Genomic DNA, 72,089 nt, shown 5'->3' on the forward strand with positions numbered 1-72,089 from the left:
CTTTGACCTCATGACCCAAACTTTCACCAGAGAATCTTAATTGGGTAAAACATGTATACACTAAGTTTCAAGAAAATATCTTCAGGCATTCAATAGATATGGTGGAAATAGTGACATTTTATGTATTTGACCTTGACCTTTTACCTTGAGCATGTGCACTCAAAAGTTGATAGGCACAACTTCACCCCCTAATACACATACATGCCAAGTTTCATTAGGATACCTCAACAGGTTTTGATAGTTACCTTGTCCACAAAATTCATTACGGACGGACGGACGGACAACCCGAAAACATAATGCCTCCGGCACCACTTCGTGGCGGAGGCATAAAAATTCAAGACACTGAGTGTCAACAGTGAACTCAATTTTACAATCACCGTGCTGGCTTCAAATTAAAATATCTGTGAAGCAATATTTGAATTGTACACATTGTTTTTTTTTTTGAGTTGCAACATTGTTTCATTGGCAAAAACAAAAAATATTACAGGTTCAGCTTTATGGAAGACAACAAAAATAGTCCATCACCCCTGTGATGAATCTCTGTCTATTTCCCCCACCGAAATTTCTCATATTCAGATATCTTGCCTAAAATTGTACCAGCAGCAAGACCGTTGCTTTCGGTTTACTTTGTCTTTTCTGCGTAGAAGAGCCCCCACTTCTGATTGCCAGCTTTCACACGCTCAATTTTGCTCTTCCAACCATCCCGCAGCGCTGCGACGTCTTCCTCCGAGAAACCCTGAATGGATAAAAACACAAAAACACAAAGCACCTGAGACACAGAGTTTTTACAAGACCTTGGATATCCCGATGATAGATTAATCATGGAACTGAAATAAAATACATCTTTACTGACTTGGCACAGAGAATATCTTCTTTTTTTTTCTTTGTACAAACTAATTAACCATTTTATCGTAAGTCATATGATTATTGTACTCCTTCAGTAACATGCTGCATATCATACTGAACTTAGAAAGTCAACATTTGTATTGTTTTTATATCTCCTGGGCCCAATAATTCTTTTTTTTTTTTTTTTTTTTGGGGGGGGGGGGTGTTTTTCTTTTTCTTATGGAATGGAAGGCTTGGCGGGAGTCACCTCTGACCTATAGACTACAATATCCCAGAGTTTGTCAGGTTTACACAGAGTGCACAATTTTGCACCCACTGTCCCAGACTCTCTCAAATTTTGCCTTACGAGTTCTCATGTACCAGTATATCCTTATATTTGCTCTTCACATTTGACCTTTAGACATACACAACAATATTTTGGAAACTAATCATGGCAACGGTTGTGAAAGAAATTAATAAAGGGCAGATCATTTCATATACAAGACAAACAATCATCAAAATCTAGCAGTCTGTGGGATTGGAAATATAATTATTTTGAATGTACAAACCTCCAGGATATTCTGGCTTCCATCCAGTATCTTGGCCAATTCTTTCTCCAGCATGGCCTGAAATTGCCAGGTCCTGTCTTCCGCCCTCACATTGACGAAGCCTGCCGTCTCAATGAGCTGTGTCGACAAACCGTAATGATGTTGCATTTACATTTAATACTGCTATGGGCATCCAGCACACTTATACATTTATGCTTACATAGACAGCCACTTCATGCCAGCATTTATGCAAATATTATGTTTGTTTCATAAAAATGTTTGTTACTGCGCTGCCTTTAAGTCAAAATGTTTTTTTTTTTTAGTTTTAGCAGCAGAGGGCAATTACTATCAATAGACCTGCTTAAATCAATTTGCCTGGTAACTAGACACATTACAACTTCATTATTGAACCTACTGATATCCACACAGTTTTACAATTGAAATCGCTCGAGGACTTTTAAACTGCTTCTGTCGACACATGATTCCATCAGTCACAAACAGGGAGGCATTGATTCTAAAAGCATTGATTCCTGTTCACACACCTTTGATTTTCATTTGCTACCTTCCTTCCAGCAGCCAGCTCCAGTTTTTACAGAACCTTAGTCATGCCATGTGAATCACTAAGTACAGATAACAGCATCTGTACAAACATATTTAGTATTCAGAAACAGCAGCCACACAATTAAATAACATGAACACTACCACTGCCTTAAACACATACAATATATCCTTTACATCAACATATCACCCTTTAAGTTACCTCTCCATATTTCTTGGGTGTGTACAGTGTGTAACCTCTCTGAGCCACGTATGCCTTGAAGTCTTCATGATGGGGTAGCTCGCCGCAGCAGTAGTCTGAGATCAACAGCTTACCACCAGGCTTCAACCAGCTCTGCAGTGGGCAGATACCAGCACACAATACAGGCAATTTAAATTTTAAAAAAAGAAGAAATTTGATATCTGTTTTGCTGTAGTCTTGATATGGAATCATTTCAACTTATTTTGACATATTCCAACTTCTCCCTACTTCTTCATTCTAGATATTTGAGGATATCAAAGAGCATTATTTGTTCTGGGAGTGGATTTGCAGAAATGTTTCATCCTACAGAGTACCAAGGTGTGACATCATAGCTATTTATTACTGGTTCTAAACAACCTCAGGTAGCTTGAATATCTGTGAACACATTGGTTACTAACGATGTTCCTGACCGGTTCCGACCAACTGCCTGAAACCTTGTGCCACGATATCTTGTGACATCCTCACTTTGGTACTCTTAAGCAAGGAGGAAATCCAAAAAAAAAAGAAAAAAAAAGAAAAAAAGAAAGAAACGGAACAAAGAGGCAAGCAGAAACAATGAAGGAAAACAACAACAACAACAACAACAACAACAACAACAACAACAACAACAACAACAACAACAACAACAACAACAACAACAACAACAACAACAACAACAACAACAACAACAACAACAACAACAACAACAACAACAACAACAACAACAACAACAACAACAACAACAACACAGAATTGATAGCGATGACACTGGGATGATGCAATGAGTGAGCGAGAAGAAAGGAAGTGGTTGCCAGGTTACTATCAGTGCCCCAGAGTGTGCCTAATGCCTCTTTTTGCTAGTTTACTACATATACATATTAACGAGATGCAAATGAGGACTCTCCATAGGATGCCAGTACCAGGATACATACAACATGGTCAACAGGGACAGCCTTGGCTACTCTCATGCCAGTAGTTGATGCCCGTGATGGACTTGAACGTGTCTCACCAGAAATTTGCGGAATATCTCCGGCTTGTCCTTCAGGTGCAGGAGGGTGTCTCGGCTGTAGATGACATCAAAGGAACCGTCAGCATATACTCTCTTAGTGATGTCACCAATCTCAAACTGGACCTGGCAAGAAAGAGGAACAAAGAGGATAAAAAAGGGCTGAAATACTCTGAACACGCAACAAGGGTGTTAATCTAGTAGAACTAGACATAATGTTATAAAACACGAGCGCTTTTTTTTTTGTCTTTTAATTGTTTAAAGGCATAATTTACCATTTGCAGATGAAACAAAAATCCAGCATTAGCACTTTAAAATAATTCTAATATGTGATTTATTAATAGAAACAACCAGCTGTAAAAATTTGAATCTGTATAATCAATGCTAAGTGTTGTTAAAGGGAACACAAACCCAAAGAGCAATGTGGATTGAGTAAAAGCAGTAACATTAGTAGAACACATCAGTGAAAGTTTGAGGAAAATCGGACAATCGATGCAAAAGTTATGAATTTTTAAAGTTTTGGTGCTGGAACCGCTGGATGAGGAGACTACTAGAGGTTATGACGTATGAGAGGACCACAATATAAAGAAAATATAAAAAGAATTCCACAAAAATTCACTTTTCTAGCAAAATGAAAGAGTTCTTGACTAACCACTTTCAGAAAGCAGGGGGAATAAGTGCTACCCCTAACATATGTCAGTATCAAGTTGATGGAATGTGTAATTTTCTTTATATTGTAGTCCACTCATACGTCATAACCTCTAGTAGTCTCCTTACCCAGCAGTTGCAACACCAAAACTTTAAAAATTCATAACTTTTGCATCGATTGCCCGATTTTCCTCAAACTTTCACTGATGTGTTCTACTAATATTACTGCTTTCATTCAATCGACATTGCTCTTTGGGTTTACTTTCCCTTTAAATACACAAAATGTGAACAAAAGTTATGATAAAAATGTTTCCAGACTACACCTTCTACAGTTACGGTTGATTGAGAAAAACACTGATATCTCCTTATATTTTAGGCTTTACTGCAAAAATTTTTATATGGTAGGATGTTTTGGGGTACAACAGACCTACACATAAGCATCAAATGTGATATCTTGAACATTATTTAAATTACTGCTCCCAAAGGTAAACTGAACCTTTAAGCAACAGAGACTTTGATAACAAACAAAAAGTAGTAAATACAGAAGTCTAGCCAAGAGATGGAGTTTGTCATCTCAGGAATGATGGTTAAAGGGATGGGACAGTATTGGTTGAGATGAAGATTCAGCTTTTAACTTTTTGCAAGATATCTAGAAACCACTCCATTAAATGTTAAAGAACACACAATTCTAAGAGGATTTTAAGCTTGTTTAATGAAAATTGGTTTAGAAATGGCTGATATCCAAAAACAAAGTAAAACAAAGCAAGCCTAATATAAGATGGGTCCCACTTTTATTAGGTTTGCTTTGTTTTGGATATCTCAATCATTTCAAAACCAAATTTCATCAAATAAACTTTGAATTTCTCTTAGAATTATGTGCTCTTCAGATTTTATAAGAGGTTTCTCATTATCTCAAAAAATTATGATTAAAAAATGTAGGAATCCTACAGTTCCATTTCAACCGAAAGCACACCAGCCCTTTAAATCCCGGTAGCGTGGGTAAACTGCGTGTTGCAAAGGTTGGACCGACTAAGATATAATCGGGAATCTCAATAAAGAATTGTGTACAGCTTTATACACAGCAAATAGCACAAACTCAGTTGAAGAATCTTGAGTGGAGTAGAATGTCATCGATGAGCGGTGCACAATAACAGCTGATGGGCAATTCCTTTCAGGAAGGTCTGTGCTAGTTGTGGTTTTCGAGTGTACCCTGGTGAGCAAGCGAATGAAGATCAATTCTCCCCACACTACCTGATCTTTAAAGAGAGTTTCTTCCCCAGCAAACTGTATGGGGGCAACTTCTGACATGGGCAGTTGCCGGATCAGCATTAAATCAAACAGCCATTTACCTTTGCTTCCTTTTGGTCTCTAGCTCTTTCCATGGCAACCTCGATCATGTTGCTTGAAAGGTCAATCCCATCGACCTGCACACTGTATCTCTATAAAACCAGATGAATAAAACAATAGCAACAACAACAAATGAATACAGGCTATCAATATGCAATAATTTTCTTAATGCCTGTCTACAAACGACTTTGAATCATTATGTCTAAAAGTGCCTTTGCAGTTAGCTGTAAATTGCTGAGTATCTTGGTTTTCTCTCTTTGTATTTGATAACTTAATCCCACCCCTTCCTCCCCCACCAAAAAAGCAAAGAAACAAAAATAAGTGGCTGCAATCTAGGTGTGACAACATACTCAAAGTGATGTACTACTGCAGTAGTCTAACTTGGAGGCCACTGTGATACAACAGGAGTTAAGAAGGATTGCATAATCTATCAATCATTGACAGTATGTCCTCGAATATTTCTGCCATCAATGAGTTGACAATAAAGGTTTGGATGCAGCAGGCATGAGAAATGGCAACAGCAATCCTTACATACTGGAATGGCTTCATAGGAACTTCTCGGACATACTCAGGATATAATAATGAAATCTACATTTTCAAATTAATTTGAGGACTAAATCAAATGTGACGTTTCCCCATATAGTAAACAGTCTACGACTGAACTAGTCATACAAAGAAGAAGTCAGCGCTGAAGCAATAAATCTAGGCACCATGTGTTAAGTTCAAGCAAGTGTGAAACATATCGTACATCTCCAATAATTGCTCGCATCTTACAGGAAGACATTTTACAGCAATAATGCCACATGACACTACAAAAAAAAATGAATTAATTTGACATGGGTTGACTCCATCAAACAAAAGTACTCCAGCGCAAATGAACAATATTTGACATATAGACAGAACTAAGCAGGAAATTATCACTTTCATGTCAGATGATGAAATCTCTCAATTAGTTACTGAAAGAGATGCAATGTGCAGGCTGACTCCATGGTCAGCCTTCACTGACCTTAGCCATGTAGAAGTCTCCTCCTCCAATGCCACAACCCACATCGAGAACCATTTGGTCTGGTTTAAGGTCCAGCATCTTCAGAAATTCCTGTGGATGAAACACATTGTTTTTAGGAAAATACTTCTTTCCACTTTACAAATCACAAAATAACCATGAGTGACACCATTAAGTCTCTTCATTTTCTCGACTCCCACTTAAATTTAATTGTACAAAGCCTATGCTTAGGCACAATTAGTCTTTCATTAGGTGATCCGAGTATCCTCTCGGATCACCTTCTGTTTTTGTACGGATTCTTTCTTCTTCTTCTTCTTTTTCTTCTTCTTTCTCCCCAAAAGTTGTGCATCGATTAGCTGAGAAAGTCCTCTTCCTATCAATTTCAAACTTATACCATATATGTATCGTCTCCCAAAGACGGCAATCGAACTAAAATCAAAGTGATCAGTCGACCGTGACGTCACTATGACGTCATTATATGAAAACACATTCTCAATCATATCTCATTAATGGAATGGAATTTTTCAATGAAATTTACGTCACATATATTTCAAGTCAAGCGCATTCTATGCATATTCTCAAAATTCATCTATACCTTAAAACGTGCGCGTACGCGCGCGTTGAAATATTTGTATGCTCAAATCGAGCTCAAATTTTTTTTGCACACGTTTCAGACCATTTGGAGCATTTTTCTAAAAATTGAAAAAATCTTACGGACGCGTACGCGCACGTGCATATACGCACGCACAGTTCATATGCAATAGAAATTTCCCGTTTTATCACACTTATCGCCTGCCTGAAATGTCAGGGAATATGTCTACCAAGTTTCAAGTCAATCCAACTCAATATGACGTCATAAGGGCCCGTCAAAGTTGAAATTCCGCACGCGCGTCAATGGCGATATACAGTGCAACAATGCCAAAAAACCGCCAATTTTAAATCCGATTTTACTCGTCAGGATGGACGGTGACCCCCCATTTTCTTTACATATTCTGAAAGCTGATGAGTTGTACATGTCATTTCATGGGTTGGCGATGCTGGAAAAATGATTAAAAGATATCAAATTTCTTAATAAAATAAAAAGAGCAAATTTTCAAAATGACGTCATCAAATTACAAGTTCACTCGAGCGTATCTCACTTATCCTTGGTCAATTTTCACCCAGATTTCAGTATGTTGCAGCTTACTAAATGCTCTTTCATTAATATATAACAATATTTTGATTAGATGACGGCATCACCTCGTAATATTGGATTGAAAGTAATCTTGTCAAATTTGACCAGTTTACGTGTTATCTCTATGGGAGTGCAGTTTTTCTGGAAATGAAAATTGACATGACTATCTTTTTCGAGCACTAGCTCACCTATGCTTCGGTGAATTTCTATAAGATTTTAATATGTTGTAGCTGAGACTTTGGGCTATCTTAAGTGTGCCCTTCATTTTTTCATACGGTATCGGGATCACGTCCAAAAACTTGGTTGAAATCAAAGCCTATCTTCGATGTATTTTCATATTTCTTTCTTTTTCCAACTTTCTTTGCAATAACTCAAGAAAAACATACTCTATCACCACCATATTTTGCACATGTTTAGTTCATGTCACGTACATTATTTCATAAAATAACAACTACTTCATCAGACGCCATCTTGGGTATGTAAATTAGGGTCAAAGGTCATAAATGTTTCATCCTGTATCTTGGTGAATACATGTTCTATCTTCCCCATATTTTGCACACGTAAAGACGGTGTTACAAGGATCATTTCACAAAATAACCACTTTTTGCTCAGATGCCATCTTGTCTGTGCAGATCGGGGTCAAAGTCATATGTACTTCTTTCTTTATCTTCGTTATGACGTGTTATCTCTATGGGAGGGAATTTTTCTAGATGTGAAAATTGACATGATTGTCTTTATCGAGCACTAGCTCACTTACCCTTCGGTGAATTTCTCCCAGATTTTAATATGTTGTAGCTGAGACTTTGCGCTATTGTACGTGTCCCCTTTGTTTTTCATATGGTGTCGGGATCACGTCCAAAAAAGTGGTTGAAATTAAAGATTATCTTCGATGTATTTTCATATTTCTTTCTTTTTCCAACTTTCTTTGCAATAACTCAAGAAAAACAGCCCCTATCATCCCCATATTTTGCACATGTTTAGTTAATGTCATGTACATTATTTCATAAAATAACAACTACTTGATCAGACACCATCTTGGGTATGTAAATTAGGGTCAAAGGTCATAAATGTTTCATCCTGTATCTTGGTGAATACATGTCTTATCTTTCCCATATGTTGCACACGCAAAGACCATGTTACAAGAATCATTTCACAAAGTAACCACTTTTTGCTCAGATGCCATCTTGGGGGTGCAAAGTGGGGTCAAAGGTCAAATATAGTTCATTCTGCTTCTTTGATAGTGTATACGGAATTCGGTACCCAAGATGGCAGGTCTGACTCCCTTTTCAAAATGAGAATCCAAACATCACACGACCAATGTCCCTAATCTCAGGTGAAAACTCGAATCATTGATTAAAAAAAAAAAATCGGATCACCTAATTTGTCAGTCTTGACAAATTCCGAGTCTAGTTTAGTTTGTAATCATCTTTAAAATAAAGAATATCTATTCTACTTTTGTAGGATTCTCACAGCAGTATTACCATTGTACACAGTACTAACAATTAATATACAAATGATCCACAGGATAGAGTGCGTTAGTGGAGGCGTAGCGCACTCGAGGGTATTTACAATTGTGAAACATGCACTACATTGTAAATACCCGAGAGTGAGCTGCGTCTCCACTAATGCCACGAAATAATCCTGTGCATCATTTGTTTTATAAAATGGGTAAAAAACTAACAACATTTTTAACGTACATTTGTGGATCAAGATGTACGAAGATGTTCGTCCCAAACACGTCACACTCGGAAATCCCGCACATATAAGTAGGGCCTACTGTACGTATAAGAGTATACGTACGCCACACATGTTATGCACACAAGAAAGGCCGGCCGGCAGCCCGAACTAGAAGTTGTTTACAGGATTGACAGCGCGTATAGTAGCGCGCGACGCACTTGTAACAACTGATTGAGTGCGCACTGCTAGTGCAAACATTGTGACGTTGGCCGTGGATGTTAGTGAGAAATTAATACAAGCACACGTGCTCATTTCAGCGCTTCCAATTGGCTACAATCTTGAACCCATTGGCCGTGGATGTTAGTGAGAAATTAATACAAGCACACGTGCTCATTTCAGCGCTTCCAATTGGCTACAATCTTGAACCCATTTTATAACAAAATATATCACATTTACAATCACTTGTACTAGCAGCTACCAAAAGAGAAGATAGAAAACTTAGTTTCTCTATTTTTCTATTCCATGACTTTCCAAACTCTATGAAACTTACAAATAACAACGGGCACTTGATTAAACTAGAAATATATCACTGAAGGTGATTAATACCCCCGCCCCGTGACGACAGTCTTACCCAAGGAATGATCTTTCCTTGATCTTCTGCCATTTAAATGCCGTTACCATGGCAACGCAGCTTCCGACATGTCCGAAAAATATGTCTTGCACATCTTCCCACCAAGACTATTGTGTGTGCCACATTTCATAAGCTTTTGTCAAAAACTGAGGAAGTAGTTCAATCCACAAGATCTTTCCTTGATCTTCCGCCATTAATATGCCGTTACCATGGCAACGCAGCTTCCGACACGTCCAAAAAATATGTCTTGCACATCTTCCCACCAAGACCAATGTGTGTGCCACATTTCATGAGCTTCAGTCGAATACAGAGGAAGTAGTTCAATCCGCAAGATCTTTCCTTGATCTTCTGCCATTTATATGCCGTTACTATGGCAACGCAGCTTCCGACACGTCCGAAAAATATGTCTTCCACATCTTCCCACCAAGATCAAGGTGTGTGCCACATTTCATAAGCTTTGGTCAAAAAACTGAGGAAGTAGTTAAATCCGCAAGATCTTTCCTTGATCTTCTGCCATTAATATGCCGTTACCATGGCAACGTACTTTCGGGTACTGTCAAAAAATGTGTCTTGCACATCTACAACCAAAGGCACACATCTGTACCAAGTTTCATGGAAATTGGGCAAAAACTGAGGAAGTAGTTTGCAACACAAAATTTTCCATAATTTTGGCTCATAATATGTGAGCTGTTACCATGGCAACATACTTTTTGTCACTGTCAAGAAATGTGTCATACTGACCTATATCCTAAGGCAAACATTCAATATGAATTCCATGAGAACTGGAAGAACACTGATGAAGCAGTTTTGCCATGAAGCATTTTGCCCTATATTTTACCAATAACATGCCGTTACCATGGCAACGCACTCTTTGCCACTGCGGAAATATGTGTCTTGCACATTAACATATTCAGATGAACATCTGTACCTAATTTCATAAAAATTGATCAAAAACTGTGGGAGGAGTTCGCGACGCAAGATTTGTACCCATTTTTGCCCATAATATGCCGTTACCATGGCAACGTACTTTTGGGTACTGTCAAAAAATATGTCTTGCACATCTACAACCAAAGGCACACATCTGTGCCAAGTTTTATGGGAATCGGTTGAAAACTGAGGAAGTAGTTCGCGACGCAAGATTTGCAACGGACCGACCGCCCGACCGTCCGCTGATTCCTATATACCCCCTTCAAACTTCGTTTGGCGGGGGTATAATTAAAATGGTACTGGTCTTTGCAAAGGAAGATTTGAAACATGAGAATTTCTGGCTATAATAAAGAGAATCACCTCGGTGGTCTCGTGTCCTCCCGTGCTGACGTAGCCTTCCCCAAACACCTTCTCGTACCTCAGGATACCGTTGAGGGAGTACTGCTTGTTGTCCAGGAACTGCTGGAAGGAGCTGAAGCCGTGGTTGGCGTTCCTGTCCTGCTGAACTCGGTGCCACAACCAGCAGAACTGGTTGGGATTGTTCTTCAGCTGTTATGGAGTAAAGAAGATGTCGGAATACATCTATACGTCCATCCAGATGCAAGGGGACAACCATGGGGTGGGAAGTTTGGCCAGACTCAGATATATTTGAGAATCCCAGTAAAAAAAAAAAAAAAAAAATCTTGACTGGAGTTAACTGTTGCCGCTGAGTGTATGCCTCGATGCACTTGTCTAAAGGCTGGTATTCTTGATTTTTTAAATGCCCCCGTGGGCAGTAAACCCATGCTTTCCCATGCTACCGGGGCTTTAACAAACTGTCGAGTAACTGACAAAATTGCGTGCCAAGAGCGTGAGTGCAACAGTTGTAACTAACCCTCTGATACCCGTCAGCCAAATCCTAAGAGCAACATCTTTTTCTTTCTCAAAATAATGTTACAAACAGGGTAGAGAGTTGTCTGCTCTATGAACAGGATGATGAAATTCAAAATCTACAACACAAAAACTGCAAACAAAGGATTTTGAGAATTCTGCTGTAACTATCAAGAATTCTATGTATATGCATCACCATGTTAACAAATGCTGTACTTAATGAATTTATTCCAACACTATGGCCCATGGATATAATCGAGTATGTTTAATCCAATCACTTACAGAATTGTTGAAGCAGTTTAGTACTATTTTCAATCCAGATATCATGGAATTAATGGACTCTGCATGTAGGATTATGAAGCTCAATTTCTATTCAAAGTAGACAAATTGTAATACAGTGACTTTATCAAGCAGGGAGCTAACCTTGGCATAAGACTGTATCCTGCGGCAGAACGTCAACTCGAAGCCCGCTGCTGGACCTCCGTTCTCCTGGCTGGAGCAGGCCGACTGGAAGACAGCATTGTATTCCTTGGGGTGGCGGTACTTGGTGGGGTTGAATTGTCTCGTCACATCCCCTAAGGCAGAGGGGTCCAAAATTTCAAAGGCATGAGTCAACAAACGATGTCTTCTGCAAAGCACAAATTGGCACCAAACTTGCAGAATTCATTTGCACTAAACAAGTTGTCCACAGCTATCATATTATCAGTCTCATGTGAATTGCACATGCTACAATCTACAAAGATCACAGCATTTGCACGTTACAACTGTAGCAGCTACCATAGCCAATATTAAAATACCCCCAGTTCACTGACTGCTGCAATATTGCTGCCACCGAATAGCTGCAGATTTGATTACTTGTGGGCAAACAATAACTAGCAATTTCTGTCAACTACTGTGACTTTGAGTGCTCTGAAGTCCTTTATGAAAGAGTGCTCAAATGTATGAAAGATATTTGTTTCACGAGGGCACCAAAACATATTGGAGTTAACCTGTGTCTGACCTCTGACCAGTTAATGCCATTATCTACTGTTCTGCATCAAGGATGACAATAGTTTCCTCTGTAGCATTTAGGGATTCAAAATGGGAAAAATCTTAGTAACATGTGGAAACCCCTAGTAATATCAACTTAAAGCTACAGGAAAGTGTCAAACACAATAGGGCCACTCATGCATCTTCCAAATAGCAAGAATTTGGAGCTCACCCTGAATCAACCCATAAATTCCTCGAGGAAATTTGCTGCGGAAAATATGCATCTTGTTGCTCGGTTGGACACTAATGTATCTTTATCATCTTAGCCAAACATGACACTCACTAAACAAGGAAAAATTTCAAAGAAGGACTCTACAAATGAGGAATAATTTTTAGATGAACCTGATTGATGAAAACAGGACTCTCGAAAGAAGAGTTGACCACCATCCTTGAGCCAGCCAAGCAGTCTGAGGGCCAGTTTGACCAATTCGTCATCGGACAGGTACATGAACAGCCAGTTAGAAAAGATGACATCATAACTGGTGGGAAGAACATATATCATGAGAGTATTAAAAAGACTTTCTGAATGATATCATGTGTTCCTTGCCAGTTCAGACCATGCTGTCATAGTTAATCTGATGGGTGGCAATTTTTTCATTTTTCATTTTTTTTTTATTATTGTCAAGTTTAGGCTATAACATGATTTTGTTACCTATGCATGAGGGCAACATGGAAATTAAGCTATTCTACAACAGTTTCTTTCAATCTAAAAACTCATCCTTCCTCATTTGATTTTTAATAAACCCTTTACATAGTGAAATATCTAACGTAACTCCTGTGTATACACCCACAAAAATCTTTGCCTAAGATGGTCATTCAGAAATAAACATGCTGAGCATAGATACTAACAGAGAACTAGTTGGAACTACAATGTACCAAAGTAGTTAAAAACAGTAGATCTGATACATTGTTCAACAGTTCCTAGTAAAGCTATGTAAACAAATTTCCAGTTATGGCAGCTACAACTGCACTACACCAGTACGCTGTAGATTGTGGTAGATTCACTCATTCATAAAATCTTTATGGGTTTGTATCTTATCAACTGACTTGAGTAAATTCAGTGTGTCACCAAACATTTCTGAAGTCATTTTGTTGTTTATCAACATTCTGAAACATAAAATAACCATCATAGTTGAAACTGGACATCACCTCATTACAGAGTCCCTCCTAATCATTTCTAGAGATGTTTTGCGACTGCATATCATAACTGGACAAATTTTGAAGTTCAATAAGTGAAAACAAATATTTCAAGAAAGATCTTACCTATTTTGAGGTAACTCAAGAGACATAACATCAGCTTGTACGAAGTTAGCGTTGCCGTGGTGCCCATTGCTCTTCTTGTTCTCCTCAATGAAAGAGGCCATGAAATCCACTGCCGTTACATGTTCACAGACCTTGGCCAGGGCTCCTGTGAAACGCCTGTAATATTGACGGAACTCATAATCAGTTTGGAAAATTGTCCACATGCTACTTGCATGAATATTCAGTTCTCATCCTGTTTTAGTTTTTTTTTTTGTTTTTGTTTTTGCCAAGCTAGGTGACATACAACCAGCTACAGTGTATTTTCACATTTTTTTTCACCCCTGTTACAGAAAATGAATGCTCTACAGATAGAAACATCTAAGACATGAACAGGAGACCATGATCACAATTTCAATGTTTTGAAGATTTTACAGTATGTATTTGTAGGGAAATGCAATATTCTTGCTCAATCATTCATGGTATCATACATACACTCATCACAACATGGTCATACATAATTTGACATTGCATCACTTTTCACGTGCTTGCCCTCTGAGACATGACATTGATGGTTCTGTGGCCATTTAAGACATAGCTGTACATATGTAATCATTTCAATCAAAAAAATAAAAGAAAAATGTCACATTTGCTGAATCAAGAGGCCTATTGGTCATCATCTTCAAGTGGTTGACATTCAGACTTTATGTCGCTGCAAGTCTGGTTTTGCTGAGCTGCTGCTCTGTTGAACTGCTCTTTGCTTCCATAACTCTTTTTATGGGGTACTGGTAAGTTCTAATTTGTGTTTTGCTGTGTATTTTGTTTAGACACCCACAGGTAATGGGGGAAGGGATGTTGGGGTTGGGCTGTCTGAGCCACACTGCAGGACTGTCTTTAAATCCCAATTCTTAGCTATGCTTACCCAATTCCTGCCCCAAGCTCCAGGACCCTCTTGCCCTTGAGGTCCGGGAGGAGAGATAGGACCTCGGGAAGTTCATGCTGAGTTAGGACCGCTGCATTGGAGTCCAGCATCATCTCCTCAAGGCTGGCCTCAGTGGAGTGACTGCTCCAGAACTTGGTCATGTTCCCCCTCGAGTCACCGGCTGAGATTGACAACAGAATGAAAAGATATGACACAAATGATGGAGATGTTTCTTCAATCTGATTCTCAAATCCTCAAATTTCACATGACTGCCCATCGGATGGATGTTTAGTGAAAGTTTCTTCATATGCTGAGTATGAATGCCAATGTTTGATGCACCATGGAAACAAATATTGCATATATAAACAATTTTGAATACCTGGCTATACTCTAGGTCGTGAGGTCCTGTGCACTACAGTATGGGTATACAGTTTACATATCCACAAAAGATACTGTAAACATGGAAATTTTCGTAGTGTTTAAATCTTCTCACATTTCATGCAACCAGAAACTTGTGCAAAAATAAAAGCACACAAATATTTTTGCTTGCCATATGTTCCAGAAGTCGATGTCTTGACTCTGTGGAATTAAAAACATGTGAAATTCATCTTACCCACCCAAGTGCAAAAATAGCCACTTTTACAGTATTCAATATGAGCACTCGGAGCAGTGATTTAAAAGATGATCAATGAATACTCCACAATAGAGATCAATTCTGACTATTTCTCCAAATTCTATATTTCCCTAGAAATAGATACCATTCAGGTATGTTCATTTGAGGTGGTCCAGTATGACTCTCTCTGCAAATATTCCTATATTGTCTGTTGCTACTATTACTCATCCTCCCCTTAAAGGGATCGTATAGTTTTGGTTGAGACCTAATTTCAGGTTTCTAACATTTTTTGGTGAGATAATGAGAAACCTCTTATAAAATATGAAAGAGCATGTAATTCTATGAGGAATTGAACATTTATTTGATGAAAATTGGTTTTCAAATGGCTGAGTTAGTGAAAAAAGAGCGATTCTAATAAAGTGTGGGACCCACACTTTATTACGATCACTTTGTTTTACTTTGTTTTTGGATGTTTCAGTCATTCCAAACCCGATTTTCATCAAATAACATTTGAATTCCTCTTAAAATAGTATGCTCTGTACTATATCATATGTGTTTTCTTGGTATCTCGCAAAAAGTTAAAAGCCCAATTCTCATCTCCACCAATACTGTACTATCCCTTTAAAAAAACTTGTGGTCAAACAATCATATTACATTGTATGATACTCACTGTCATGGCCATAATCACAATGATGATGAAATTGATATCGAAACAATTTTGCATTTAAGCATTTCAAACTTTCTCTCTACATTAATATGTGCGAGCTAATTAGGCCTGAAACAATTCTGGTAGGCAACCCTCAGAGTTATTTGTGTAATGACAAAGTTTACATTTTCCAATGTTAAAGTTAGGTTTCCTCCAAGATCAACAATCTGATTTTAAGTCAAATGTCACAGGAGTATTAAATACAATGTTGTATTTCAGTATAAATTCTTAAAGTGACAACACTTTTCCTTTCCCCCCAACACCTCTGTAACAAAGCCATGTTGGTATGGGTACACATACAGTACTTTATTCTGCACAACTTTAGGACCTTAATTGAATGTCCTAAGCTGATTTTGATATGAAGGAACTTTTCACATTTTACTATATACTTTGTAAACTTTCAGTGGGTACCAGGTAATGCCAGTGAGTCAGGAAGTTTCAGTAAAAATGACCTTGTGGATCTGCTTTGCTGATTTTAATTCAATACTGTGAAAGAAATTGCTACGCTATTCCACATTGAGCTATGAAACCATTTCTAACACCGAAACAATTGAATAATCTTTGTTATCATAAGCAAACTCAAGTTGTGATTTTAACGTTAATATTATGCATCCACAATGATAACATGCAAATCTGATCACACAATCATTACAGAGCATTTGCTTGCCAACTGCTGTGAAATTTGGACCCACAATCTTTAGGCCGAGAAAGACTCTTTCATCTGTTCCTGCTTTAAAACTATATGCCAATAAATTACAGCATGACTCTTCTGTGAAAAAGAAAGATATGGCTTTAAAGAATTTATCATGTATGTAAATTCTATAATTTGCAAATTTTGTCTGTTTATGCATTCCAGTGATATGCACTTATATCTTTGATACGTATTGCTCATCATGCCCATGAAATGATGCTGTTCATGGGAGTTTTCCTCCAGGATTGAGGCACTTCAGGATAGAGAGTTTAGTGGTCATGCTCATACAATTTACCATCTCATCATTTCACAACTACAACTGAGCTGAACTGCTGTGCTAAAAAAATAAAAATAATTAAAAGAAAATTATTCAGCCTACTCTCCTTGTTGGTCCTGTCTAAGTCCTTCTTCTGTGCATAATATGCGTAATATGAAGCAAGGCAGTTGTGCCATTTTTGTGCCATTTTGGCAGACTATTAAAGTAAATTGTTGATTTTGTGGATGACTGAGCAGCTGTGACAGTTCTGACATACTGACACAAAATATAACATTTGGGACTGCTACCACTTGCTACCACAACCTTGTGATATGATGCGGCGATGAACAAAGTCCAACATCAGATTTTCAGATTAAGATTCTAAATCTATTTATTATGTATTTCCGTAAACTACTAAATGTGGACCTGGCTGGTTACATCACTTCCAAAATTTAGAAATGCAAAAACATGACTTACAGAAGGATTACTCACTGGTACTTGAATTGCTCGGATCACTTACAAGTCATATAATTTCAGTAGCACAGTGAAGTTTTGAGCAGCACAATGGTTCCAGATAGTACCGGTACTTCTAAACACCGGCCACATGCATGCACGAAGAACAGACTCCCTTTTTTTATCACATCGCTGCATACTGTGGAGTAGTTTCAACAGGGTGCATGCAGAGGCCAATGATATGCCCAACTACTAATACTCATCAGTAGTAGCATGATTGCATCAATGTATTCTTTTTTGTTTGTTTGTTTGTGTGTTGTTGTTGTTGTTTTTTTTGGGGGGGGGAGGGTGATGTATTGTTACAGAGCATCAACATGGCAAAAGATTGCACGCATCATGTCCTTTTGTAGAGTTGGCAGGAATTCTTTGGCTCAAACTCGTGGTGTAGATGAAATAAGTGGTGTGTCTATCACCTAGCAAACACAAAGTCCTTGTCCATTGAGACTGGATAGTTCATGAGATAAAGGCAAAGTGTCTAGTTGGAGAGGGTTGTAATTCCCCATATCAAATTCTTGACCACAGGGGGGAAAAAGAGAGAAAAGAAGAGAAAAGAAGCAACACTGAGTATGCCTGACATCAGTGGTATTTGTCTGTTTGCTGAAAGTCATTTGTGAATTGTGGTTTCCATGGTCATTGGGACACAGCACCATGAAATCGGACAAAAACAGACCTCTTCTCTAAAAGGATTGTATGCAAATACAGTGCCTTTGTGGTCTTCAGGAGTCACATATAATGTATCTGAAGTTCTCTCACCTGTAGATAAGTGTCCATAGATATGTTGGGAATAAAGAATCCAAAAATCCTATGAATTATACCACATGATCCAATGGCTTTTGTATTCGTGTCTAAGTAAACCTACTTGTTTCACTTCTTCACCTCACATATTAAAATCACTCCCACTAATCATTGAAATATAACTAGTTCCTTCAGGGCTGTATTCATTGCATCTACAGTCTATGAATCTTTGAGTTCAACATCTGGGGGGCGTTTCATCAACGAGTTCGTCGGAGGTTTTCACCGACAAATTTGCTATCAGCCAATCAGACGCAAGGATTTCAGTAGCTTTTAACAGTTGTCGGTGTAAATCACCGACAAAAAGTTTCATGAAACACCCCCCTGTGAACTTTCAAATCCTCACATGCAATTTGTACACGACATGGCTTTAACTCTTTATGTGCCATGGTGTAAACAGGGAGGTGCTAGAGAAGGGGAGACAACTACTGCTCTCCTTTGAAGTCATGCGCGGCACCGCCGAGAAGTTATGCATTCAACTACAGGTGTTATCCATGTGCTTTGACAAAAGACAGCATCAATAATCGGGACTAGTGCTCTCACATCTAGAAATACTTGCCCCTACTGCAATCGCTCTCTGACCCCGTTTACAGTGCGGGGCTGGGCCGAGCCCAGCCTCAATTGCGGGGCTGAGCCCTGCAATTTTGTCCGTTTACACTGCCGGGCTCGGCCGCGCTTTTAATTCAAACCTTTCAATATTTTGTCGTAGTGGCGCTCTGCTTGTAAACAAACGCAATTTGGTATAGTCTGGTTTTCAGACCCTTTGCCAACTGGATTCCGTGGCGATGAAGTCGCCGTTCTTGCAAAGGCCTCTGCCGAAGGAAAAATCCTTTGCAGGACAAAACCACCTTTAACTATACTAGTTTTTGACGTTGAGGGGGGTTAAAGATAATAAAAAGTTTTGGTACCTCAAAAGCTTCCCTGAATTTCCTTGTCTTGGTTTGTGTTTCGGGTTAAAGTACGTTGTCTGTGAGAATTACTCGCCCCAAAGTGCTCTCATGTCTTAGTAATCATGCAATAATGGTTTCGTACCAGAGCCGACGCTGTACAGCGTCGATAAATATTGTACGAAACCACTGACTGCGACCAGCAGCGTGCAGCCCATTGTACGCATAGCTAACTGCGACCAGCAGCCCCATACGCAGAGCATAATGGGGCTCCGCATTGTAGCATTCAGGATCATGACAGAATTAAATAGTATCGCGGGTAAATGTCACCTTAAAATCCAAAAATTTCTTCGATTTGAAGACTTACCAATTAAGTTGAAATATTGAAAACAGGCTTCGAACAACGTTTGGTTCTGCCCATAGTCCCTTTCTGTTCGAATTGATGACTGAATGTGACTCGGTCGAGAGGACCTTGGGAGAGCTACATACACTGGATACTATGGCCAGCGCATGCGCACACAAACATCTTATCCGTTCATGGATTTGAAATTTGTGCGCATGTGATGTGTTCGCAGGCACTGGCTGTAGTATTCAGTGTACTGTATGTAGCTCTCCTAAGGTCCTGTCGACCGAGTCACATTCAGTCATCAATTCGAACAGAAAGGGACTATAGGCAGAACCAAACGTTGCCCGAAGCCTGTTTTCAATACTTCAACTTAATTGGTAAGTCTTCAAATTGAAGAATTTATGGGATTTTAAGTTGACATTTACCCTGCGATACTAAATCTGTCATGATCCTGAACGCTACAATGCGAAGCCTGATTACGCTATGCGTATGGGACTGCTGGTCGCTATGCGTATGGGGCTGCTGGTCGCAGTTAATTGCATGATTACTAAGACATGAGAGCACTTTGGGGCGAGTAAGTCTCACAGTGCTAGTTATATGAAAGGTACTTTAACCTGAAACACAAACTAAGACAAGGAAATTCAAGGACACTTTTGAGGTACCAAAACTTTTTATTATCTTTAATATCCTGAAAAGCGAAATAGTACGGGCAGAGGGATTGGAAGCCAGACTAAAACTGGCCGCGCATTTGGCCAAGTTTCCGTTTACACTGAGAAAAGGCCGGGCTCGGCCGCGGCTCGGCTGTGGCCGAGACCACCTCCAGAGCGTGGCCAAATGCGCGGCCAATTTTGGCCGCGCATTTGGCCTTTTGCACGTTTACACTGAAATGAAGGCGGGCTCGGCCGCTGGCCGAGCCTCGCACTGTAAACGGGGTCTCTCTTTCAATGTGATGGCAAGAATGAATTTGTGTACCTTGAATTGGAGCAGCTAATCAAAATGCAGTGGGGCAATTCCGCGGTTAGTAACGTTACATTTTAGGGACATTCTCATGATTTAGATTAGACTCATTTCTCTATCTGTGGATGTGAAGTCTCATTAATGTCACCAGAGATCATTCTAGTGTAGACCTAGAACAGAGCAAAGAATGAAATCATTTCATGAATTATTTTAGAGGAAAGGTCTGCTTTTAATGCCGGTTAGTAACGTTACAAAAAAAGGACATAAAAAATTGATGAGCATCTTTGAACAAAAAGTTTGCTAAAACTGGTATAGCTTGAAATATATCAACACTTATTTTTCATTTCTAGCTTTAAGGGCAATATCTACCCCAAATATCCTTTCTCATTATAACTTTGTTTGGAAATTAAGTACAAAAATCATGGTTAGTAACGTTACGGTTAGTAACGTTACGGTTTGTCCAGTGATTACAGAATTGTGTGTTAACTCAAATCATTACATGTTTCCCCATGAGAATGCAAAGTTAAAGCTAAGAAACATCAGATAAGACATGAAACTCTTATTTCAATCATCAAACTCATGCAGTATAGTACCATTGTACTTGTACATGTTAAAAAAGACTAGAAAAAAGTTTGCATAAATTACAAACTAAAAAAAAAGTACCACTTTTAAAGACTAGGTCCAGTGATATCCACAGTTTCATAACTTTGCCAATCACTGTTCATCATGACTCACAGTAATTCACAAAAGCAGCCTGTTTTATTGAGCAAAACAGTTAATGTGTTCCTTATCAAGAGTACCTTTAATAAAGGGGAAAGATATCAAAGAGCAAAACTAATGTACCGGTATGTAGTGTGTACAGTGTATGGCCAATTGTGGTGTGCGTAGTCATTGCACTATAGGAATCCAGCATAATGCAATGTTTTATATTATTGTGAATGTAGTTTAAGTCATATGACATTAACTCAAATGATACAGAGTATTAGTTGAATTCATGTTTATTCAAGTCCAGGGACATGTATTTTTTTTCTTTTAGACCAGTTTGAATGTCTAATCTCTGCATTGTTCTGAAAACAAAAGTCTGTTCGCTGTACCTGAAGCGTAATTAACCGTGACAAACCATTGTATGATAATTTCAAATTGGGACAGAAAATTTGAAGTGATGGCCTCAATTGTTTTTAACACTACTTTCCACACATAATGCTCTGCTGGCCCACAGATTCCATCAATTGCCCCTTCTCATGGGAAGTGGTTAAAAAAAATTTTAAAAAATCGCTCAATGTGCACCTTGTGAACCTTCTGTAGTGATGCGAATGCTGTAGACCCCCCCCCCCCAACATTTCCCGCCACAATTCCGCAATGCGCAAAGATTTTGCCGCATCGTCTCATGACTTTTTTCATTGAAGTCTCCCGCATATTTTGAGACCAAATTTGCGATGTCCGGGTACACCGTTCTGCAGTTATGTAATGTTTTGCATAAATGCATGTCGACCTGAAAACAGCTCAAATTCATGATATCGTGTGCAAATCCAATGCAAATTGTGTTTTTTCATTAATTTGATATTAATTAGATTGTTTCAACCTTTGACCAGTGAAATTAATCAATTGTAATGTAGATAAGCTTGAAAAAGTGCCTGCAACAAATTTTGGCAAAAAAAAACAAAACAGTAGAGAACAAAAGGTTAAAAAACATTAAAATACATAAGAAATTAACCAAACAATAAAAAACAAAAGAAACTGATTTTGATTTTGTTATTTTTTTGCAAGAAAATTGTTTGATGTGTCTTGAGGAACTCTTACACAAAAATTTAGTAATCCTTCAGTCTTTTTTATGGCGTTATAGGTGAAAATTTGATTTCATGCGTAAATCTGCATAATTAATTTACTAAAAAAAAAAGCCATTACCTTTTTACTGTATGACCATGTAATCTTGTAGTTGACATCTGGCTCTATCATCAGGCAAAATTTTGCCAGACCAGGACCTGTCCATTGGAGTCTTATTCACTTATTTCATGGTTAGTAACGTTACAATACACACAGGCTGTGGTTAGTAACGTTACATGGTTAGTAACGTTACACATTTTGACTGCTGTTATTTCAACTTCTATAATGATTAGTAATACTTATTTTTATATTTCAGTTAGTCATTGGACACAGCAGGAAAAATTGAAATATTATCATTCATAGACACTTTATACTCTCTGGAGGTAAATAATTTCACTTTTTGGTTAGTAACGTTACATGACTGTCAGATGGTTGGGGAAATGCACACACGTTTGCATTTCGAAGACATGTAAGTTGATTTTACTTAATCTATCCATGAAAGCACAGCATTGCCTCTATGAATTCAATATTTGTGGCTAGAAAATAGCATTTAACTTGACTAGCTATCTTCTTTGCCATTATGGGGATTTTGCTGATGAAATTCAATCTGAAAGATTACTTGTTCAAAATTGGTGAATTCAATACCTAAAACTATCAAGATACCCTGAAAAATAGTTTTTCCTCACTTATCAATGTGTTCTTTCTGAAGTCAAACACAAAAATCAAGGAAAAAACCAAATTGAAATTTTATGGTCAAGTCCCTCTAACTGCGGAATTGCCCAGTGTAAAACTGACAATTTTAACTGCAAATAGTTTAAAAGCACGCTGGAACACGCTTTAGCGGAGTACTTTATTTGAAAGATCAGAATATCCCAGATTAAAAGATAGAAAACTAACATGCGGAAATGTGCGCATTACAGAAAAATATCAGGTTTTTGAGAGGGCTTAATTTTCATTTCATTTCGATTTGCGCATTACAAGGAATCTAGAAATACATGTTTATAATATTGAATTCTTTCCTAAACTATTCTAAATCAATTCGAGTATTTCATTTAAATTTTACGGGAAATAAAGCTTATAATTCAACGAAATGTGAAATGCGTTCTTCGTCTCCAAACTTCATCTTGCAACTATAGCGGTGCCGAGCATGACCTCAAAGCGTAGTGGAATGCTAGACATCCCATTGTAACGCCTTGAACCCAAACATGTCTTTGCATGAATTATGAAGAGTTGCCACTCCATCTCTGTAACACCTCCCTGGTGTAAAAACCCTGTGAGCCACATAATTCTGAGACAGCAACGAAGTCAGACTTCGGCAAAACATTCGGGTTTACAAATCCATAACTTTCATACATTTTTTTTTTAATTCGCGCATGTAATGAGCAAAGTTGTAGAGAAAATTCCCAGCTTTGCTTTGATGTAAATTGTATGGCAAATCTATGTTTGTTTTTCTTTCAAATGACCAGTACACCCACATTATTGCAGAGGCATGACTTTTGCACTCAAAGCAGTAAGGGACAATCCTTAGATAGTCAATCACCACATAAAATGCACGCTACATGTGAAAGGAATGGAATTGCAAGGAATGCTCTCATTGCACTGGCTGTAGCATTTGACGATTTATCAATTTGTTTGGCCGGGTTTGTCGGTTTGAGCAGCATATGAAGGTGGCACGCCTTTGACTGAGTCGGGCGTGCGAACGTGGCACATAAAGAGTTAAAGAAACAGGAAGTTTGATACCACCTCTGTTTTGGGAGGTTACCAGTACACTTGTACTATCAACGAACAAAAAATATATCCACAGGCAACACATTGAACATGCTGTGATCATGAGAAACAGATGTGACTTGCAGGTACAATACCACATCCTTCTATAACGTTTTTTTTTTTTTTTTCTTTCCACATGTACCTTGGGGAAACACTAAATGTCTGCACAAGAGATTTCAAATATTAAGAGTATTTGTCCTTGTGACAGGATGGTTTGAAGTCACTAAAGTGTTGTGTTTTATGGGGAGCTTATAGGGGAAAGAAAGAGAGAGTAGTTTTGTCTTGTCATTGCAATGACAGCAGATATCAAATGAAATGATACCAGTATAATGGTTGTAAAACAAAAAGTCTGCTTCACATTGGAAAAAAAAAAACTATAGATGAACAAAATTCCAATCCCAGATATTCTTTGTGTTTGATTGAAAAACAAGGAAAAGTAGAAATTACGCGGTGCGTAATATATGTCCCCGCCGGAAGTAGCATTTAGTAGCAAAATGTACAATATAGGTAAAAAGATGAAGGTCAAAGGTCAAAGAAGTCAAAGGTCAAAATTCTATGTAGAAGTTTTGAAGCCCTCACCTAGTGCCATCACATAAAGCAAACGGAATCGAAATTGGGTTAGAAATGGCGAAGGAGTAGCATTTTGTAGCCAATGTACAATATAGGTAAAAAAAATCAAGGTCAAAGGTCAAAGAAGTCAAAGGTCAAAATTCTGTGTAGAAGTTTTGAAGCCCTCACCTAGTGCCATCACTTAAAGCAAACGGAATTGAAATCGGGTTACAAATGGCAAAGGAGTAGCATTTTGTAGCAAAATGTACAATATAGGTCAAAAATCAAGGTCAAAGGTCAAAGAAGTCAAAGGTCAAAATTCTGTGTAGAAGTTTTGAAGCCCTCACCTAGTGCCATCATATAAAGCAAACGGAATCAAAATCGGGTTAGAAATGGCGAAGGAGTAGCATTTTGTAGGCAATGTACAATATAGGTCAAAAATCAAGGTCAAAGGTCAAAGAAGTCAAAGGTCAAAGTTCTGTGTAGAAGTTTTGAAGCCCTCACCTAGTGCCATCACTTAAAGCAAACGGAATTGAAATCGGGTTACAAATGGCGAAGGAGTAGCATTTTGAAGCAAAATGTACAATATAGGTCAAAAATCAAGGTCAAAGGTCAAAGAAGTCACAGGTCGAAATTCTGTGTAGAAATTTTGAAGCCCTCACCTAGTGCCATCATATAAAGCAAACGGAATCAAAATCGGGTAAGAAATGGCGAAGGAGTAGCATTTTGAAGCAAAATGTACAATATAGGTCAAAGGTCAAGGTCAAAGGTCACAATTGAAATTCTGTGTAGAAGTTTCAAAGCTCCCATGTAGTGCTATCATATAAAGCAAACAGAATCAAAATCGGGTTAGAAATGGCGAAGGAGTAGCATTTTGAACATTTTGATCACACACGGACGCACACACGGACGGACGCACGGACGGACGCACGGACGGACGCACGGACGGACACACACACGTACGGAGCCCGTTTCATAGTCCCCTGCTCGAACTCGTTCGGCGGGGACAAAAAATTAAAATAACAATCTCTGACTAATAACAATGTGTGTCAGGTCATATTTGATTATTGATTACTAAAGCAACAAAGCATATCAAAAAAAAAAAAAAAAAAAGGTCTCCTCATGTACATTGTACAAAGTCTAATCCAAGGGTGTGTTTGCATGTTTATCTAAAGTACTGGGCCACAGATTATGTTGAGTCTTGTCAACACATAGCATGACTGTGAAGGTGACTTTCTAGTCTGACCTCATTTATCAGGACATCACTTTTTCAGCTCTCCTGTATCATCCGCACGAGAAATGGAAAACAATTATCTTACACAATACCAAAAACATGCAAAACAAAACAAAAAAATTCTTCAACACAATAGGCAATCAGAAAATTGGAATATGAGGTATACAGTATGTGTACATACTGGTACTGATTTTTATTGTATGACAAATCTAATTTCATTTTCACATGATTTGAGTTATTAAACATGCAAACATCAGGTAAATTTCTGTAATACATGTAGAAAACTGGCAATGCCTTGTGCATACCGCAATCACAACTCATTAGAAAGCATCATGCTTGAGCATTTATCTTGCTTATTCACAATGTCAAATGGCCGTCTGTCCTGGGTGGGGTGATGTGAAGGGATATCTGAGGTTGGACAGTATGTCATTCAACATGGAAGGTCACAGTGGGGGGGGGGGGGGGGGGGGGGGGGGGGAAACCCCAGAATTTGATTTAAGTAATCCAAAGAGCAAGCTGGTGTGTTTAACATTATACACAATACTGGACAGACATGTCATCTACAATGTACACAATAAGGTCAAATTATGAATGCTCATTGAAAATTTGTTGTTTTTCAACTGACCGGCCAAATATTGATTGGACAGATAACAGTACTTATATTCGTTTGAATACCTACTGTGTTTGTATTTTATACCATTTCTATACATAGTGGGTGGGCCTACTGGGTAGGACTAATGTACGCTACGTGACATGGACAGACAAAGATGTGACAGTTTTGTAATTTTGTAGTTTTGCAAGGTAGTAACAATACAACACAAATATATACATGACAGATGGAGTGCACCATTTTGCTCATTAAATCATTAAAAAAAAAATGGCAGTTTAGTGGAGATTTGTGCATACACAAATATAAATAGGAGACTTATGATGCAATGTACATCACTGCCCTACTGTATACCCAGTGGTTGTTTCGATTTTACCCTGTCACAGCAATCTGATAGCTTTAAACTAGATAGTCAGATGCATCACCCATCAATTTCATTTTAATAGGTATTAATTAATAGTTACATTGTATAACTTACTGAAAAAAAAAAAGAAATTTGAACAATGTTGGTAATTGGTAATTTGAGAGGAATTTTATTGTTAAAGCATTTAATGAAATCATTGCCTTTTATTTTGTTTAAAATTACAGAGTTTAATTTCAAGAGCTATACTTGCCAAGAATGAGAGAGAGCCCTGGAAAGAAAACAGTGACTTAAAAAGTGTAGCAACAGCCCATGTACATTATGCAGATCCTAGAAGCCCCACGAAACTCGCTGAATTCTCCCTGTGCCAGATCGCATAAATATAAATGTGAACATTTTGTTGCTAGTGGTTGGGTCCATGTGGTTTGTGCAAGTAAATGAGGTCTTTGAATCTTTATGCACCAACATGCAACACATGGAGGTCAAGTCAGATTACGTTTTCGGACTTGACTTCTGGCATTCCTGTGATGCAGAAGTACGGAGCAGCACATCCAGCAGGCACACACAGCGTCTAGTGTTTCATGCATGCATGATAGTGATTAGCTTTTCTCTGTTATCCCACTTTTCTAATGCCTTTCATTATGCCTAGCCCTTTGAGTTCTGCAAAATATGATTCAGCTTATTAGGCCTAAAGTCTAAAACCTGAAACTCTTGGGGTGCAAGCAGCTGCAATATATACGATGTGATGACAAAGTCAAGCAACCAAACTGAGCCCAGTTTCTCCGCAATAGATGCAGAGTAATCACATTTAATCTTTCCCTTTTTTTATCACGGCTAAAACTTAGCAATTGCTGGGAAAATCTATAAAACTATGGCACAGTTTGGATATGAGATACCGGTAGTGCTCAATGTTTTTTATTTATTAATTAATTTTTGCATACATGACGTAATACAGCCCACAGTGTGCTGGCACAGCTTTAGTTAAGTGATAACATGATTACAGAAATTGAATAGCACCCCCACTTCTGGAGTTTTCCACTATATGTGACAGTGAGAATGAACAATGCCAGCACAACAGTGCATGTGGTACAGTAAACATGTGACAATGAGTATTTCATTATGAATATTATACTGGTATGCTACAAAATGGGAATGGCTATAAAAATGGTGATTAGGCTACATGTATGTACCTGAAAGATAATGCCTTTGTATACATGTACATGTGTGTGTGTGTGTGTGTGCATGTCCATGTGCATGATATGGTATCTTCCCTCTTTAAATAGCTAATTGCATTGATGGCAGAGAATAATTTTCTTGTATCTGTAGCAATTAAATGCATTTTGGATATGAATGCTAGATGAAATGTCATTTGTGTAGCAATTTCATTACATAGAATTGTTTTTACTGTATGGCTTGATAATTCTAGCCTAAAGCATGGGAGAGCACTTGACACACTGTTTTCGGAAAGCAGGCGAATAGTATCACCACTAACATTAATTCTGAGGAGATGTGTGCTTTTTTATAAAAAATTAAATTTTGTAGATTTTTCCTTAAATATTTTCTCTGCATTGTTCTCCTGTGCCATCACAAATTGTTGCTATCACAGGATATGGTGTGCAGGGAAAGCAAACTTTACACTATTTTTATTGAGGCATGATAGGGAATAGACTGAAAAATCTACTTGCCTGGAGAGTTTTAAAACTTTTTTTTTTATTTATTTTTTTTTTTAAACCTCTGTCCCAATATGGACATAAAGGATGGTGTACCTTGTAACCCTCCTCGATAATCTCATTCACAGTCCCAGATCTACAAATTTAAACTACAATAGTGAAATCAACATCTCATAAATAGAGTGTGCTCAACAGCTATTTGAATATCAAAATGATTTGATGATTTCAGTGGAATTTTCATGGTAAAAAGACACTGCTACTAGCTTATCGACAAGCTACAATGTATAATTATAGGACAGCTAAAGTGTGAAAACTGATCACCAGCGAATCCATCCATTAGCCAATCACATTGGTTTCTGTGCTAGAGCATCCTCCCTACAGTTATCTGAGCCTTCATTCTGGAAGCCAGATATAGTCTCTGCAGAACATATCCCTGATGCTGATCTTTCAGTCTAATGTTAGATGGGGAAGGATACCATTTAGGTAATAAAATGAAGTGATACATTTCTATAACAGGATAATGGATGCTCCTAAATCATGTAATAAACTGTATGAGCTGAAAAAGCAACAACAACAAATCACTGAATCAAAATGATAAAGTGTTAATGACACACTGGATGAAAAATCTGGAAAGGTGATATTATAGAGGTACAATAGAAACCACTATATTCATGAGATCTTCCATTTGGCAAGGCAGGATCACTGTGTTACTAAAAATCAATGAATAGGCATGGCATATCTATGATTTTTAATATTCCTCTATACATATAGACCCTAACTTTTGAGGAAGAAACAACTTTTAGAGCACATAAACAAAATTATAACAAAGTTTACCGGCTGGTGATTGAGCTTGAACCTTGGAAGGATAATCCCTGCAGCAGCTCATAAAAAAACTAAACTGGGATGAACTGCACTGACATTGGCCGATGGTGCTTGAAAGTGCTAGTGCGTGCAGATAAAAATCAGGCTGTCAGGCTTACAGCATTTTGGACCCTACAGGAGGCTGCAACCTTCTGATGATTGGTAGGGCAGCCTTCTGGAAGGTATTAACAGTACAAACGTTGTAGCAGCATTGCTTGGTAGGTGGTTCCAGATCCATACAGTACGTGGATAGAAGAAATATTTGTATCATGGGTCAATTGAAGCTTCTGGTATCATATTTGAGTTTGTGGTCAAGTCTGCCTATGTAAGGGGTTGGAAAGATGGAGGGCAGAAGTGAGATGTTGACAAGGTTGTAGTGGACTTTGTAGAACATGGAGCATTGTGCAGCGAGGCAACGTGTGTGCAGTGTGTCTCATCCCAGTTTGGATACAGTGACAAGTGCTGTAGGAAGTACAGCATCTCACGCATCTGTAAATCATTGTGAATGATGCGAGCAGCTGCTCTTTGGACTCCTTCAAATTACTGAACACTGAAAGTTACTCTGTCAGATTTCAGAATGTGCTCCATTGGATTATTTCTTCACCAGTTGCTCACTGGCAATCAACCCAGAGCAAATCTATATTGACACACCACTCCATTCCTTCTACAGCCTTCCCACAAGGCCCAATCCCAACTTTTAATACATTTTACCAATACCATGATTACAACTAATACAAGATATTAGGATATCTAACCACTAAGGTCAGTGAATGTTTTCATGTCCATAATATATGGGACAATGGGGAAAGCAAAGTTTTTTTCCCCTTTAAATTACTTGTTTGCGAGGATAGTGAAGAAGGAATGAAAGAAAAAAGTATAGATGACAGATTTTATTCTGACCTCGATCATCATCTAAGCCACCCATCTGAACGCCCAGCCCAAAAAGGATCCACAAAGAAGTGTGATGTTGGGTGGGTCGATATAGAGTAGAATTCTATACTCACTCGACTGCATCCTGTCCTGAATGATAAGACAGCAGGAGTTGAATGAATTAGAATTCTATGCCAGGTTCAGATGAGTTATTGATATTGATAGATGTTGATGTTGTCTCCGCGGCTGGTCTGGGTCTCAGGTCTAGCAGATCCTCTGTCCGTCCGGTCGCTATCTTGATCATGCAACAGAGACCTCGATTTCAGCTCGCTCGAGGTGGTGGAGATGGCTAGCTCTTCAGTCTTGCAACCAACAAGCTCACAATCGTCGATGTCTGCGCAGCAGCCAGCAGCAGCTAGATCTATACCCTCGAGTTCAAGTTTGACACCCCTTCCGTCCGTGCAGAAGAGTAGCAGTGCAATGACTTTGTGTCATACAGCGTGAATTGCCTCTCTCGTACGGCTGTAGGACCTGCTACGGCGATTTTGATCCCTTCCTCGCTGCTGCATCACCACCAATGACGAGAAAATCAGCAGTCGACTGAAAGATAAACTTCTACCTCAGTCAGATAACGATTTCTGTCTGCACAAACTTGTTTCATTACGTGTACCCTTCACCGCGATACCAACTTTCAACTCAATATCGCTATATCGTCAGATGAATGACGTGGTTATTTGCACAGGCGCAAGGCTTCCCCGCCAGCCAGCTAGCACAGAAAACAGTGTTTATATTTTTGCTCTTTTTCCGCATGAGCATTGACCTTGCTTGTTCGCTGATGTGCCTTACGGTCACCTGATTCTTGCAGCCAATCATACATCATTTGGGGAAAATGGGGCGGGGAAACTTTGTCCAATTAGTCTACAATGAGAGACCTCTAAGAACCCTGATGACAGTACAGTGTACAAAGTATTATTTATTAAAAAGGACGGCGATCTACTTTTTGACATGTACTCATGTTTACCATTATGACAGGTACAATATGTTACAGCAATGCCCTTAGAACTTGTGTTTTATATCACTATCTTGCAGTGATTCTTCTTCCTAAAATCAACATGAAAGGACATAGAAGTAGGGTCTATACATAGAGCTGCAAATACAGCTCTGGGTCTGTACGATCCGAACATGAACAAATCAGCTGTTCAAGAAGTGCCTACACTGCACTGTATTTTACTGAATGTTTTGAATAGGGAAAACGATAAGCTTATAAAAAAAGGGGGGGGGGGTGGTGGGGATTGGCAACCCTCTGATACTTTTGATAAAGTTCATAAAATGTATTACAACTAATTACTCTCTGCTGATGGGGCTAAGAGGTTTGAGTTGGCTTATCATGGGGGCACCAAAAAAAAAAAAAAAATACGCGCCGTAATTGTTTTATACACAGGACTCTAATGCGTTGTCCAGCGTACTCTGTTGAAGTGTTTTTGTCTGTGCTGTGTGTGTGTGTGTGTGTGTGTGTGTGTGTGTGTGTGTGTGTGTGTGTGTGTGTGTGTGTGTGTGTGTGAGTTTTTCTCTCTCTCTCTCTCTCGCTCAACGGACGAGGGAATTTACATACAATGAATGCCCTGGCATGGTCTTGTAAGTGTTTGTGCACAATGTATATCAAAATGATTTTATATGCAGTCTCTATATTTCAGAATGACTTAATTTAGGAAAAAAAAAACAACAACAACAGATAGACCCTACTAATAGTCAATAAAAAGAGGCTGGAGCAGTCAGCAGTGAGGTGATTCTTGATGAAAATTCCTCACAAGGGCATAAATGCATAAAGAATTGATATTGTTTTCCACATAGCCAACAGGGCCTACTGCACTTGTGCTTAGGCCTACGTTCACTTTTGAATACCAGAGGCCTTCAATATGCTTTACAAAAATGCAGACGAGACAAAGAAGCGCAGACTCAATCATAACATTTAGTACTCATCGTAAACCCTACACATATATCAACGGGTGGTATTTTAACGTCTACAGTTGCAGCTAGACTTGAATCAAAGGTGAATGTCAACATCTTCCAGAGAATTGTGCAAAGGCCCTATATACAAAAAGTGTGAAAAGAGGAAAGAGAGCAAGGGGGGGGGGGGGGGGGAGGAGTGAAAGAGGGAGCCTGTAATGATGGATAGAGCAGTAAGTTCAAACTTCACCAATATGAACAAGGGAATTAAAAGGCAAAGTGCACGGGAGTGCACTTTGACTTTGATGAGCCACCTTCATTCTCCCGACATATTGAGCCATATTCTCCCGGGTGTAGGCCTACTTGTATATCTAAGAAGCGAAACATAAAACTCTCAATTGTTATTTATTTCACATTTAATAAGATTGTATACAAGTTTGTTGTGTATACTAGTAACTCCTGTTGTACTGTTACTGTTGTTCTTCTTGTTGATCAGCCAGCTTTCTGCTAAGTACTTGCCATTGCTTTAACCATTTCAAGATCGTAGTGCAGGCTCTATGCTTGAGCACAGCCAATCAAATTGCTTTTTGTATCAATTTCGTCCACATGAGTGACTTAAAAGATGTTGTGAGGTCGTTTAAAGAAAGAGTGTTCAAATCTTTTTTTTTTCTTTATTATGCCGATCCTTAAAGGCGTAAATTACCGCAGTACCATTTACAGATAAAACAAACACCAAGCTTTATCATAGTGCTTCAAAATAGTTCCAAGATGTGAGTGAGGATAACCAATGTAGAAAATTAATTTAAATCAGTATAATCAATGTTAAGTATTATTAAATGCAGAAAATGTGGACAATAGTTATAATAACATTTTTAGACTAAACCGTCTACAGTTATGGTTTATTGAGAAAAATGATGATATCTCCTTATATTTTAAAGGGTGTGTACAGTTCTTGTCGAGGTGAGGATTTAGTTTTTAACGTTTTGCGAGATAGGCCTATTCAGAAACCACTCTATGAGATGTCAAAGAGCATGCAATTCTAAGGGGTATCAAAAGTTTATTTGATGAAAATCGGTTTTGAAATGGCTGAGATATCTAAAAACAAGGTGAAACAATTAAAGAGATCCTAATAAAAGACGTGGCCTGTCGCCTTTTGTTATTATCATTTTATTTTTTGGATATCTCGGCTGTTTGAAAACCAATTTTCATCAAATAAACGTTGAATCCTTCTTAAAATTACGTGCTCTTTCATATTTCATAAGAAGTTTCTCATTATCTCGCTTAGAAATGTTCAAAACATGAATCCCCACCTCAACCAGTACTATGTACAGTCCCTTTAAGCTTTATTGCAAAATTATTACGTGGTAGGATGTTTTGATTCAACTGACCTTTACATATGCATCACATGTGATATCTCAAACATTTTTTAAATCATTGCTCTCAAGATCATCACGACAAAGTACATATTTAGGTCAAAAATTAATACTGAGTAAAAAATTAATACTGAGTATGGCACAAGCAAAGGATTTTTTTTTTTTTAGATAGTAAATCTTATTCTATTATACTCTTATAACTAGAAACACCTGAATTCCTACACAGAAAAAAAAAAACAGAAACACTCCAAGAGGACACAGATTAATTTTTATTACAGAAATAACATGTACAAGTTGTATTAATATTTCATATACATCTACCTCTTTTCCCTCAATTCATTCTCCCTATGATAATGTACAAGTATGTGAAGTACCAACATTCTATCCACAAATAGGTACATTAAACCCTATAAATATGAACAAAAAAAAACGCAAAATAACAGAGAAAGTATTGAAATTATTACATCACCTCCCTTGAAACATTTTTTTAAATGCAAAAACACATAACCAATTCCTACATAACTTCAATTTCTTCACTCTGAACAGAAAATAGTAGCATATGTGTATGCAATAACTGACATATATATATTTCATATTAAATTCCTCAGACAGATTAGCAAATTTCCCTGAATGCTATGTAACAGCCACCTGTTAAGAATTTCATAGAAAAATACTTGACTATAGTGTCCTAGATATTCCTTGTTTTACACCTTTAAAAAAAGAACAAAGACCCTAACAAAATACATACAACATTAAGAACATGCATTAAACTGTTTACACAGCACTACACTAATGGTCTGCCTCAAAATTTTTAACACAAGATCTCCCAGAAGGAAGTACTGACTGATTTTTATAAAGAGTACTAAACAGTGGTCTTTACAAACATGTATGTTTATTCTCTATACACATGTTTAATAACGAGATATGAAACTCGTCACACTAAGGACGAGTTAGGTGATACGCTTGGGGTCATCAGATGTCGGTCATCCGTGATCGACAAAGAAAAGAATGTGATATAGGCACCTTGAAATTATTCAGCGTGCATGCAAATCCGTTTCTCTAACCACTCGGCCACGGGACATCCACGGAAATGGTTAGGCAAAAAAAAATGTATAGATATTACAGGGGGAAAAAGTCAATGCCCACTCAACAAACGGGGCCGCGTGAACATGTATTGCATTGCTAGACGGAAATGCGGCCTTGTAACGACTGATGTCGCTATGCCATTTCTGGCGACTTGGGAAAAATACGTGGGTTACGCCATTTCCTGACCCACTTTATCTGACACACTCTTTCTGACACACTTTTTTTGCCATTCACTTTGTACACGGGGCAGTTTTCATGAGACGGCCTCTGTTATTGGCTACTGTGCTAATGAATATTCAAGACTATGGTATGGCTTGTCGAACGTCGCGCTCTGTGTACTAGTAATCTTCGTGCCTGCCTAGTAAGTCGGCAGTGAACTTGGGCGCGATCTTCCCTACGGCGCGATCTACACGCGAAGGGTATTCATGCTCCCAACCCCCGAGATAGCTCTGGAACATTCCTTTGAATGACGGGGTTTTATTTTGCAATGTTATCAAATAACTCTCATGTAAGCAAATTCTTGCCATAGCTAATCTATTTTAGAATAAAATCGTAATCTATCTATGATTAGATAACCTAATTCAAATTGGCAGTGACATAGAAAAATTTTTGTTATACAATCGTGATACGTTCAACTACTCATCTGTGCTGAAATCCGCATGTCTGCTCTACACATGTTATCGCTATCGCTCAAACTTCGATCGCGGTGCCGGTGGCTTGTGTGTGTTTACAACATGAATGTGTGCATATGGAGGAAGCATGGGGCTGAAAAAACAGTACCACGTGGTGAGGTAAAAAACAAATCGGACGTAAGAAGTCGTACATTTAAGAGCTAAACAGACAAATAGCGAAAACAAAAGTCCACTGAAAAGGTCTTGACACTGTAATGTATATTCCAAATTCATGTCTGGCTTAGTTTCGAGAGAATTTTCTACACTTGTAAAGGTTTTCTTTGCAAGAGATCAGGAGTGAGATCGGTGAAGTAGCTAAACATGTACTGTGACTGTTGGTGACTATATTGCATGCATGCTGCGCTTGCACGTGGCTGGGAGAGTGCGGCAAGAACGCTAGGAATGCACCACCAGCACGTACGGTGGGCTGCAAATTCTTGGGGCAAAATTAGACTTCATTGTTCAGCCCGTCTAGTATTTATATATTCAAAATAATTCTAATTCTTCATGAAATCACGATAAAAATACTTCATATCTATATTCATAATACATTTAAGAAGCGTAATATGAAATATTTCGACCTTTTTTTTTAAATCCAAAGAAAAAAATGTTTTGAATAAAAAATTGATAATAGATAATAGTTCTTGACTCAAGTCTAAACTTCGTGCGTCTTCTTCCAGTTACCCCGCAGTTGCCCATGGATACGACGCATAAATAATCAGCTGTTTGCGGAGTCATTCCTACCCTACTGCCTCTGTTCAAATTGAGAGCGATTGTGATTTTATCGGTGGCATGTATAGTTTCATGACCTAATCCAATAAAACGACAAATTTAAACATCAAATGTTGTGACAGTATTTGTCAGAATTTCCTATCAATATCACTTGTTGCCACGATAGTTTTCAGATTTCACTAGCTTCATTATCGAAGCTGTTCTGAGGCTGTTGGACATTTGAAAGAACTGCTTTGTAAGAAATCACCTTTTATTTATTATCTATTTCCACACACAAGAATTTTGATGACTTACATAATCTTTTAAAACAATTCTAATGTCATAATATTTCATGATGGTATGTGTTCTGTCTTTACATGGCAAGATGGGATTTTTTTTTCTTCCATCCAGGGTCAAAGAAGGAAGTGACAGGAAGGAAACCAACACGATAGGGAGGAAATGAAAAGGATAGAATGAAACACCTGCTCAGCGGGCTCTTTTTTATTGATTTTTACAATGGTGAATGCAGTACATCAGAATTTAAGTAAATTTACAGTTCTAAATAATTTATCATTTGAAAAATGAGCAAAGAAAATGGGATATAATCGAGTTCTAAATGAAAACTAAATTAGCATTGCCATTTAGATCTAATATTTACTAAAGAATAGCCCTGATGCAACCTTATTGTCAAGCTTTTGGTTGAGTTTCTTTAGAGAAACGAATTTTTGGAGCACTTACCCAAGTGAACAACAAAAAGGTTAAAAAAAAATGATTAAACGCAGGTCTTTAGGTCTAGACCACTCCTGTGCATGAGCGAGCAACAGCCCCCCAGGACAGTGTCACTCTCGTCCTTGGCCTAGGCTAGGCTACTCGTGTCGTTCTCGCCATCAATGATCAACGTCATGGTCACACGAAATAAAAAGGGTTCGTATATCATCACCAGAATCATTATGATCATCATCACTATCATCTCCATCACAGCAAAACCCTGAATATCATTCCCACCATAGTCACTCCCAGCTCACAAAAACACATCAGCAAACGTACAGACATCGCAGACTTTGTAGCTAACTACGTTAGACTTTAGATCAATGTTAATTGTACACAAAATGAAACGGAGGTGGAAAACTAGTAATGAATACACGGAGATCATCAACGATGGCATTTTACCGTAGAAAAAATACACTGAACATCTTGCACCGCAAAAAAAAAAAATTGAGGTAAAAAACTACGTTGAGGAAAACTAGGGTGAAAACTCGTTAAGACGAACGATGAAGACACTGTACGGTAAAAATGCACACGGAAACAAACGAGTGGGTACCATGAATGTTCTCGCACACACGTAGATAATCTAAGTACATCGTGTTCAATCAAAAAACTCAACAAACACTCGAACAAAAACTCACCTCTAAATTGTTGCAAACGAGATAATCACTTCAAAAAATGGGGGAAAAACACTTGTGGTAGTACGATTGTACTCTAAGAATAACAGAGATAAGATGATACGAAAGCAAAAGAGAGAAAAAGAGAGAGAAATGGACAGGAAACCTGCAGAAATTATGCCACACTCACTGGCACCAAAACGCAATTCGACACACACACGCACACTGGTAATCAGATATCGTCATGGACCCCCTTGGAGATCGATATCACGCGTAAGTCGATAGCTAAAAGCCAATCACAGACACAGAATCAGACCGAGTGACTCATTATGAAAAAAAAAAAATCGTAAGGCTGTTGAATATTCATTAGCACAGTAGCCAATAACAGAGGCTGTCTCATGAAAACGGCCCCGTGTACAAAATGAATGGCAAAAAAAGTGTGTCAGAAAGAGTGTGTCAGATGAAGTGGGTCAGGAAATGGCGTAACCCAAAATACGTGCCGTAGACATAAAACCTATAATCGGCTGGTTTTGATACCTTGCCTTTAATCACAATTTTCAGTGTGATGACGTCATCAAAGTACGAAACAATAAGCCAGTTCGGGGTTCCACTTTGAGCATGAGCAGAAAAAGGTCATCTGTACCAGCAGAGCATGGTGGTTTTTAAATTCACTGAGATAAGCATCTGTAATGTAATGATTATTCAACTGATCCCTATAAGTGGTGCTTGCCAGCACATCCACATGACAGCAAAAGCGGTGTCTCTGACAATATCAATAGAAAGAGATTGTTAATACATTCAATGCAAAATAATGAAATGGATGCTTTCCAAAATGTCAATGGAAGGATCATTCTGGTCACCTGGTCTATGCAAGTTCATCCTTTGTTTGAACATGACTGATGAATTCCATAAATTGTTACGTTGGGCAAGCTCATGCCTTCTGTCGCTTGAAACTAGTGGAGTGCCTAATCAACTGAGAAAGAAGAAAGGTCATTTGTACCCATGTGCCCATGAGCTAACCCCGAACTGGCTTATTGACATGGTCTTGAAAGACAATTTTTCAAAGTACAACACCTCCGTCGTCGTCATTACATACTATGATCGGTTTGACAAAGTCAGCCTGCAAAAGTTTGCAGCAGTCGAAGCAATGTGGTCTCCAACACAAAAAAGAGGGATATTGTGTGTGTGTGTGTGTGTGTGTGTGTGTGTGTGTGTGTATAGGTGCGTTTATATACGAACTTGACTTCTACATGGACGAATATGTAATACACCATTGAAGAAAAAAAAGTAAAACAGCAAAGTATTTTGTTTCGTGATCTTGTGGGGTTCGAACCCGCACGTATGCAACCTCACTTCTCTGAGACGTCGCCTTTAATCACTCGGCCATACGTCTCGACGAGAAAATATGACGAACGTAAACTTATGTGTGTGAAAGATGAATCAGGAATCGTTTCGTCCACATTCCATTCTCATTTTCAGTTTTAAACTGCAAAATTGTCAACCTGATGAGATTTCAAAGAATAAAATGCATGATTACTGCAGCTTATTGTCTCAGCTACAACATACTTTAGTTTCAGAGGAAACGAAGCAAAATCAGCTGAGATAAAGGTGCTTAAACGTTGTCAAGTCAATGCATGGTTTAAAAGAAAAATCACCTCCCATAGACATAACACGTAAACTTGTCCGATTTTGCGTCTTTACCTCTAATCACAATTTTCAGTGTGATGACGTCATCAAAGTACAAAACAATGACATGGTCTTGAAAGACAATTGTTCAAAGTACAACACCTCCGTAGTCGTCATTACTTATACTATAATCGGTTTGATAAAGTCAGCCTGCAAAATTTTGCAGCAATCGAAGCAATGTGGTCTCCAACACAAGAAAGAGGGATATTGTGTGTGTGTGTGTATAGGTGCGTTTCTATACGAACGTGATTTCTACATGGACGAATATGTAATACACCACTGAAGAAAAAAAAAAGTAAAATGGCTAAGTATTTTGTTTCGTGATCTTGTGGGGTTCGAACCCGCATGTGTCATGGTATACCCTACTGTAAAGTCATGTAATGTCGTTGTGTTTCTACTGTCTTGTTCTCTCCTGTCTTTGTAAAAAAAAAAAAAAAAAAAAAAAAAAAAAAAAAAAAAAAAAAAAAAAAGTTTAATGTATTCACAAGAATCCTTTTGAGTGGTTCACAATTTACAAGCATGCTTTTCAGTGAACCTCTCAGTTCTTTCTTTTTTTTTTATCCTCCAAACATAACTTTGTATTTTGCCGGTATGCATGTATAATTTCGTATTTGTTAACCATTATCTACCATGTAAAGTCGAATACATGCCTATGTTATATCTTCTGATACATTTCGTGTTATGTTTGACGAAAAAGAAAGAAGGAATGAAATAAATGAAATGAAAATGAAAATGAATGAATGAATGAATGTGTGCAACCTCACGTCTCTGAGACGTCGCCTTTAACCACTCGGCCATACGTCTCGACGAGAAAATATGAGGAACGTAAACTTATGTATGTGAAAGATGAATCAGGAATCGTTTCGTCCACCTTCCATTCTCATTTTCAGTTTTAAGCTGCAAAATTGTCAACCTGATGAGAAGATTTGAAAAAAAAATAAAATGTATGATTACTGCAGCTTATTGTCTCAGCTACAACATACTTAAGTTTCAGAGGAAATGAAGCCAAATCAAGTGAGGTAAAAGTGCTTGAGCGTTATCGTCTATGCATGGTTAAAAAAAAAAAAAAAATCCCCCCATAGACATAACACATAATCTTCGCTGATTTTGATATCTTGCCTTTAATCACAACTTCTAGTATGATGACGTCATCAAATTAGAAAACTTCGACATGGACTTGATAGACAATTGTTCAAAGTATAACATATTCAACGTATGTCGTCAGTTTGGTATTGACTGGACGATCAAACACAGGAACATGAGGCAGCGATTAGTAATCTTCGCTGATTTTGATATCTTGCCTTTAATCACAACTTCTAGTATGATGACGTCATCAAATTAGAAAACATCGACATGAACTTGATAGACAATTGAAGGGGTCGATGCAATATAGTGCTAACCCACACAATGTTCATTTTGAGATAATCGCTGTTGAATGTTTGGAAAGTCCATACATTGTATATTGATAAAACATGAATGCATGCATTTTTTTACTATCTTATTGGTTGAATTCAAATATGATATTTTCACGGAGGTTAGAGTGAAGGATAAGGATTATGAAAATGCTTAATCGTGTAATTAATTCCCAATCAATGACATCCCTACTATAGGCATATCATAATTTCTCATCTAAAATCAATGGTCTATAGGATTCATGCACCATTACTTGTATAGTGCATAAACTTTGCTTTTTAAGCTTTGAGTGAAACGTGTCATAGCATAATTCTGTAATTCCATCAGCAGTGATTGACATAATGAAGAAGAAATATATATCACATTGAACGCTTAGAACCTAACGGGGGGGGGGGGGGTATTATAGCATGATACTCGGTTTTTTACTGCCCAGCTAGATGCCAACAACATCCATCACTCACGGCTACGCATAGAGAAACAGCCATGGCGAAAATAAAACTTTGCTTTCTCATAGGCACAATGACACAGAACCCCGTCAAACACACTTTTCTTGGCAGGGATGGACATGAAAAAGTTCATTACTAATACTAAACAGCGTATGCATTCCATTCATGTGGAGCTAGATACCTCTATAGCAACATAAAGCCTGTCTTCAACTCCGTTGATAGAACAATGACAACCTGAAATTTCAAAGAGATGAGCGAGACGCTATATACACCTGGCCTAGAGTTAATTTATTCAGTTCTCATTCCTACTTCAAGTTGGGTTATGTTATTGTAATCATTCCCATCTGTAGTATAACAAAACCAAAGTGAGGGAAAAGGGGAGAGAAAAACGAGAGGTGGCAAAAGGAAAACTGCATGCACAACTGCAATCCATAGCATTGCGTGTGACAAGTGAAACAAATGTTTTAGTTGTTATAGCAGTGTTTTATGAGCATAAACAGACAAATAGACAGACAATGTCAAATTTAAAAACCATCAATTTAATGTCAGAGAAGATGGTAAACAAGATGCATTGAAACCGTAACTAAATCGAACATATTCAGATATAACATTCTTGAATTAAAAACAAGATAAAGAAAAATAATGTCCACGTCAGGATTAAAAAGAAAAAACGCCGCACGAACATGCATTATATTCTTGATGCAAAGTTCCAAGGATTGTCTCATTAATTTAAAAGTGGAAAAGTGAGCAAAGAAAATGGGATTCCATCGGGATTCGAACCCTCACTTTTCCACTAATAATTTATATTCTTTCTGGTCAGTTTATTCTGTCTTTATTTGTTATTAATTTAAAAGCAATGATTCCCTTACCACCACCAGCACCACACCACAATGACGTCTCTAAAATCAATGGTAGCACATATCATTGTATCTTGCATTGAATTAGCTCCCTTTTCCTAAACTACCAGTGAAACGTGCCATATTATATGGTGTAATTCGATCAGTAGTGATTGACTTTAAAGAAGAAAGATAATGCAACAAATTGAATGCTTACCACATTGCTTATAGGGCTATTCCAGTTTGGTACTGATCTGTTCTATTCTCCCAGATGCCAACAACACATATCACCTATGGCTAAACTAGTGAAACAGCCATGACGAAAATAAACGACAGAGAACCCTGTCAAAATCACTACACTAATTGGAAAGGTATTGCCCGAAATTCCTCATATAATATGAAGCAATATCAAGTCACTTCCTTCCCTGCCTGTCTTTAACTCCGTTTTTGTCAAACAATAACAACCTGGAATTCTAAACAGATAAGCGAGACGCCATACACCTGGACTAGAGTTAATTAATTCAGTTCCCATTCCTGTTAGTTATGTAAACGTACACGTTCCTAAATATCTTGCTACAGTATAACAAGAACAAAATCTAAATGAAGAGAAAAGGAAAGAGAAAAAGAATGGTAGCAAGCGTGGCACTGTTTCAAGGGGCAATTTACAACATTACGCGTGACAAAATTAATGAAGCAAACCCAACCTCCAAACTCCAATACAAAACAAGGGAAATAGAGTAGCTGTGTTCATGACATCAGAGTGAAGCTGAACTGCTGAAAAAAAGAAAAGAAAAAAGAAATAAAAGGAAAAAGTCCTGCGGGACTCGATTAACTTCTCTCCTTCCGGTCGGGCATTATAAACACGCAGCGTGCTAAGCGATTCTGCCACACGGAAGATCCGAAGATCCTGTGCGAAACTTAAATCTATCTATGTATGCTATACACAACACAAATTTACATTGATATTCAGTTTTTTGGCGATATACGTCAAGTGACTGATAGCGCTGTTCAACTTCCCACGAGTGGCCGCGTGGATTCGATCAATATACAGTTACAAAGATAAATCGGGAATCGTTTCGACCAGATTCCATTCTCATTTTCAGTGATCGACAACGAAAATAATGTTAAGTAGCGACTTGAAGTACAATATAATATTGAGAAATATTCGTGAAGTCCAATTCTTTATGCAGTCCTACATAATTCAGATGAAATTGTTTCTGTCATGCAGCCAATTGAAAATTTCGTGTGGTGTCGGCGTGTCCAAGTAAGTTGATTGGAAAGGATATGTGAATGAATATTTACCAATAGGTCTTTATATTGTAAAAAAAAAAAAAAATCAAACATGGCCATGCGGTCTTTTAAGAGCCATCTTCACTTTAACATTTGTAATTTCAAGTCCAAGTTGCCAGTCAAAGCAATGTGGTCTCCAACACAAAACAAAGGGATATTGTGTGTGTGTGTGTGTGTGTGTGTGTGTGTGTACGTTTACATGAAAACGTGATTTCTACATGGACGAAGGTGAATACTCCATAAAAGAAAAAAAGCAAAAGATGTAAGTATTTTGTTTCGTGTTCTTATGGGGTTCGAACCCGTACGTGTGCAACCTCACGTATCTTGTGACGTCGCCTTTATCCTCTCGGCCATACGTCTCGACGAGAAAATATGAGGAATGTAAACTTATGTATGTGAAAGATGAATCAGGAATCGTTTCGTCCACATTCCATTCGCATTTTCAGTTTTTAGCTGCAAAATTATCAACCTGATGAGGAGATTTGAAAAAATAAAATGCATGATTACTGCAGCTTATTGTCTGAGCTACCACATACTTAAGTTTCAGAGGAAATGGAGCAAAATCAGCTGAAATAAAGGTGGTGAAACGTTGTCAAGTCAATGCATGGTTAAAAAAAAAAATCACCTCCCTTAGACATAACACGTCAACTTGTCTGATTTTGAGTCTTTACCTTTAATCACAATTTGAAGTATGATGGTAAGTCTTCTCGAACTAAGAGTGTGGAACGGAAGCTTCTACGTGAAAGATGAATCATGACGATCACCCGTGACCGACACATCTTTAAAGGGATCAGTTATTAGAGGTGGAAGACCTCGTGCCAAGATATTGTTTCAGCAATTCCAAAGCAATGACACCCTTACATTTAGGTATACCATAATTTCCCTCTGAAATCATTGGTATTATTCATGTACAATTGCTTGCCTTGTCCATAAACTTTACTTTATAAACTTTCAGTGAAAGGTGTTATAACATAATTCTGTAACGCCATTAGCAGTGATTGACTACATAAATAAAGATATATCAAATTGAACGCTTAGCGCGTATAAAAGGGGGATTTTAGCCTGATGTTGTGTTATTCACTGCCCAGATACCAACAACACTCATCACCTACGGTTACGTATAGAGAAATAGCCATGGCGAAAATAAGGTTTTCCTTTCCTTTGGCAGATAGACACACAACCCCTTTGAACACACTATAATTGACATGGAGGGACATGAAAAAGTTCATTACTACTACTAAACAGTGATGCCTTCTACTCATGTGGCACAAGATACCTCTATAGCAGCATAAAACCTGTCTACAATTCCGTTATTGGGTCAAACAATAGCAACCTGGAATTTCAAAGAGACGAGCGAGACGCCATACACCTGTCCTAGAGTTAATTTATTCAGTTGCCATTCCTGCTCCAGTTGAGTTATGTAAATTATTTTCTGACCTGTCTTGTGCAGTGTAACAGGAACAAACGTAGAGAAAAGGAAAGAGAAAACGAAAGGTGGCAAGCGGGGCACTGTATATCAAGGGCAATTTACAACATTACGTATGATAAATGAAGCAAATCCAACCTCCAGCCTCCGACAAAAAAAAAAGGGGGGAACTTGAGTGACTGTGTGTCGTGGGGTAATGACATCGGAATGAGGCTGAACTGCCAAAAGAAAAACAAAGAAAGAGAGAGAGAGAAAAAAAAATAATAGCGTCCTGCGGGTCCCGAACATCTCGTCCTAAGGTAGTGCATAATGACCATGCAGCGCGCTAAGCGACTATAAAGCCACACGGCTGTCCCGAAGATTGAATGTGAAATTCATATCTTTATATCATTTACAACATGAAAAAGTTCATTACTACTACTAAACAGTGATGCCTTCCATTCATGTGGCACAAGATACCTCTATAGCAACATAAAACCTGTCTACAACTCCGTTATTGGGTCAAACAATAACAACCTGGAATTTCAAAGAGATGAGCGAGACGCCATACACCTGGACTAGAGTTAATCAATTCAGCTCCCATTCCTGCCAGTTATCTAAACGTACATGTTCCTACCTATCCTGTTACAATATTACAAGAACCAATGAAGAGAAAAGGAAAGAGCAAACGAAAGGTGGCAAGCGGGACACTGTAACAAGGGGCAATTTACAACATTAAGTGTGACAAAATTAATGAAGCAAACCCAATCTCCAAACTCCAATACAAAACGAGGGAAATAGAGCAGCCGTGTTCACGGGTTACGTATACTTGGTAAAATAATACGATAAATGACATCGGAGTAAAGCTGAATTGCCGGAAAAAAAAAAAAAAAAAAAGAAAGAGAAAACTTCCGCGGGAGTCGAACTTCTCGCCTTCCGGTATGGCGTTATGAACACCCAGCGCGCTAAGCGATTACGCCATATGGCTGTCCTGGAGATTCTATGCGAAACTTAAATGTATGATAATACTGTCGTGACAGTGCTGACTGAGATGGCGCTATTCAACTTCCCACAAGTGGCCGCGTGGATTCGACCAATATACAGTTGCAAAGAACAATCGGGAATCATTCCGTACAGATTGCATTCTCATTTTCAGTTTTTAACTACAAAATTGTCGACCTGATGAGGAGATTTGAAAATATAAAATGCATGATGACTGCAGCTTATTGTCTCAGCTACAACATATTTATGTTTCAGAGGAAATGGAGCAAAATCAGATGAGGTAAAGGTGCTTAAACGTTGTCAAGTCAATGCATGGTTTGAAAAAAAATCACCTCCCATAGACATAACACGTAAACTTGTCTGATTTTGAGTCTTTACCTTTAATCACAATTTCTAGTATGATGACGTCATCATATATCAAAACCATCACATGGACTTGAGATATGGACAAAGTAACCACGACTACATTGTGTTACTGAATTGATATGAACAAATTTCATTTTGTTACAATATACTATATCAGTTTAAAAAGCCCAGCCTGCAAAATTTTGCAGCAGTCGAAGTAATGCAGTCTCCAACGCAAAACAAAGGTATACTGTGTGAGTGTGTGCGTATAGGTGTGTTTACATGCAAACGTGTTTTCTACATGGACGAAGGTGTAGTACTCCATTGAAGAAAAAAAAAAGTTAAAAAAAATAATTATTTTCTTTCGTGCTCTTGTGAGGATCGAACCCGTACGTGTGCAACCTCATGGTTTCTGAGACGACGCCTCTAACCGCTCGGCCATTCGTCTCGACGAGAAAATTAGAGGAACGTAAACTTATGTACGTGAAAGATGAATCAGGAATCGTTTCGTCCGCATTCCATTCTCATTTTCAGTTTTAAATTGCAAAATTGTCAACCTCATGAGGATATTTCAAAGAATAAAATGCATGATTACTGCAGATTATTGTCACAGCTACAACATACTTAAGTTTCAGAGGAAATGAAGCAAAATCAGCTGAGATAAAGGTGCTTAAACGTTGTCAAGTCAATGCATGGTTTCTAAAAAAATCACCTCCCATAGACATAACACGTAAACTTGTCCGATTTTGCGTCTTTACCTTTAAACACAATTTAAAGCATGATGACGTCATCAAATTTCAAAACTATGACATGGACTTGAAAGGCAAATGTTCAAAGTACAACATATCTGAATTTGGGATAATATTGAGCTTAAACAACAGAGATACGAGCAAATGAATGTCAGAAACAGTACCTCAAAAATATCAATTCCACTTTTTTTATATAAAATGATGATTTGATGACGTCATCGCGTTTCTCTGGCAATATTGATACTTGGAATGTTATTTACAATTCATATGCTTTTGTAATATGCAATAGAAATATAGGGTCAACGGACGATTTAAAGAGCTATGACGAAATAAACAAAGACATGTTTTTTCACTATATTTGCAGAAAGACGCGCGTGCGGAATTTCAACTTTGACGCCTGTGCATTCCTTTGTTATGGGTCGAAATCGATCGGAAATCAATGGATACTGTTACTCAAAGTATCAGGAATCCAAATCAGTCAAAAAAATTGCATTTCCACGTTTCTTAAGCGCTCTGCGCGCGAAATTGCGCGGACGGACGCGCACGCGATAAAATGTTTGAAACGCTTATAATTGTCTGAAACTTCGAGATTTCCCATTGGGAAGTCGTTTTGAGCCTTTTAAAATTTTGACGCGCGCTTACGCGCGCCTAATGATGACCTGGGTAACTAGCGTTAGAAAGTAAGATAGAGCGTGACCTGAACTTTATGTCCAGCGAAAATGATACAGAAATGACATCTAGTTATGAAGTTATGATTGATCATGTGACAAGGTCCGAAAATCACAAAATGGCGCCTAGATGACGTCATAGATATGTTACTGTCATGAAAACCTTATTGTGGCTAGATATTGTTATGAGACATGTTGACTGAAAATGTCATGTCATTCCGTGATGTCATTGTTGAGATATTGACGACACAAAATGTGGCAGAAAGAAAGAAGAATAAAAAACGAGATATGAAACTCGTCACACTGAAGACGAGTTAGGTGATACGCTTGGGGTCATCAGATGTCGGTCATCCGTGATCGACAAAGAAAAGAATGTAATATAGCACCTTGAAGTTATAATGAGATACTTAGTTGAACTTTTTTGGGGGCCTACATTTATTATTCAGATCACATTTGTTTTTCTGTCACACAAACTATGTGGAAATTCTGTGCGTGTACGACTAAGTCGATTTACGGACGTTTTGAGTACGTTCAGTGGATAAACTTAGACCCTGTTTACGGTGCGGAGCTGGGCCGAGCCGCGGCCGAGCCGCGGCCGAGCCGCGGCCGCGGCCAACCTCAATTGCGCGGCCGAGCCCCGCAATTTAGTCCATTTACACTGCCGGGCTCGGCCGCGCTTTCGATTCAAACCTTTCAATATTTTGTCGTAGTGGCGCTCTACTTGTAAACAAACGCAATTTGGTATTGTCTGGTTTTCAGATCCTTTGGCAACTGAATTCCGTGGCGACGAAGTCGCCGTTCGGGCAAAGGCCTTTGCCGAAGGAGAAAATCCTTTGCAGGACAAAACCACCTTAAACTATACTAGTTTTCGACGTTGAAGTGGTTAATATCCTGAATAGCGAAATAGTACAGGCGAGTGTTTGGAAGCCACAATAAAATTGCCCGCGCATTTAGCCCAGTTTGCGTTTACACTGAGAAAAAGGCCGGGCGCGACCGCGGCTCAGCCGCGGCCGAGACCACATTAGCGTGGCCTAATGCGAGGCCATTTTGGCCCCGCATTTGGCCTTTTGCGCGTTTACACCGAAATGAAGGCGGTCTCGGCGCGGCCGAGCCGCGGCCGAACCTCGCACTGTAAACTGGATCCAAGTGATCCTCGGCACGTACAAATAAAACATGACAATTAAGTGTTTATAACCATCCTGGCTTTAACAGTGGCCTTTTAAAATATGACCTTTGACCATTATTTACATAACCAATATGACTCCCTCTAATCTTGCTATCATAGTGATCAGTTCAAAGAGCTCTTACAGCTATATACAAGCCTGTGAGATTTACAAGCAGTAAATCCAATGAAGCCTCCGATACAAAACAAGGGATATAGAGCAAGTGAGTCTGTTTACATGAGAATGTGATTTATACCTGGACGAAAGTGATATCTCAATTAAAGAGAAAAGGGCAAAAGAAAAACGGGCCAAACGTACGGCTCCAGCGAAAGAGACATCGCCTTTAACCATGTAACTATAGGTCTCCTCCAACTAAAAATACACTTCGAACGTAAGCTTATACGTGAATGATAATTTATGACGATCTCACATGATCGACACACATTCATAGGGGACAGTTAGAAGTGGAAGGTGTGCTTAATCGTTTCATTAATTCCTAATCAATGACAATCCTACTATAGGCATGTCATAATTTCTCATCTAAAATCAATGGCCTATAGGACTCATGCACCATTACTTGTATCGTGCATATACTTTGTTTTTTAAGCTTTGAGTGAAACGTGTCATAACATAATTCTGTAATTCCATCAGCAGTGATTGACATAATAAAGAAGAAAGATATATCACCGTATTGAACGCTTAGAACCTAACCGGGGGAGGGGGGTATTATAGCATAATACTCTGTTCTTTACTGGCCAGATGCCAACAACACCCATCACCCACGGCTACGCATAGAGAAACAGCCATGGCGAAAATAAAACTTTGCTATTTCATAGGCACAATGACACAAAACCCCATCAAACACACTTTTATTGGCAGGGATGGACATGAAAAAGTTCATTACTAATACTAAACAGCGTATGCATTCCATTCATGTGGAGCGAGATACCTCTATAGCAACATAAAGCCTGTCTTCAACTCCGTTGATCGAACAATGACAACCTGAAATTTCAAAGAGATGAGCGAGACGCTATATACACCTGGCCTAGAGTTAATTTATTCAGTTCTCATTCCTACTTCAAGTTGGGCTATGTCATTGTAATCATTCCCATCTGCAGTATAACAAAACCAAAATGAGGGAAAAGGGGAGAGAAAAACGAGAGGTGGCAAAAGAAAAAATGCATGCACAACTGCAATCCACATCATTGCGTGTGACAAGTGAAGCAAATGTATTAGTTGTTATAGCAGTGTTTTATGAGCATAAACAGGCAAATTGCTTTATAGACAGACAATGTCAAATTTAAAAACAATCAATTTAATGTCAGAGAAGATGGTAAACAAGATGCATTGAAACTGTAACTAAATCGCTGCTCTTTTACTCGGTCACGGAACGTCCAACTTTATATCCAACAAAAAAAAAAAATGTTAGGGGAAAGAAACAAATTTAGATATAACATTCTTAAATTAAAAACAAGGAAAAGAAAATGTCCACGTCAGGATTAAAAAAAAAAACTCCGCACGAACATGCATTATATTCTAGATGGGAATACGGTCTTGATGCAAAGGTCCAATGATTGTCTCATTACTTTAAAAGCAATCTATGGTTCCCTTACCATCACCAGTACCACACCACAACGACGTCTCTAAAATCAATGGTAGCACATTTATCATTGCATCGTGCATTAACTCCCTTTTCCTAAACTACCAATAGAACGTGTCATATTATTGTGTATTTCGATCAGTAGTGACTGACTTTGAAGAAGAAAGATAATGCAAAAAATTGAACGCTTACCACATTACTTATAGGGCTATTCCAGTTTGGTACTGATCTGTTCTATTCTCCCAAATGCCAACAACATATGTCACCTATGGCTAAACTAGTGAAACAGCCATGACGAAAATAAACGACAGAGAACCCCGTCATAATCACTACGCTTGGAAAGGTGTTGCCCAAAATTCCTCATTATGAAGCAATATCAAGTCACTTCCTTCCCTGCCTGTCTTTAACTCCGTTATTTGGTCAAACAATAACAACCTGGAATTCCAAAGAGATCAGCGAGACGCCATGCACCTGGACTAGAGTTAATTAATTCAGTTCCCATTCCTGTTAGTTATGTAAACGTACACCTTCCTAAATATCCTGCTACAGTATAACAAGAACAAATGAAGAGAAAAGGAAAGAGAAAACGAATGGTGGCAAGCGGGGCACTGTTTCAAGGGGCAATTTACAACATTACGTGTGACAAAATTAATGAAGCAAACCCAACCTCCAAACTCCAATACAAAACAAGGGAAATAGAGTAGCTGTGTTCATGACATCAGTGTGAAGCTGAACTGCTGAAAAAAAAGAAAAAAGAAATAAAAGGAAAAAGTCCTGCGGGACTCGATTAACTTCTCTCCTTCCGGTCGGGCATTATAAACACGCAGCGTGCTAAGCGATTCTGCCACACGGAAGATCCGAAGATCCTGTGCGAAACTTAAATCTATCTATGTATGCTATACACAACACAAATTTACATTGATATTCAGTTTTTTGGCGATATACGTAAAGTGACTGATAGCGCTATTCAACTTCCCACGAGTGGCCGCGAGGATTCGATCACTATACAGTTGCAAAGATAAATCGGGAATCGTTTCGACCAGATTCCATTCTCATTTTCAGTGATCGACAACGAAAATAATGTTAAGTTGCGACTTGAAGTAATATTGAGAAATATTCGTGAAGTCAAATTCTTTATACAGTCCTACATAATTCAGATGAAATTGTTTCTGTCATGCAACCAATTGAAAATTTCGTGTGGTGTCACCGTGTCCAAGTAAGTTGATTGGAAAGGATATGTGAATGAATATTTACCAATAGGTCTTCATATTGTAAAAAAAAAAAATCAAGCATGGCCATGCTGTCTTTTAAGAGTCATCTTCACTTTGTAAATTTCAAGTCCAAGTTGCCAGTCAAAGCAATGTGGTCTCCAACACAAAACAAAGGGATATTGTGTGTGTGTGTGTGTGTGTGTGTGTGTGTGTGCCTGTGTGTGTGTACGTTTACATGAAAGCGTGCTTTCTACATGGACGAAGGTGAATACTCCATAAAAAAAAAAGATATACGTATTTTGTTTCGTGCTCTTATGGGGTTCGAACCCGTACGTGTGCAACCTCACGTCTCTTGTGACGTCGCCTTTATCCTCTCGGCCATGTACGTCTTGACGAGAAAATATGAGGAACGTAAGCTTATATGTGAAAGATGATTCAGGAATCGTTTGGTCCACATTCCATTCTCATTTTCAGTTTTTAGCTGCAAAATTATCAACCTGACGAGGAGATTTGAAAAAAATAAAATGCATGATCACTGCAGCTTATTGTCTCAGCTACCACATACATAAGTTTCAGAGGAAATGGAGCAAAATCAGCTGAGATAAAGGTGCTTAAACGTTGTCAAGTCAATGCATGGTTAAAAAAAAATCACCTCCCATAGACATAACACGTCAACTTGTCTGATTTTGAGTCTTTACCTTTAATCACAATTTGAAGTATGATGGTAAGTCTTCTCGAACTAAGAGTGTGGAACGGAAGCTTCTACGTGAAAGATGAATCATGACGATCACCCGTGACCGACACATCTTCAAAGGGATCAGTTATTAGAAGTGGAAGCCCTCGTGCCAAGTTATTGTCTCAGCAATTCCAAAGCAATGATACCCTTACATTTAGGTATACCATAATTTCCCTCTGAAATCAATGGTATTATTCATGTACAATTGCTTGCCTTGTCCATAAACTTTGCTTTACAAACTTTCAGTGCAATGTGTCATAACATAATTCTGTAACTCCATTAGCAGTGATTGACTACATAAATAAAGATATATCAAATTGAACGCTTCGCGCGTATAACTAAGGGGGATTTTAGCCTGATGCTCTGTTGTTCACTGCTCAGATACCAACAACACTCATCACCTACGGCTACGTATAGAGAAACAGCCATGACGAAAATAAGTTTTTCCTTTTCTTTAGCAGATAGACACACAACCCCTTTAAACACACTATAATTGACATGGAGGGACAAGAAAAGGTTCATTACTACTACTAAACAGTGATGCCTTCTACTCATGTGGCACAAGATACCTCTATAGCAACATAAAACCCGTCTACAATTCCGTTCTTGGGTCAAACAATAACAACCTGGAATTTCAAAGAGATGAGCGAGACGCCATACACCTGGTCTAGAGTTAATCTATTCAGTTGCCATTCCTGCTCCAGTTGAGTTATGTAAATTATTTTCCGACCTGTCTTGTGCAGTGTAACATGAACAAACGTAGAGAAAAGGAAAGAGAAAACGAAAGGTGGCAAGCGGGGCACTGTATACCAAGGGCAATTTACAACATTACACGTATGATAAATGAAGCAAATCCAACCTCCAGCCTGCGACAAAAAAAAAAGGGGGGGGGATTGAGTGACTGTGTGTTGTGGGGTAATGACATCGGAATGAAGCTGAACTGCCAAACGAAAAACAAAGAAAGAGAGAGAAAAAAAAATAATAGCGTCCTGCGGGTCTCGAAGGTAGTGCATAATGACCATGGAGCGCGCTAAGCGACTATAAAGCCACACGGCTGTCCCGAAGATTGGATGTGAAATTCATATCTTTATATAATTTACAACATGAAAAGGTTCATTACTACTACTAAACAGTGATGCCTTCCATTTATGTGGCACAAGATACCTCTATAGCAACATAAAACCTGTCCACAACTTCGTTATTGGGTCAAACAATAACAACCTGGAATTTCAAAGAGATGAGCGAGACGCCATACACCTGGACTAGAGTTAATCAATTCAACTCCCATTCCTGCCAGTTATCTAAACGTACATGTTCCTACCTATCCTGTTACAATATAACAAGAGCCAATGAAGAGAAAAGGAAAGAGCAAACGAAAGGTGGCAAGCGGGACACTGTAACAAGGGGCAATTTACAACATTAAGTGTGACAAAATTAATGAAGCAAACCCAATGTCCAAACTCCAATACAAAACAAGGGAAATAGAGCAGCCGTGTTCACGGGTTACGTACACTTAATAAAATAATATGATAAATGACATCGTAGTAAAGCTGAATTGCCGAAAAAAAAAAGAAGAAAAAAACGGGAAAAATCCGGCGGGAGTCGAACTTCTCTCCTTCCGGTATGGCATTATGAACACCCAGCGCGCTAAGCGATTACGCCACACGGCTGTCCTGAAGACCGAGTGCGAAACTTAAATGTATAATAATACTGTCGTGACTGGTTGACTTGTGATGGCGCTATTCAACTTCTCACAAGTGGCAGCGTGGATTCGATCAATATACAGTTGCAAAGATAAATTGGGAATCGTTCTGTACAGATTGCATTCTCATTTTCAGTTTTAAACTATAAAATTATCAACCTAATGAGGAGATTTGAAAACATAAAATGCACGATTACTAAAACTTATTGTCTCAGCTACAACATACGTATGTTTCAGAGGAAATGGAGCAAAATCAGATGAGGTAAAGGTGCTTAAACGTTGTCAAGTCAATGCATGGTTTAAAAAAAAATCACCTCCCATAGACATAACACGTAAACTTGTCTGATTTTGAGTCTTTACCTTTAATCACAATTTCTAGTATGATGACGTCATTATATTTCAAAACCATCACATGGACTTGAGAGGCAAATGTTCAAAGTACAACATATCTGAATTTGGGATAATATTGAGCTTAAACAACAGAGATACGAGCAAATGAATGTCTGAAAGAGTACCTGAAAAAAATCAATTCCACTTTTTTTATTAAAAATGACGATATGATGACGTCATCGCGTGTTCCTGGCAATATTGATACTTGGAATGTTATTTACAATTCATATACTTTTCTAATATGCAATAGAAATATAGGGTCAACGGACGATTTACAGAGCTATGGCGAAATAAACAAAGACATGTTTTTTCACTATATTTGCAGAAAGACGCGCACGCGGAATTTCAACTTTGACGCCAGTGCATTCCTTTGTTATAGGTCGAAATCGATCGGAAATCAATGGATATTGTTACTCCAAGTATAAGGAATCCAAATCAGTCAAAAAAATTGCATTTTCATGTTGCTTACGGGCTCTGCGCGCGAAATTGCGCGGACGGACGCGCACGCGAGAAAATGTTTGAAACGCTTAAAATTGTCTGAAACTTCGAGATTTCCCATTGGGAAGTCGTTTTGAGTCTTTTAAAATTTTGACGCGCGCTTACGCGCGCGTAATGATGACCTGTGTAACTAGCGTTAAAAAGTAAGATAGAGCGTGACCTGAACTTCATGTCCACCGAAAATAATACAGAAATGACATCTAGTTATGAAGTTATGATCGATCACGTGACAAGGTCCGAAAATCACAAAATGGCGCCTAGATGACGTCATAGATATGTTACTGTCATGAAAACCTTATTGTGGCTAGATTTTGTCATGAGACATGTTGACTGAAAATGTCATGTCATTCCGGAATGTCATTATTGAGATATTGACGACACAAAATGTGGCAGAAAGAAAGAAGAACGAGATATGAAACTCGTCACACTGAGGACGAGTTAGGTGATACGCTTGGGGTCATCAGATGTCGGTCATCTGTGATCGACAAAGAAAAGAATGTGATATAGGCACCTTGAAATTATATTGAGCGTGCATGCAAATCCGTATCTCTAACCACTCGGCCACGGGACATCCACGGAAATGGTTAGGCAAAAAAAAAATGTATAGATATTACAGGGGGAAAAAGTCAATGCCCACTCAACAAACGGGGCCGCATGAACATGTATTGCATTGCTAGACGGAAATGCGGCCTTGTAACGACTGATGTCGCTATGCCATTTATGGCGACTTGGGAAAAATAAGTGCCGTAGACATAAATCCTATAATCGGCTGGTTTTGATACCTTGCCTTTAATCACAATTTTCAATGTGATGACGTCATCAAAGTACGAAACAATGACATGGTCTTGAAAGACAATTTTTCAAAGTACAACACCTCCGTCGTCGTCATTACATACTATGATCGGTTTGACAAAGTCAGCCTGCAAAATTTTGCAGCAGTCGAAGCAATGTGGTCTCCAACACAAAAAAGAGGGATATTGTGTGTGTGTGTGTGTGTGTGTGTGTGTGTGTATAGGTGCGTTTATATACGAACTTGACTTCTACATGAACGAATATGTAATACACCATTGAAGGAAAAAAAAGTAAAATAGCAAAGTATTTTGTTTCGTGATCTTGTGGGGTTCGAACCCGCACGTATGCAACCTCACGTCTCTGAGACGTCGTCTTTAATCACTCGGCCATACGTCTCGACGAGATAATATGAGGAACGTAAACTTATGTATGTGAAAGATGAATCAGGAATCGTTTCGTCCACATTCCATTCTCATTTTCAGTTTTAAACTGCAAAATTGTCAACCTGATGAGGAGATTTCAAAGAATACAATGCATGATTACTGCAGCTTATTGTCTCAGCTACAACATACTTTAGTTTCAGAGGAAACGAAGCAAAATCAGCTGAGATAAAGGTGCTTAAACGTTGTCAAGTCAATGCATGGTTTAAAAAAAAATCACCTCCCATAGACATAACACGTAAACTTGTCCGATTTTGCGTCTTTACCTCTAATCACAATTTTCAGTGTGATGACGTCATCAAAGTACAAAACAATGACATGGTCTTGAAAGACAGTTGTTCAAAGTACAACACCTCCGTAGTCGTCATTACATACTATAATCGGTTTGATAAAGTCAGCCTGCAAAATTTTGCAGCAATCGAAGCAATGTGGTCTCCAACACAAGAAAGAGGGATATTGTGTGTGTGTGAGTGTGTGTGTGCATAGGTGCGTTTCTTTACGAACGTGATTTCTACATGGACGAATATGTAATACACCATTGAAGAAAAAAAAGGTAAAATGGCAAAGTATTTTGTTTCGTGATCTTGTGGGGTTCGAACCCGCATGTGTGCAACCTCACGTCTCTGAGACGTCGCCTTTAACCACTCGGCCATACGTCTCGACGAGAAAATATGAGGAACGTAAACTTATGTATGTGAAAGATGAATCAGGAATCGTTTCGTCCACCTTCCATTCTCATTTTCAGTTTTAAGCTGCAAAATTGTCAACCTGATGAGAAGATTTGAAAAAAAAAATAAAATGTATGACTACTGCAGCTTATTGTCTCAGCTACAACATACTTAAGTTTCAGAGGAAATGAAGCAAAATCAAGTGAGGTAAAAGTGCTTGAGCGTTATCGTCTATGCATGGTTAAAAAAAAAAAAAAAAACCCCATAGACATAACACATAATCTTCGCTGATTTTGATATCTTGCCTTTAATCACAACTTCTAGTATGATGACGTCATCAAATTAGAAAACATCGACATGGACTTGATAGACAATTGTTCAAAGTATAACATATTCAACGTATGTCGTCAGTTTGGTATTGACTGGACGATCAAACACAGGAACATGAGGCAGCGATTAGTAATCTTCGCTGATTTTGATATCTTGCCTTTAATCACAACTTCTAGTATGATGACGTCATCAAATTAGAAAACATCGACATGAACTTGATAGACAATTGAAGGGGTCGGTGCAATATAGTGCTAACCCACACAATGTTCATTTTGAGATAATCGCTGTTGAATGTTTGGAAAGTCCATACATTGTACATTGATAAAACATGAATGCATGCAATTTTTACCATCTTATTGGTTGAATTCAAATATGATATTTTCACGGAGGTTAGAGTGAAGGATAAGGATTATGAAAATGCTTAATCGTGTCATTAATTCCCAATCAATGACACCCCTATACTATAGGCATATCATAATTTCTCATCTAAAATCAATGGTCTATAGGATTCATGCACCATTACTTGTATAGTGCATAAACTTTGCTTTTTAAGCTTTGAGTGAAACGTGTCATAGCATAATTCTGTAATGCCATCAGCAGTGATTGACATAATGAAGAAGAAAGATATATCACATTGAACGCTTAGAACCTAACGGGGGGGGGGTATTATAGCATGATACTCGGTTCTTTACTGCCCAGCTAGATGCCAACAACATCCATCACTCACGGCTACGCATAGAGAAACAGCCATGGCGAAAATAAAACTTTGCTTTCTCATAGGCACAATGACACAGAACCCCGTCAAACACACTTTTCTTGGCAGGGATGGACATGAAAAAGTTCATTAATAATACTAAACAGCGTATGCATTCCATTCATGTGGAGCTAGATACCTCTATAGCAACATAAAGCCTGTCTTCAACTCCGTTGATCGAACAATGACAACCTGAAATTTCAAAGAGATGAGCGAGACGCTATATACACCTGGCCAAGAGTTAATTTATTCAGTTCTCATTCCTAGTTCAAGTTGGGTTATGTTATTGTAATCATTCCCATCTGCAGTATAACAAAACCAAAGTGAGGGAAAAGGGGAGAGAAAAACGAGAGGTGGCAAAAGGAAAACTGCATGCACAATTGCAATCCATAGCATTACGTGTGACAAGTGAAACAAATGTTTTAGTTGTTATAGCAGTGTTTTATGAGCATAAACAGACAAATAGACAGACAATGTCAAATTTAAAAGCCATCAATTTAATGTCAGAGAAGATGGTAAACAAGATGCATTGAAACCGTAACTAAATCGAACAAATTCAGATATAACATTCTTGAATTAAAAACAAGATAAAGAAAAATAATGTCCACGTCAGGATTAAAAAATAAACGCCGCACGAACATGCATTATATTCTAGATGGGAATACGGTCTTGATGCAAAGTTCCAAGGATTGTCTCATTAATTTAAAAGCAATGATTCCCTTACCACCACCAGCACCACACCACAATGACGTCTCTAAAATCAATGGTAGCACATATCATTGCATCGTGCATTGAATTAGCTCCCTTTTCCTAAACTACCAGTGAAACGTGCCATATTATATGGTGTAATTCGATCAGTAGTGATTGACTTTAAAGAAGAAAGATAATGCAACAAATTGAATGCTTACCACATTGCTTACAGGGCTATTCCGGTTTGGTACTGATCTGTTCTATTCTCCCAGATGCCAACAACACATATCACCTATGGCTAAACTAGTGAAACAGCCATGACGAAAATAAACGACAGAGAACCCTGTCATAATCACTACACTAATTGGAAAGGTATTGCCCGAAATTCCTCATATAATATGAAGCAATATCAAGTCACTTCCTTCCCTGCCTGTCTTTAACTCCGTTTTGGTCAACAATAACAACCTGGAATTCCAAACAGATAAGCGAGACGCCATACACCTGGACTAGAGTTAATTAATTCAGTTCCCATTCCTGTTAGTTATGTAAACGTACACGTTCCTAAATATCCTGCTACAGTATAACAAGAACAAAATCTAAATGAAGAGAAAAGGAAAGAGAAAAAGAATGGTAGCAAGCGTGGCACTGTTTCAAGGGGCAATTTACAACATTACGCGTGACAAAATTAATGAAGCAAACCCAACCTCCAAACTCCAATACAAAACAAGGGAAATAGAGTAGCTGTGTTCATGACATTAGTGTGAAGCTGAACTGCTGAAAAAAAGAAAAGAAAAAAGAAATAAAAGGAAAAAGTCCTGCGGGACTCGATTAACTTCTCTCCTTCCGGTCGGGCATTATAAACACGCAGCGTGCTAAGCGATTCTGCCACACGGAAGATCCGAAGATCCTGTGCGAAACTTAAATCTATCTATGTATGCTATACACAACACAAATTTACATTGATATTCAGTTTTTTGGCGATATACGTCAAGTGACTGATAGCGCTGTTCAACTTCCCACGAGTGGCCGCGTGGATTCGATCAATATACAGTTACAAAGATAAATCGGGAATCGTTTCGACCAGATTCCATTCTCATTTTCAGTGATCGACAACGAAAATAATGTTAAGTAGCGACTTGAAGTATAATATAATATTGAGAAATATTCGTGAAGTCCAATTCTTTATGCAGTCCTACATAATTCAGATGAAATTGTTTCTGTCATGCAACCAATTGAAAATTTCGTGTGGTGTCGGCGTGTCCAAGTAAGTTGATTGGAAAGGATATGTGAATGAATATTTACCAATAGGTCTTTATATTGTAAAAAAAAAAAATCAAAACATGGCCATGCGGTCTTTTAAGAGCCATCTTCACTTTAACATTTGTAATTTCAAGTCCAAGTTGCCAGTCAAAGCAATGTGGTCTCCAACACAAAACAAAGGGATATTGTGTGTGTGTGTGTGTGTGTGTGTGTGTGTGTGTACGTTTACATGAAAACGTGATTTCTACATGGACGAAGGTGAATACTCCATAAAAGAAAAAAAGCAAAAGATGTAAGTATTTTGTTTCGTGTTCTTATGGGGTTCGAACCCGTACGTGTGCAACCTCACGTATCTTGTGACGTCGCCTTTATCCTCTCGGCCATACGTCTCGACGAGAAAATATGAGGAATGTAAACTTATGTATGTGAAAGATGAATCAGGAATCGTTTCGTCCACATTCCATTCGCATTTTCAGTTTTTAGCTGCAAAATTATCAACCTGATGAGGAGATTTGAAAAAATAAAATGCATGATTACTGCAGCTTATTGTCTGAGCTACCACATACTTAAGTTTCAGAGGAAATGGAGCAAAATCAGCTGAAATAAAGGTGGTGAAACGTTGTCAAGTCAATGCATGGTTTTAAAAAAAAAATCACCTCCCTTAGACATAACACGTCAACTTGTCTGATTTTGAGTCTTTACCTTTAATCACAATTTGAAGTATGATGGTAAGTCTTCTCGAACTAAGAGTGCGGAACGGAAGCTTCTACGTGAAAGATGAATCATGACGATCACCCGTGACCGACACATCTTTAAAGGGATCAGTTATTAGAGGTGGAAGACCTCGTGCCAAGATATTGTTTCAGCAATTCCAAAGCAATGATACCCTTACATTTAGGTATACCATAATTTCCCTCTGAAATCATTGGTATTATTCATGTACAATTGCTTGCCTTGTCCATAAACTTTGCTTTATAAACTTTCAGTGAAAGGTGTTATAACATAATTCTGTAACGCCATTAGCAGTGATTGACTACATAAATAAAGATATATCAAATTGAACGCTTAGCGCGTATAAAAGGGGGATTTTAGCCTGATGTTGTGTTATTCACTGCTCAGATACCAACAACACTCATCACCTACGGTTACGTATAGAGAAATAGCCATGGCGAAAATAAGGTTTTCCTTTTCTTTGGCAGATAGACACACAACCCCTTTGAACACACTATAATTGACATGGAGGGACATGAAAAAGTTCATTACTACTACTAAACAGTGATGCCTTCTACTCATGTGGCACAAGATACCTCTATAGCAGCATAAAACCTGTCTACAATTCCGTTATTGGGTCAAACAATAGCAACCTGGAATTTCAAAGAGACGAGCGAGACGCCATACACCTGTCCTAGAGTTAATTTATTCAGTTGCCATTCCTGCTCCAGTTGAGTTATGTAAATTATTTTCCGACCTGTCTTGTGCAGTGTAGCAGGAACAAACGTAGAGAAAAGGAAAGAGAAAACGAAAGGTGGCAAGCGGGGCACTGTATATCAAGGGCAATTTACAACATTACGTATGATAAATGAAGCAAATCCAACCTCCAGCCTCCGACAAAAAAAAGGGGGGGGGGGAACTTGAGTGACTGTGTGTCGTGGGGTAATGACATCGGAATGAGGCTGAACTGCCAAAAGAAAAACAAAGAAAGAGAGAGAGAGAGAAAAAAAATAATAGCGTCCTGCGGGTCCCGAACATCTCGTCCTAAGGTAGTGCATAATGACCATGCAGCGCGCTAAGCGACTATAAAGCCACACGGCTGTCCCGAAGATTGGATGTGAAATTCATATCTTTATATCATTTACAACATGAAAAAGTTCATTACTACTACTAAACAGTGATGCCTTCCATTCATGTGGCACAAGATACCTCTATAGCAACATAAAACCTGTCTACAACTCCGTTATTGGGTCAAACAATAACAACCTGGCATTTCAAAGAGATGAGCGAGACGCCATACACCTGGACTAGAGTTAATCAATTCAGCTCCCATTCCTGCCAGTTATCTAAACGTACATGTTCCTACCTATCCTGTTACAATATTACAAGAACCAATGAAGAGAAAAGGAAAGAGCAAACGAAAGGTGGCAAGCGGGACACTGTAACAAGGGGCAATTTACAACATTAAGTGTGACAAAATTAATGAAGCAAACCCAATCTCCAAACTCCAATACAAAACGAGGGAAATAGAGCAGCCGTGTTCACGGGTTACGTATACTTGGTAAAATAATACGATAAATGACATCGGAGTAAAGCTGAATTGCCGGAAAAAAAAAAAAAAAAAAGAAAGAGAAAACTTCCGCGGGAGTCGAACTTCTCGCCTTCCGGTATGGCGTTATGAACACCCAGCGCGCTAAGCGATTACGCCATATGGCTGTCCTGGAGATTCTATGCGAAACTTAAATGTATGATTATACTGTCGTGACAGTGCTGACTGAGATGGCGCTATTCAACTTCCCACAAGTGGCCGCGTGGATTCGACCAATATACAGTTGCAAAGAACAATCGGGAATCATTCCGTACAGATTGCATTCTCATTTTCAGTTTTTAACTACAAAATTGTCGACCTGATGAGGAGATTTGAAAATATAAAATGCATGATGACTGCAGCTTATTGTCTCAGCTACAACATATTTATGTTTCAGAGGAAATGGAGCAAAATCAGATGAGGTAAAGGTGCTTAAACGTTGTCAAGTCAATGCATGGTTTGAAAAAAAATCACCTCCCATAGACATAACACGTAAACTTGTCTGATTTTGAGTCTTTAACTTTAATCACAATTTCTAGTATGATGACGTCATCATATATCAAAACCATCACATGGACTTGAGAGGCAAATGTTCAAAGTACAACATATCTGAATTTGGGATAATATTGAGCTTAAACAACATAGATACGAGCAAATGAATGTCAGAAACAGTACCTCAAAAAAATCAATTCCACTTTTTTTATATAAAATGACGATTTGATGACGTCATCGCGTTTCTCTGGCAATATTGATACTTGGAATGTTATTTACAATTCATATGCTTTTGTAATATGCAATAGAAATATAGGGTCAACGGACGATTTAAAGAGCTATGACGAAATAAACAAAGACATGTTTTTTCACTATATTTGCAGAAAGACGCGCGTGCGGAATTTCAACTTTGACGCCTGTGCATTCCTTTGTTATGGGTCGAAATCGATCGGAAATCAATGAATACTGTTACTCAAAGTATCAGGAATCCAAATCAGTCAAAAAAATTGCATTTCCATGTTTCTTAAGCGCTCTGCGCGCGAAATTGCGCGGACGGACGCGCACGCGAGAAAATGTTTGGAACGCTTATAATTGTCTGAAACTTCGAGATTTCCCATTGGGAAGTCGTTTTGAGCCTTTTAAAATTTTGACGCGCGCTTACGCGCGCCTAATGATGACCTGGGTAACTAGCGTTAGAAAGTAAGATAGAGCGTGACCTGAACTTTATGTCCAGCGAAAATGATACAGAAATGACATGTAGTTATGAAGTTATGATTGATCATGTGACAAGGTCCGAAAATCACAAAATGGCGCCTAGATGACGTCATAGATATGTTACTGTCATGAAAACCTTATTGTGGCTAGATATTGTTATGAGACATGTTGACTGAAAATGTCATGTCATTCCGTGATGTCATTGTTGAGATATTGACGACACAAAATGTGGCAGAAAGAAAGAAGAATAAAAAACGAGATATGAAACTCGTCACACTGAAGACGAGTTAGGTGATACGCTGGGGGTCATCAGATGTCGGTCATCCGTGATCGACAAAGAAAAGAATGTAATATAGCACCTTGAAGTTATAATGAGATACTTAGTTGAACTTTTTTGGGCCTACATTATTCAGATCACATTTGCCGCGGCCAAGGCCAACCTCAATTGCGAGGCCTTTTTCTCAGTGTAAACGCAAACTGGGCTAAATGCGCGGCCAATTTTAGTCTGGTTTCCAAACCCTAGCCTGTACTATTTCGCTATTCAGGATATTAACCACTTCAACGTCGAAAACTAGTATAGTTTAAGGTGCCGCTAGTAAACTCAAACTTCCCACACTATCTAAGTTTTTAAAAACCTTCCTTTTGATGAAAAAATTATGAAATTTGCTGCACTAGAACTTGAGATATTAAAGCGTTTTGAAAATCACCTCTCGCAAAACATGCTCTCTGTTTTTTTTTTCCGACTGGACTATGGCCGGACTCCAATGTGTCCGAAATTGGCAACATAAGTTTATCAGGCCTCAATCCATATATGGTGAAAGTTTTCGCTTGGTTCCACCTGTACTTTTTGAGAAATCAACTTGTTTCTACAGGGTTTGGAATAGAAAATTGTAGTCAGCGGAACAATTGAAAATGACGTCATTTCTTTTCCCGTAATATTGGGCATGCGTGGTACGTGAGATTCAGGATTTCGTGCTCATTGTTGGTTTGCATGTGACGCAGTCAATTTTGCTGAGTGTCGCACGGCGGTGACTGCTGAGCTGCTGCCGCGCACGCTGCATGCAGCAAAGCGTTGTGTGTGCTGTACAGTGACATGCAACGCTACAGTCACGCGATTGTATATACATGGGACCGACCTGTACGCTTTGCGTTCGTGTCATTTTTGACATCACCTTCTGTTTTCTTCCGACACAACCATGGCCGGGAATATTACGGTATGACATTTAAAATGCAAGCAGATAAATAAATTTAGGTGTACTTTGTTAGAATGGCGCTTTGGTTCCGCAATCACACTTCGTGAATTTTAGGATGATTTTCGAGGCATATTTTTGGTAATTTTGCTCGCCAGGTTTTCGCTAAAATTTCACATTTTATCATTGTCAAATCCTTTAATATGTTATATGTGCATATTTGGACATGTTTTCAAATTCAAACTAACTCAATTTTAATCCGAAAATAGGTTTCCTTAAATTGTTATTAGCTTGAGAAGTTGTTTACTTTTTCTCAACTACGCGAGTACATGTTGTTTACTTTATGCAAATGAGGCTCGGCTGCCGATGGATTTATGCGAGATAATTGGGGTGCTCCACCGCGCCTGTAAAGAGAAAAGGGCAAAAGAAAAACGGGCCAAACGTACGGCTCCAGCGAAAGAGACATCGCCTTTAACCATGTAACTATAGGTCTCCTCCAACTAAGAGTACACTTTGAACGTAAGCTTATACGTGAATGATAATTTATGACGATCTCACGTGATCGACACAAATTCAAAGGGGACAGTTAGAAGTGGAAGGAGTGCTTAATCGTGTCATTAATTCCTAATCAATGACACCCCTACCATAGGCATATCATAATTTCTCATCTAAAATCAATGGCCTATAGGACTCATGCACCATTACTTGTATCGTGCATAAACTTTGTTTTTTAAGCTTTGAGTGAAACGTGTCATAACATAATTCTGTAATTCCATCAGCAGTGATTGACATAATAAAGAAGAGAGATATATCACCGTATTGAACGCTTAGAACCTAACGGGGGAGGGGGGGGGGGGTATTATAGCATGATACTCGGTTCTTTTCTGCCCAGATGCCAACAACACCCATCACCCACGGCCACGCATAGAGAAACAGTCATGGCGAAAATAAAACTTTGCTTTCTCATAGGCAGAATGACACAGAACCCCGTCAAACACACTTCACTTTTATTGGCAGGGATGGACATGAAAAAATTCATTACTAATACTAAACAGCGTATGCATTCCATTCATGTGGCGCGAGATACCTCGTTAGCAACATAAAGCCTGTCTTCAACTCCGTTGATCGAACAATGACAACCTGAAATTTCAAAGAGATGAGCGAGACGCTATATACACCTGGCCTAGAGTTAATTTATTCAGTTCTCATTCCTACTTCAAGTTGGGTTATGTTATTGTAATCATTCCCATCTGCAGAATAACAAAACCAAAGTGAGGGAAAAGGGGAGAGAAAAACGAAAGGTGGCGGAAGTAAAACTGCATGCACAACTGCAATCCATATCATTGCGTGTGACAAGTGAAGCAAATGTATTAGTTGTTATAGCAGTGTTTTATGAGCATAAACAGGCAAATAGACAGACAATGTCAAATATAAAAACCATCAATTTAATGTCAGAGGAGATGGTAAACAAGATGCATTGAAACTGTAACTAAATCGCTGCTCTTCTACTCGGTCACGGAACGTCCAAATATTCAACCAAAAAAAAATGTTAGGGGAAAGAAACAAATTTAGATATAATATTCTTAAATTAAAAACAAGAAAAAGAAAATGTCCACGTCAGGATTTAAAAAAAAACGCCGCACGAACATGCATTATATTCTAGATGCGAATACGGTCTTGTTGCAAAGGTCCAATGATTGTCTCATGACTTTAAAAGCAATCTATGGTTCCCTTACCATCACCAGTACCACACCACAATGACGTCTCTAAAATCAATGGTAGCACATTTATCATTGCATCGTGCATTAACTCCCTTTTCCTAAACTACCAATGGAACGTGTCATATTATATTGTGTATTTCGATCAGTAGTGATTGACTTTAAAGAAGAAAGATAATGCAAAAAATTGAACGCTTACCACATTGCTTATATGGCTATTCCAGTTTGGTACTGATCTGTTCTATTCTCCCAGATGCCAACAACATAATATCACCTATGGCTAAACTAGTGAAACAGCCATGACGAAAATAAACGACAGAGAACCCCGTCATAATCACTACACTTGGAAAGGTGTTGCCCGAAATTCCTCATTATGAAGTAATATCAAGTCACTTCCTTCCCTGCCTGTCTTTAACTCCGTTATTTGGTCAAACCAGGGAGGTGGAAGAAACTTCCACCTCCCTGGTCAAACAATAACAACCTGGAATTCCAAAGAGATAAGCGAGACGCCATGCACCTGGACTAGAGTTAATCAATTCAGTTCCCATTCCTGTTAGTTATGTAAACGTACACGTTCCTAAATATCCTGCTACAGTATAACAAGAACAAATGAAGAGAAAAGGAAAGAGAAAACGAATGGTGGCAAGCGGGGTACTGTTTCAAGGGGCAATTTACAACATAACGTGTGACAAAATTAAAGAAGCAAACCCAACCTCCAAACTCCAATACAAAACAAGGGAAATAGAGTAGCTGTGTTCATTACATCAGAGTGAAGCTGAACTGCAGAAAAAAAAAGAAAAAAGAAATAAAAAGAAAAAGTCCTGCGGGACTCGATTAACTTCTATCCTTCCGGTCGGGCATTATAAACACGCAGCGTGCTAAGCGATTCTGCCTCACGGAAGATCCGAAGATCTTCTGCGAAACTTAAATCTATCTATGTATGCTATACACAACACAAATTTACATTGATATTCAGGTTTTTGGCGATATACGTCAAGTGACTGATAGCGCTATTCAACTTCCCACGAGTGGCCGCGTGGATTCGATCAATATACAGTTGCAAAGATAAATCGGGAATCGTTTCGACCAGATTCCATTCTCATTTTCAGTGATCGACAACGAAAATAATGTTAAGTAGCGACTTGAAGTAATATTGAGAAATATTCGTGAAGTCCAATTGTTTATACAGTCCTACATAATTCAGAAGAAATTGTTTCTGTCATGCAACCAATTGAAAATTTCGTGTGGTGTCGGCGTGTCCAAGTAAGTTGATTGGAAAGGATATGTGAATGAGAATTTACCAATAGGTCTTTATATTGTAAAAGAAAATCAAACATGGCCATGCGGTCTTTTAAGAGTCATCTTCACTTTAACATTTGTAATTTCAAGTCCAAGTTGACAGTCAAAGCAATGTGGTCTCTAACACAAAACAAAGGGATATTGTATGTGTGTGTGTGTGTGTGTGTGTGTGTACCTGTGTGTGTACCTGTGTGTGTGTGTACGTTTACATGAAAACGTGATTTCTACATGGACGAAGGTGAATACTCCATAAAAGAAAAAAAGCAAAAGATGTAAGTATTTTGTTTCGTGCTCTTATGGGGTTCGAACCCGAACGTATGCAACCTCACGTCTCTTGTGACGTCGCCTTTATCCTCTCGGCCATGTACGTCTTGACGAGAAAATATGAGGAACGTAAGCTTAATGTGAAAGATGATTCAGGAATCATTTGGTCCACATTCCATTCTCATTTTCAGTTTTTAGCTGCAAAATTATCAACCTGATGAGGAGATTTGAAAAAAATAAAATGCATGATTACTGCAGCTTATTGTCTGAGCTACCACATACTTAAGTTTCAGAGGAAATGGAGCAAAATCAGCTGAAATAAAGGTGCTTAAACGTTGTCAAGTCAATGCATGGTTTAAAAAAAAAAAATCACCTCCCATAGACATAACACGTCAACTTGTCTGATTTTTAGTCTTTACCTTTAATCATAATTTGAAGTATGATGGTAAGTCTTCTCGAACTAAGAGTGTGGAACGGAAGCTTCTACGTGAAAGATGAATCATGATGATCACCCGTGACCGACACATCTTCAAAGGGATCAGTTATTAGAGGTGGAAGCCCTCGTGCCAAGATATTGTCTCAGCAATTCCAAAGCAATGATACCCGTACGCGTGTTTTTTTTTTAGACGGCACAGATTGGGGAAACTAAAAATCTATCGGGGACCCTATCCCTAAACCTAACCCTAATCTTAATCCTAACCCTAACCATCAAACCCTAACCCTAACCCTAACCCTAACCCCAACCCTAACCCTAACCATAACCATAACCATAACCAAAAACCCTAACCCAACGTTTTTCCCATAGGTTTAACACGCGCCATGCCCCAATCTGTGCCGTCTTAAAAAAAAAAAAAAAACGCTACCCGTACATTTAGGTATACCATAATTTCCCTCTGAAATCATTGGTATTATTCATGTACAATTGCTTGCCTTGTCCATAAACTTTGCTTTACAAACTTTCAGTGAAAGGTGTCATAACATAATTCTGTAACTCCATTAGCAGTGATTGACTACATAAATAAAGATATATCAAATTGAACGCTTAGCGCGTATAACTAAGGGGGGTTTTAGCCTGATGCTGTGTTATTCACTGCTCAGATACCAACAACACTCATCACCTACGGTTACGTATAGAGAAATAGCCATGACGAAAATAAGGTTTTCCTTTTCTTTGGCAGATAGACACACAACTCCTTTGAACACACTATAGTTGACATGGAGGGACATGAAAAAGTTCATTACTACTACTAAACAGTGATGCCTTCTACTCATGTGGCACAAGATAACTCTATAGCAACATAAAACCTGTCTACAATTCCGTTATTGGGTCAAACAATAACAACCTGGAATTTCAAAGAGACGAGCGAGACGCCATACACCTGGCCTAGAGTTAATTTATTCAGTTGCCATTCCTGCTCCAGTTGAGTTATGTAAATTATTTTCCGACCTGTCTTGTGCAGTGTATAACCGGAACAAACGTAGAGAAAAGGAAAGAGAAAACGAAAGGTGGCAAGCGGGGCACTGTATACCAAGGGCAATTTACAACATGACGTATGATAAATGAAGGAAATCCAACCTCCAGCCTCCGACAAAAAAAAACAAACAAAAAAAAAAACAAGGAACTTGAGTGACTGTGTGTCGTGGGGTAATGACATCGGAATGAAGCTGAACTGCCAAAAGAAAAACAAAGAAAGGGAGAGAAAAAAAAAAATAATAGCGTCCTGCGGGTCCCGAACATCTCGTCCTAAGGTAGTGCATATAATGACCATGCAGCGCGCTAAGCGACTATAAAGCCACACGGCTGTCCCGAAGATTGGATGTGAAGTTCATATCTTTACATCATTTACAACATGAAAAAGTTCATTGCTACTACTAAACAGTGATGCCTTCCATTCATGTGGCACAAGATACCTCTATAGCAACATAAAACCTGTCTACAACTCCGTTATTGGGTCAAACAATAACAACCTGGAATTTCAAAGAGATGAGCGAGACGCCATACACCTGGACTAGAGCTAATCATATCAGCTCCCATTCCTGCCAGTTATCTAAACGTACATGTTCCTACCTATCCTGTTACAATATAACAAGAACCAATGAAGAGAAAAGGAACGAGCAAACGAAAGGTGGCAAGCGGGACACTGTAACAAGGGGCAATTTACAACATTAAGTGTGACAAAATTAATGAAGCAAACCCAATCTCCAAATCTCCAATACAAAACAAGGGAAATAGAGCAACCGTGTTCACGGGTTACGTATACTTGATAAAATAATACGATAAATGACATCGGAGTAAAGCTGAACTGTCGAAAAAAAAAAAAAGAAAAAGAAAGAAAGAGAAAACTCCTGCGGGAGTCGAACTTCTCGCCGTCTGGGTATGGCGTTATTAACACCCAGCGCGCTAAGCGATTACGCCACACGGCTATCCTGAAGATTCCATGCGAAACTTAAATATATGACAATACTATCGTGACACTGCTGATTGAGATGGCGCTATTCAACTTCCCACAAGTGGCCGCGTGGATTCGACCAATATACAGTTGCAAAGAACAATCGGGAATCGTTCCGTACAGATTGCGTTCTCATTTTCAGTCTTTAACTACAAAATTGTCGACCTGATGAGGAGATTTGAAAATATAAAATGCATGATGACTGCAGCTTATTGTCTGAGCTACAACATACTTAAGTTTCAGAGGAAATGAAGCAAAATCAGCTGAGGTAAAGGTGCTTAAACGTTGTCAAGTGAATGCATGGTTCTAAAAAAAATCACCTCCCATAGACATAACACGTAAACTTGTCCAATTTTGAGTCTTTACCTTTAATCACAATTTCTAGTATGATGACGTCATCATATTTCAAAACCATCACATGGACTTGAAAGGCAAATGTTCAAAGTACAACATATCTGAATTTGGGATAATATTGAGCTTAAACAACAGAGATACGAGCAAATGAATGTCAGAAACAGTACCTCAAAAAAATCAATTCCACTTTTTTTATTTAAAATGACGATATGATGACGTCATCGCGTTTTCCTGGCAATATTGATACTTGGAATGTTATTTACAATTCATATACTTTTGTAATATGCAATAGAAATATAGGATCGACGGACGATTTAAAGAGCTATGGCGAAATAAACAAAGACATGTTTTTTCACTATATTTGCAGAAAGACGCGCACGCGGAATTTCAACTTTGACGCCAGTGCATTCCTTTGTTATAGGTCGAAATCGATCGGAAATCAATGGATATTGTTACTCAAAGTATCAGGAATCCAAATCAGTCAAAAAAATTGCATTTTCATGTTGCTTACGGGCTCTGCGCGCGAAATTGCGCGGACGGACGCGCACGCGAGAAAATGTCTGAAACGCTTAAAATTGTCTGAAACTTCGAGATTTCCCATTGGGAAGTCGTTTTGAGCCTTTTAAAATTTTGACGCGGGCTTACGCGCGCGTAATGATGACCTGTGTAACTAGCGTTAAAAAGTAAGATAGAGCGTGACCTGAACTTCATGTCCACCGAAAATGATACAGAAATGACATCTAGTTATGAAGTTATGATCGATCATGTGACAAGGTCCGAAAATCACAAAATGGCGCCTAGATGACGTCATAGATATGTTACTGTCATGAAAACCTTATTGTGGCTAGATTTTGTCATGAGACATGTTGACTGAAAATGTCATGTTATTTCGTAATGTCATTCTTGAGATATTGACGACACAAAATTGTCCAGAAAGAAAGAAGAATAAAAAACGAGATATGAAACTCGTCACACTGAAGACGAGTTAGGTGATACGCTTGGGGTCATCAGATGTCGGTCATCCGTGATCGACAAAGAAAAGAATGTAATATAGCACCTTGAAGTTATAATGAGATACTTAGTTGAACTTTTTTGGGGGCCTACATTTATTATTCAGATCACATTTGTTTTTCTGTCACACAAACTATGTGGAAATTCTGTGCGTGTACGACTAAGTCGATTTACGGACTTTTTGAGCCTCAATTGCGCGGCCGAGCCCCGCAATTTAGTCCATTTACACTGCCGGGCTCGGCCGCGCTTTTGATTCAAACCTTTCAATATTTTGTCGTAGTGGCGCTCTACTTGTAAACAAACGCAATTTGGTATTGTCTGGTTTTCAGATCCTTTGGCAACTGAATTCCGTGGCGACGAAGTCGCCGTTCGGGCAAAGGCCTTTGCCGAAGGAGAAAATCCTTTGCAGGACAAAACCACCTTAAACTATACTAGTTTTCGACGTTGAAGTGGTTAATATCCTGAATAGCGAAATAGTACAGGCGAGTGTTTGGAAGCCACAATAAAATTGGCCGCGCATTTAGCCCAGTTTGCGTTTACACTGAGAAAAAGGCCGGGCGCGACCGCGGCTCAGCCGCGGCCGAGACCACATTAGCGTGGCCTAATGCGAGGCCATTTTGGCCCCGCATTTGGCCTTTTGCGCGTTTACACCGAAATGAAGGCGGTCTCGGCGCGGCCGAGCCGCGGCCGAACCTCGCACTGTAAACGGGATCCAAGTGATCCTCGGCACGTACAAATAAAACATGACAATTAAGTGTTTATAACCATCCTGGCTTTAACAGTGGCCTTTTAAAATATGACCTTTGACCATTATTTACATAACCAATATGACTCCCTCTCATCTTGCTATCATAGTGATCAGTTCAAAGAGCTCTTACAGCTATATACAAGCCTGTGAGATTTACAAGCAGTAAATCCAATGAAGC

At 38.6% G+C, this 72,089-nt stretch overlaps 1 protein-coding gene across 2 annotated transcripts; it reads right to left on the minus strand.

The window, feature by feature from the left end:
• Positions 1–334: 334 nt before the first annotated feature.
• On the minus strand, positions 335–30,784 carry LOC140232993 (uncharacterized). Of its 2 annotated transcripts, none has more exons than XM_072313099.1 (12): positions 30,263–30,784; positions 14,625–14,805; positions 13,727–13,882; positions 12,806–12,942; positions 11,858–12,009; positions 10,925–11,113; positions 6,159–6,248; positions 5,155–5,244; positions 3,161–3,283; positions 2,134–2,265; positions 1,395–1,511; positions 335–736 (listed from the first exon to the last, which is right to left on the minus strand). In XM_072313099.1, exons 1-12 carry the CDS (start codon positions 30,270–30,272, stop codon positions 623–625), a joined length of 1,491 nt encoding a protein of 496 aa, XP_072169200.1. In that variant the 5' UTR covers positions 30,273–30,784; the 3' UTR covers positions 335–622. The 2 variants fall into 2 exon arrangements, with proteins under 2 accessions (XP_072169200.1, XP_072169201.1); XM_072313100.1 differs by lacking the exon at positions 30,263–30,784 and adding an exon at positions 17,411–17,471.
• Positions 30,785–72,089: the final 41,305 nt, after the last annotated feature.

Source organism: Diadema setosum, chromosome 9 (assembly GCF_964275005.1).
Source record: "Diadema setosum chromosome 9, eeDiaSeto1, whole genome shotgun sequence".
In the NCBI taxonomy this organism is placed as follows: Eukaryota; Metazoa; Echinodermata; class Echinoidea; order Diadematoida; family Diadematidae; genus Diadema; species Diadema setosum.

Coding starts and splice junctions, on each gene's coding strand:
- LOC140232993 (XM_072313099.1), bottom strand. Junction 11,114..11,857: donor GGATACAGTCTTATGCCAAG/GTTAGCTCCCTG, acceptor ACTCCATAACAG/CTGAAGAACAATCCCAACCA. Junction 737..1,394: donor GAAGCCAGAATATCCTGGAG/GTTTGTACATTC, acceptor TTATCCATTCAG/GGTTTCTCGGAGGAAGACGT.